At 49.8% G+C, this 67822-nt stretch overlaps 5 protein-coding genes across 8 annotated transcripts; 3 read left to right on the top strand and 2 right to left on the bottom strand.

The window, feature by feature from the left end:
• Positions 1–1170: 1170 nt before the first annotated feature.
• On the bottom strand, positions 1171–5053 carry WNT1 (Wnt family member 1). Its single transcript, XM_042990814.1, has 4 exons — positions 4950–5053; positions 3970–4223; positions 3042–3307; positions 1171–2558 (listed from the first exon to the last, which is right to left on the bottom strand). The coding sequence occupies exons 1-4, from the start codon at positions 5051–5053 to the stop codon at positions 2070–2072; spliced, it is 1113 nt and encodes a 370-aa protein (XP_042846748.1). The 3' UTR covers positions 1171–2069.
• An 8379-nt stretch (positions 5054–13432) lies between these two features.
• WNT10B (Wnt family member 10B) lies at positions 13433–18855 on the top strand. The gene is made up of 5 exons (XM_042990812.1): positions 13433–13457; positions 14358–14477; positions 14608–14870; positions 16629–17002; positions 17658–18855. Exons 2-5 carry the CDS (start codon positions 14404–14406, stop codon positions 18114–18116), a joined length of 1170 nt encoding a protein of 389 aa, XP_042846746.1. The 5' UTR covers positions 13433–13457; positions 14358–14403; the 3' UTR covers positions 18117–18855.
• A 4180-nt stretch (positions 18856–23035) lies between these two features.
• Positions 23036–41526, top strand: ARF3 (ADP ribosylation factor 3). 4 transcript variants are annotated; one of them, XM_042992203.1, is made up of 6 exons: positions 23036–23260; positions 24462–24504; positions 36516–36756; positions 37567–37677; positions 37919–38043; positions 38599–41526. In XM_042992203.1, the coding sequence occupies exons 3-6, from the start codon at positions 36609–36611 to the stop codon at positions 38758–38760; spliced, it is 546 nt and encodes a 181-aa protein (XP_042848137.1). In that variant the 5' UTR covers positions 23036–23260; positions 24462–24504; positions 36516–36608; the 3' UTR covers positions 38761–41526. The 4 variants fall into 4 exon arrangements, with proteins under 4 accessions (XP_042848137.1, XP_042848136.1, XP_042848138.1 ...); XM_042992204.1 differs by lacking the exon at positions 23036–23260 and adding an exon at positions 23604–23625 and having other exon boundaries at positions 24473–24504; XM_042992202.1 differs by lacking the exon at positions 24462–24504.
• Positions 41527–48101: 6575 nt separating this feature from the next.
• Positions 48102–52357, top strand: FKBP11 (FKBP prolyl isomerase 11). Its single transcript, XM_007072968.3, has 6 exons — positions 48102–49321; positions 49504–49569; positions 49993–50080; positions 50346–50379; positions 50739–50809; positions 52120–52357. The coding sequence occupies exons 1-6, from the start codon at positions 49193–49195 to the stop codon at positions 52335–52337; spliced, it is 606 nt and encodes a 201-aa protein (XP_007073030.1). The 5' UTR covers positions 48102–49192; the 3' UTR covers positions 52338–52357.
• Positions 52358–52741: 384 nt separating this feature from the next.
• On the bottom strand, positions 52742–64027 carry CCDC65 (coiled-coil domain containing 65). Its single transcript, XM_007072969.2, has 8 exons — positions 63692–64027; positions 62698–62865; positions 56648–56817; positions 55832–55970; positions 54714–54911; positions 54300–54518; positions 53255–53407; positions 52742–53140 (listed from the first exon to the last, which is right to left on the bottom strand). Exons 1-8 carry the CDS (start codon positions 63821–63823, stop codon positions 52823–52825), a joined length of 1497 nt encoding a protein of 498 aa, XP_007073031.1. The 5' UTR covers positions 63824–64027; the 3' UTR covers positions 52742–52822.
• Between the last annotated feature and the right edge of the window lie 3795 nt (positions 64028–67822).

The raw sequence follows: 67822 nt of genomic DNA, 5'->3' as shown, positions 1-67822 counted from the left end.
CCCCCACACATACCCCAAAGGCCAACAGGGGTCAGAGTTCACACATCCAGGGAGAGGTGGGAGGCAGCTACCACAGCAAAAGAATCCTAGGGAGAGGGGGAAATTCTCCAGCCATCTGGGATCAGTTGCTGCCCTTGGGGGGTGGGGTGCTTCGTAGCTCCCCTGCCCTTTAGGTCCTCCCCTGGGGGGAAGTCTTAGGATTAGGGACAAGCGTTAGAGCTTAGGAAGGGGTTAGTGTTGTCTGAAGTTAGGGTTAAGGCTAAGGTTAGACCTAGATCTAGGGACAGGCAGAGGATTAGGGTTAGAGATAGGTTCAGGGCGTGGGCAGGATTAGTACTCCTGCCGACTCTGGTGAATGTGCACATGGAGGTATGAGCGTTATTAGTAACAGTGCTCTTTCAGGCTCTTTATGGGAATGACTAACTTAATGGTGTGGTTATGGACCACACTTGGGTTTCCTTCTGGTCACATTGGTTTAAGCCCTAGCCTCTAGTTGGATTCTAGCCCTCCAGCTCCCTTCTTCTCCCCCACTGTCGTCTCTGAGCTTTTGGGTCCAGTGCTAGAACCCATCACCTGTCACCTGGATCCTCCTGAGCCCCAGGTTGGGAGCTGGGGTCCTAATAAGGACGTGATAAGGTCCTAATAAGCCGTGACCACAGCTGAAGCCAATAGGCTTCAGGGGCTGAAAGCTCTACAGCAGCACCCTTTCTGCTTGGCTTTCTCTTCTTTGGTTTCTTTTCAGAACAGGGTCATGGCTTCACTCAGGTGTAGCTATTTTCACAATTCCAGAAAGGAAAGGCAGGCTTAGAGTTTGTTTGCCTGTTTGTTTAATCCCCGTTCATCAAGGGAAGAAACTGAGGCAGTTATGGACTTGCCCAGTATCACACAGCCGGTTGGTGTTCAAATAGGAAGAAGAATCTTGCAGGGTGTCCTGGCTCCTGGCCAGGTTCTTCTGATGACCTAGCTCCCCAGGGGCCTCATTAAGGTCATGCAAGGGTTAGAATCTCAGGGTCTTCTTGCAGGGCGGGGAAACCAGTCCCCCGACAATGTAGCCTATTTAAGAGAGGCAAGCAATGGTGTGTTCTGGGTTCAAGGAGAAGCCACCAAGTCACTGATAAAAATAGAAATTTTATTCTGCGGAGGAAGATACTACATCGGTGGGGGTGGGGAGCCACTAATAGCTACAATGGAAGGAAATGCTGATTCCGGTAGGCAACGGCATCTTTGAGAAATTGGGGAGAGGAAGAGAGGGATCAGAAGAGGCTGGAGAGCAGAAGGAGAGGAGAAGGGAGAGGGATTGGGGTGGGGTGGAAGTGGTCTCTGCAAGCCAGGCCGGAACCCAGCACAATAAATAGTTTTATTTACAACAACCAAACTCGTGGCTTTGTATCCACGATTCAGTGCAAATTATTTACACACTGATGAGGAGGCAGGACAGGAAGGGGTAGGAGGTGGGTGAGGGAGGCATGGCTCACAGCTGTTCAATGGCTCCATGACAGAGGCTGGGAGAATGGGGGTATTTCTGCTGGGTCCCCCAACCTCCTTTTCCACATCACCACAGCTGCCCTTTCACCCTAGAACCTCCCGGTTCCGTTGTAGGTGGGGAGGAGAAAGGCCCTGCTGTCCAGGTGTGTGTTCAGCGTCTGCACCCTTGGCAGGAGAATGGGAAGGGCGTGAGAAGATCTGGAGAAAAAACGGAGGATAAAAGGGAGGGAGAGAGGCGGGGGGGAGGGGTCACTGGCGCGGTGGAGGAAACAGAGCCACATGGTCAGAAGCTGACCCCCACGGGGAAGGGAACAATCCTTCTCTCACCTCCTGGCCAAGCAGGGGGCAGTGCAACAAGGGGTCTCCCGGGAGAGGGAGGGAGGTAGGTCCGGGGCAGGTCCATCAGGATGGCAAGAGGGTTCATGCCGGCCCAGGCAAGTGGTTTCAGGAGTCCCCCGGTAGGAGGAGGTGGGAGAAATGATCGCATACGTATGAATCGCGGGGGTTGTGGCTGGAGGGACTGGGTGGGCACGTATCCGGGTGGGCTAGAGGGGAACGCTCCTGGGGCGAGTCCGCGAAGCGTCTCACAGACACTCGTGCAGTACGCGCGTGTGCGTGCAGTTGCGGCAGCTGACGTGGCAGCACCAGTGGAAGGTGCAGTTGCAGCGCTCGGTGACGCGCTGTGTGCGCGTACGGTGGCCCCGGCCACAGCAGAGCAGCTCGCAGCCGTCCAGCGCGGGCGAGGAGCTGTTGCAGGCGCGCCCGGCCGTGCCCGCCGTTCCCAGGCGTCCGCTGTACGTGCAGAAATTGGGCGATTTCTCGAAGTAGACGAGGTCGTGGGGGGAGGGCGGCTTGTGCGCCGGGTCCTCGGGCTCCAGGCGCAGCAGTTCCGCCCTCGAGGCGCGGTTGCTGCCGCGGTTGCCATAGAGGACGCGCGAGGCGCCATCGAATCGGTCGCGCAGCACGTCGCCCACGGCGCGCAGCGTGGGCAGCCGCATCCAGCACGTGCGCACCGTGCACGAGCCCGACATCCCGTGGCACTTGCACTCCTGGCGCATCTCAGAGAACACAGTCTGGGGGGAAGGAGGAAGAAAGGGTGTCCCGGGGCACTGTCAGGGCCAGAGCCACCACCGTCCCAGATACCGCCCCCTCCCGGACCCTGCCAGGACCTCAGCAAAGGCCCAGGCTTAGCCCTCGCGCCGAGATTTGAACCCCAGGCCCAACTGCTCCACGCGGGATAGTGGTCTCGGCCTCCAAGCCTCGTTTTTTGAATCTGTACAACGGAGGGCTGCAGGCAATACATTCCACGGGTTCCATGACTTCTAATGTCTTCAGTTCTACCTGCCCTCAGCCACTATCTCTTCCATTCTCTGCCTTCCTTCCACATCTCCTGCATCCTCTGCATCCTCGGGACGTCCTCTCCTGATTCCCTACTCTGACGCCTGGCCTTATCACCGATCGTCACTCCCCAAGTTCGAGGTTAGCCCCTGCTCAGGGACTCGGAGATCCCTGCCACGCCACTCCGCTTCCGTGCGGAGCCCCTCAAGCCCGCTCACCGTGCGGCCAGCCTCGTTGTTGTGAAGGTTCATGAGGAAGCGCAGGTCCCGCCCCTTCTCCCCGGAGTCCACAAACTCCCTGCCGAAGAGGCGGCCGAAGTCGATGTTGTCGCTGCAGCCCCCCCAGTGCCAATCGGGGCCCCCAGGGCCGCGCCGCCGATAGTCGCACGTGCAAGACTCGATGGAGCCCTCTGAGCAGGAGCGCGCCACCGAATGGGTAACCCCGGCGGAGGTGATAGCGAAAATAAACGCCGTTTCCCGACAGCCTGTGAGAGAAGGGAGCGGGGATCAGCGAGGGGGTACGCGGGGTGCTGCCAGCCTCCTCGGTGGAGGGCTTGGGACCTTTGACTCCGCCCTTAGAGTCCCGAGAGCCGGCGGCCGGCTGGGTTGGGAAGCTGATCTCCTAGAGAAAGCACGTGCGTGGGCACGCAACCCTGTCCACGCTTGTAATCACGCGTTCCTGAGACGCAGGGCTCATTTGGCTCCTCAGTGGGAGTGGGGCAGGTCCAGAGGGAAAAACTGAAAAGAGGGGAGGGGAAGAACTCTGCACTTGCCAAGACCTCTCCGCGCCCCAAACTTTCGGCCCCTGTCGGCGATGCAAGCCTTGCTGGGCTGGAGGCAAGACACACTCGCGGAGATCAGCTTCCCAGGCGCCTTTGAGAGGGGCCGGGGAGACGGTGGCGAGCCGGCGTCCACGACTCAGAACTCGCTTTTGCTGGGGCAGTGGCGCAGAAAAGTTAAGCTTCGCGCCGGAGGTGCACGGCTTGCAAACGCCTGGTAGAGCTGGCGCTGGGCACGAAGCTCTTGACGGGTTGATCCTGGAACCCTGCAGGCGCCTGGGACATCTTCCCTGCACTCGCCCGCCCCTGCCCTGCGGGTGACCCTGCGTTCCCCTGGTCCCGGAAGTGTCGCTTTCCTGGGTACCCACCTCGGTTGACGATCTTGCCGAAGAGGTGGGGCCCCGTAGCCGTGGGGCAGTTCCAGCGGCGGTTGCGGAACTGCCACTTGCACTCTCGCACAGCGCTCTGCAGCCCCCCGCTCACGCTGTGCAGGATCCCCGGGTTCTGGCGGATCAGCCTCCTCTGTTTGCGGCTCAGCAGCTGAAGACTGGGCTCGAGCACCAGTTGTAGACTCTTGGAGTCGGTCAGCAGGTTCGTGGAGGAGGCTACGTTCACGATGCCCCTGGTGAGATGCGTGGTAGGAGCTCAGGCTCTGGTAGGGGACCTGCTCCCTAAGCAAAAAGATCGTGTCTACCCTGTCCTCTTCCTGGGACTATTTGCCTGAGAGAGCAGCAGGAGATCAATAATGAGGTAAAGACTCCGAGCTCCCTGGCTAACTGGTTTGAAAGGAATGGGCGTCCAGAGTGTTGTGCAGGGCCGCTCAGGACCCTGGGCCTGGGGACTGGACAGGGGAGGCATGGGAAACCTGAAGACTAGATGTCCACCTTGACTCTGAGAGACTGCTTCCCCGGGAGCCTGGGCAAGGAAATCCTGGCCTGGAGTCCATGCCCACCCAAGGGGTGAAATGCTCAGGAGTCCCACCCTCCTCTCGCCTCCTTTCTGAGCGCTGGCCTGGCCCTTCGCTTCCGAGGCAGGGAAACCCGTGGTGTGGCTACCCCCGCGAGGCTGGGTTTGGGGCTCAAGGGAGAAGGGCGGTGCCAGATGGGAGTGGGCTCCCTGCCTGGAGGGAGTATCGTGGGCCGCCGCGGGCGGACCGTTCACCCCACCTCCTCAGAACTAGAGTCTCTGGGGCAGCTCCGCTCCAGAGCGCCCCTCGGTGTCTCAGAGGGAAGTCAGTGCGGTGGAGCGAGCCTGTCTGCGGACGGATCCCAGAGCGTGGGAGCTGGCTGGGGCTGGCCCCTGGCTCTGCGCCCCGGGACAAGTGGCGACCCCGCACCAGCTCACTTACCACCATCGGCCACTGCTGTTGGCGGCCAGGGCTGCGGGCAGAGCGGCCAGCGCCAGCCACAGCGTAGCAGAAACCCAGCCGGGCAGCAGCGCCCAGTGCCCCATGGCCTGCCCGGCCTCGCCTGCTCTGTGCTGAAGTTGGGGCGGCTTTGGCTGCTGCCCGCGACGGTGGGACGGGTCGCGGCGGTGGCGGCGGTGGCGAGAATTCGCAGTCTGGCTCTAACAGCCCTGGGGGCGGGCGGCGGGCAGCATGGCTCGCGGTCCCAGCTGGTGGGCTGAGGCAGCCACGGCGGGCGGCACCGCCTCTTATAGTTGCGGCGCTGGCTGAAGTGACGATAGGAGGCTGCCCGCCGGGCCGCACCGTGGCACCAGGGCGCACCGGTCAGGGGCGCAGACAATGGGCAGCGAGCGGGGCCGTGGCTCCCGCCCGTCTGAGGCGAGAGCTGACGGGCTGGCCGTCGGGGCTCACCCCCGCCCCCTGCCCGGTGGCTCCCGCCTCCGGGCCTGAACTGGCCGCCGACCCCTCCCCTTGGGACGCCCTCCCACGCGCGCCCGCCTCACTCCTCTTCGCGTCCGGAGCCCGTCGGGGACCAGCGTCCGCCAGGGGGCGCGGCGACAATGTGTTAAGGGGAGAGTCTGCCGGGAGCCCAGCCGCTTCGCCACCACCGGCTGTGGGGCTGTCCCCTCGACGTCACCCTGGGCCCGTCTGGCGTCCTCTCTCTCCCCACTCCTGAGTAGAGGAAGGAAAGCTGTGATTCTGGGCAGCGACTCCGGGGAGACGCCTCCTGCTTTGGAACCCCCGACGGCTGGACAGGGAAGGATAAGGGGGAGACTGGGAGTGGGGTCGTGGTCAGGGAAATCCTGAGGGTGGGTTTGTGGGGTAAGTTCACCAGAGAGAAAACCGGGGACCGCGGCAGTTTGTGTTTGTGGGCTGGTAGGAGTGCACAAGTGACTATGGGGTGTGTGTGTGTGTGTGTGTGTGTGTGTGTGTGTGTGTGTGTGTCTGTGTCTAAGTGGGACAATGCAAGGGTGAATGCATATGAGAATATGTGAGTGTGTTCTGAGGGTGCACACTCGTGTGTGTCCTCATGGAGAGAAACTCCATGTTTTGAGGAGGGACGTTAGGGAACTTTCCAAAGAATCTTGGCATGTAGCTCAGGTCAGAAGGGATCAGTCGAGTCATCTTGTCACAGCCACCACCTGGGGCAGTGCATCATCTATGTGTCAGGAAGGAGGTGGCGGCCACTGTCAGGAAAGACCCAAAGACTGACTGAGGGATGGAGTGTCTGGAACTGTTTGTGGAGGTGGGTGGATGGGTGGATGAGTGTGCGTGCGTGGGGAGATTAACTATGCATATATGTGTCACTCTCGCCGTGTATACCTTGTGTCACCCTATGGTGTGTCACTCTGTGGCATGTATCAACATGTGCATGTCACCGGGGGAGGGGACTGAGCCTGCAACCAAGGCGGCATCAAGGTGGACAAAGCCTGGAGTAGCTGAGTCTCTGTGGATTAGGCTCAGGAAGGGCAGTGGAGTGGGTGTCAGGTGTGCGTGTGGGTGGGGAGGGCTGGGAAGAGAAGAGTTGCTGGCTGAGCTGAACCCAGAATAGGGAACTTGTGCCTCCACGTGTCTGCTTCTTTTTGGATTTTTCTGCCAAGTTTCTCTCTTCTTGCAAAATTCTGGCTCTTTCCACTCTCACCACATTTGAGATATCCCGAATGCTTGCAAGCATCTCCTCCATTGTAGGCTTTTCTCTTTTTTCCCAGGGACCCCAATTCAGCTTCAAGGCTACTTTGGCCTCCTATTGAAGAGGAAGTGGCTGCTGTCCCCTGTACTGGGGCATAGGGAGCACCACCAGCTTTGTCATCATGCCCTACCACCACACACAAATGGCCCCTGCAAGGAGGGAGGACCTCCTCCCTTATGTCTCTCTTCTCTCTCACTTTACAGAGGGGAAAAAAAAAATAGATTAAGAAGTTGTCCAAGGTCTACACAGCTAATGAATGAATAAATGGGGCACGTGTCTGGCCGAGTCGCTGGTGCATGTGACTCTTGATCTTGGGGTTGTAAGTTTGAGCCCTACAGTGGGTGTAGAGATTACTTAAAAACAAAATCTTAGGGGCACCTGTCTGGCTCAGTGGGAAGAGCATGAGACTCTTGATCTCAGGGTCCTGAGTTCAAGCCCCACTTTGGGCATGGAACCAACGTAAAATAAATAAATAAATAAATAAATAAATAAATAAATAAATAAATAAATAGTAAGCTTCAAAATTAGAATCTTAAAAAAAATGAACAAGTTGGTAGACCCAAATTAAAACTCAGATCTGGGGTGCCTGCGGGGCTCAGTTGGTTACGTGTCTGATTTCTTGATTTCAGCTCAGGTCATGATCTCATAGTTCGTGAGTTCGAGCCCTGAGTCAGGCTCTGTGCTGAACAGCTCAGAACCTGCCTGAGATTCTCTCTCTCCCTGTCTCCCTGCCCCTCCCCTGTGTTCTCTCTCTCTCTCTCTCTCTCTCTCTCTCTCTCTCTCTCTCTCAAAAATAAATAAACTTTAAAAAACTCTTTTTGACTCAAAGCCAATGCTCTTTCCACCTAATCAGCTTTTGTGAGTGTGTAGCAATACAATAAGCTATGGACCCCATCTCAAAATTGACAGATAATTAAAAATGATTTTTAGGATCTTTCTGTCTCCCTTTTGAATCCTCTCTTTTTCACCTCCCCTGCTTTTAGGGTGCTTTCTAACTGAGTATGTACCCGGGTCTGATCCTGAAGAGTTCTAAGCCTCAGAAATGATCAGATATCCCATTAAAGGCAGGGAAATCACTCTAAGGAGTCCATGTCTGATAAGTTTAATTAATCTTCTTGGGGCATCTCCATTTTATTTTTTATTTAAAAAAATTTTTTAACGTTTATTTATACTGAGAGACAGAGAGACACAGAGTGTGAGCAGGGGAGGGGTAGAGAGAGGGGGAGACACAGAATCTGAAGTAGGCTCCAGGGTCTGAGCTGTCAGCACAGAGCCCGATGAGGGGCTTGAACTCACAAACTGTGAAATCATGACAGGAGCGGAAGTCGGATGCTTAACCTACTGAGCCACCCAGGTGCCCCAAGGGCACCTCCATTTTAAATGAGATGCTTATTAACCAAGATGAAGCCTGATGGAGGTTTTTTTAAATTTGTTATTTTAGTGTTTATTTATTTATTTTTTAAATCATGTTTATTTATTCTTGAGAGAGACAGAGCAGAGGAAGGGCAGAGAGAGAGAGGGAGACACAGAATCCAAAGCAGGGTCCAGGCTCTGAGCTGTGAGCACAGAGCCCGACAAGGGGCTTGAACCCACAAGCCGTGAGATCATGACCTGAGCTGAAGTCAGACGCCCAACTGACTGAGCCACCCAGGAGTCCTAGTGTTTATTTATTTTTGAGAGAGAGAGAGGGGCATAGTGCAAGTGGGGGGAGGGGCAGAAAGAGAAGGAGACACAGAATCTGAAGCAGGGTCCAGGCTCTGAGCTGTCAGCACAGAGCCCGATGTGGGGCTCGAACTCATGAACTGAGAGATCATGACCTGAGAAGTCGGCCACTTAACTGACTGAACCACCCAGGTGCCCCCTGATGGAGGTTACTTTTGAGGGCAATATCCTTCCCAGGCCTATTGCCCAGTCCAGTGCACCTGACCCTCCCAAGGATTTGACCCTGAGAGACAAGATGTTCTGGGTCCAGCATCCTCCCCAGATCCAAAATCCAGTAGTCTCTACGGAGGGCACCCAGCACAGAAGGCTCAAGTAAATAGACAAAGTACCATGGGCAGCTTGTCCTTCATCCCTTAGGAGTTTATTCCCATTGGGGCCTGGGCCATGTGCTTTGGCCTGTGGATTGATTAAACCCCATGGAAGCTGGAGATGCACTGGAAGACAGGAAGCCCTTTCTGTGGCTCCTGGTGACAAGCAGAGGTGAGAAGAAAGAAAAGACGAGCTGGTATCCTTTGTTCTACCATTCCACCCACCAGGAGTAGTGACGAAAAGTGGGCTCTAAGGGCTCTAAGTCTGAGTCATGCTATGAATGACCTGGCCCAAATTTCTATTTAGATCAAATCATTACTCTATCAATTGTCCTGTTTCTTTCTTGTTTCTTCAATTTACCTCTATGCTGGATCATACCCATCAGCAGGCAAAATGCTGTAATATCTCCCCTCTAAAAACTCTAAAGCTTCATTCGACGCCACATTACCTCCTGAGATTGCTCCATTTCTCAGCCCTCTTTTACTGCAAAAGGGCTGCTTTACTCAAAAGGGCTGCTTTAATCACTAGCGCCAATTTCTTTTCTTTATTCCCTCTTTCCACCCCGATCGCCTCTTTGAATCTGCTACACCTCCTGATCAAAATCATCCATGACCTGTTGGCTCTCATCCTAACCAACTTTTAAGGAACAGCAGACAGAGTTGAACACTTTCTCCTTCTTGGAATACTTTCTCACTTGGTTTCTAGAACACCATTCCTACCTCCCTAGCTGCTCACCTTCTCAGTCTTCTATCTGGTTGCACCCTGTATACCCAATTTCTAAGCTTCAGAGTGTACACCAATTCAATTTGGAGTTTCTTTCCAGTCTACACTCATTCTCTTGGTGATCTATTCAGTCTCATGCTCCCTAATTTATATCTCTGGCCCTTAACCCTGAACTGGACTTGCACACCTAACACTTGAATTAGCATATCAAGATGTACATGTTCAAAACTGAACTCCTGGGGCACCTGGGTGGCTCAGTTGGTTAAACATCCGACTTCAGCTCGGGTCCTGATCTTGCGGCTCACAGCTCAGAGCTTGGAGCCTGCTTCAGATTCTGTCTCCGCCTCTCTCTGCTCCTCCTCTGCTCATGCTCTCTCTCTAGAAAATAGATAAACATTAAAAAAAAAAAACAGAAAACACTGAACTCCTGATTCTTCCCCATCCTAACCAGGTCTTTCTTCAGTGGTCCCATCTCAGTAAATGGCCACTCCATCTTGCTCCCCGCCCCTCCCCCAGTCTCTTATCCACAGAGCAGCCAGAGGCATTCTTTCCAAAACAGAAGTCAGATCATTTCATTCCTCTGCTGGGAATTTTCCAATGCTCCCCAATCTCACTCAAAGAAAAAGGCAAAATCTTTACAGTGGCCTCCACAGCCCTATATGGTCCATCTTGCTCCTTCCTTGTCCTCTCACTTCATTGCGCACCAGTTATCTCCCCTGTGGCTTCCTCCCTTTGGCGGCACTGGCCTAGTTGCTAATTCCTTGAACATCCCAAATGAGTTCCTGTCTCCAGATCTTTGCACCTGCTTTTCTGACTTCTGGAATGCCCGTCCTCAGATATCTCCGTGGGTTCCCTCACTTCCTTTCCCATCCCCCTATATAAAGCGGAATCCCACCACCTATCTCCTTTACCTTGCTCTGTTTTTCTATCACTTTTGACCACGGATAACTTTAAAGGCTTGAAGTAGAAAACCAGTAGCAAAGCACCTCCTTGGAGCAGGAACAGGGGAGAGAGATACTGGAGGGAAAAGGGGCTTTATTTTGGGGGTGTGGGGAGGAAGCAGGGAACTAGGGCTGAGAGTTCACGGACAGAAGAGCCTACCTTCCTTTGAAGCACCAGCAGGCGGCACTGCCTCCTTGGGCCGGGAAGGCATCAGCCTCTGGTAGAGAAGGGGGCAAAGTTCTTTCTAGGGTAATCCCACAGATTTGTTGGGGCCAACCACTCAACTGTTGGGGTTTTCCCTGAGAGTCCGACGCAGTCGGACTGTGGACCCTTTGGTGCCTCCGGGCGGTGGCCTGTGGTGCTACAACAGAAGGCGTGACAGGCGGAGGGTGGGCAGCACAGCTGAGCTCACCGCTGAGGGCGCATCCATCCCTCCTGGGCCTATAATTTGGGTTCCCCGGGCCTGGCCGCCCCTATCAGCGGCTCAGCAATAGATGAGTCACCCGGGACCCCGGGCCAAGGCAAACATGAGGGGGGGAGGAGGAGGAGGTTCCCGAGGCTTTGCTCTGCATTAGCCACCGCCTCGGTTGCTCGATCCCCCAATCTCCCGGGGGCCCCCACTCTTCTCTTTGACCCCCGCCCTCCAGGGCTCCAGTGTTCTTCCCAGATTGTTCTTGCTACACCCACCCTCCATCCTCATGATGGGAAGGCAGCCCTCCAGTCTTCTCATCGAAGGGAAGGAGGACCAGTTTGCTCCCACTCCCTCCCCAGAGTAATGACAGCCCCTCACTTTCCCCCTCCTGTCATGGCCCCAACCCCTGTCAAGGTCTCTCTGGTTCCCGCCCCTCCCCTTTCCTGGAGCTGGCTGCGTGCTTGGGGTATTAGGCAATGGGTGTGTACCCGCAGCCCTCTCCAGACCCCGCCTGCTCCACCACCCTCCAGCCGCCTGCGGGTCAGTGCTCAGGCCAGCCGGTCGGGCCAAGGGCACTGAGGACCAGTTCAGGCCACCCAGTCTGCCTGCCTGTGGCCTTCTGTCCCAGAGCTGAGCTTCTGCATGGAGAGGGAACAGGAGTATGGACCCCTGGACAGACCAGCTTGGGGAGCCCTGGAGTCACTGAGAAGTTGAAGTCTATGGTAGTAGTTCTGACCCTGGCCATTCCTTGGCACCTGACTACACTACAGCCTGACAAGGGTAGAATCAGAAGAAAAAATCAGAAAAAGCATCCGAGAGGTCTCCACAAGAGAAGAGGAGCATAGGAAACCTTGTCCCCTTCCTCCAGGGACCTGAGTGGAGTCCCAGGCTAACACGCAGGCAGAAGGACAAGGACGTTGGCGAGGATCGCTGAATCCAGGTGTAAGGATGAAAGCTACTGAGATTGCAGATTCTGGTGGCCTCAAAAGCCACACATGGTTTGGGTCTTGGCCTCTAAACAGGAAGAAGAGGCAGGGGCTATAGGGCTACTTCTCCTGCTTCCCTGCCCCCAGACGTGCAAAAGCAAAGAAAAGCAACCCTCTTCTGGTCAGAGCTGGCCAGTGTCAGGAACCAGGGCACTTTTACCTCCCCAGCCTACTCAAGACCTGGTACATAAAGGTGGTCAATAAAAAATACATGGGCAGATGAAAGTCACTGACCTCTCTCAGACCGCTCTGCCCCCTAGACAACAGTGCCCCCTGCAGCACAGGGCAGGCTCTGCAGCAGCACAGGCTGGAGGCTGGCTCCCCAGACGAGCTGCATGGCCACCACCAAGGAAGAGATGACTGTGGCTGTGGGTTTCAGCCCCGTGGCTCTGCTTCCCCAGGGGGCCTGTCTCTGAGTCAACGTGCCAGCCTCGGGCGCGCGGGGCCAGTCGTGCCTTGGGCTGCGGTCTGGCAGGGGCGGGGGGCGGCTGGGAAGCCTGGGGCCCCTCTCTGGCAAAAATAGCCCGCAGTGGTTAGAGCTGGGAGGGTGAGTCAGGCAGGAGCGCAGTGGCGCCTAACCCCTTCACTGCCACTGGAGCTCCCTAAGGTGGTTTGTCCTGGTCTGTGCACCCCAAGATGGGACTCTTTCCCTGGCTGTCCTCAGGCTGGGCTCTGTTTGAGATCCCAAGGCCCTCCTCATTCCATGTGAAGCACGTCTGAAAGCATGGAGCGACGATATGGGCCACTCCAAGTACAGACTGGGGGATCCTGGGAAGGGCAGGAGAACTCCGCAGGCAAGGATGCCTGGAAGCCAAGGGAAGCAGAGGAGAAGGCTGAAGATCCTTGGGGCTACCCGAGCCTCTGCTAGGACCAAACTCTGAGGCCAAGGCTGACCCCTCCCAAGGGGCAGGCTCAGAGCTCAGAGGTGGGTGGAAGCCAAGCCACCCAGAAGGGAGCTTTTCCTGCCGGCTCTGAGTGCCTTGTGGTGCGCTCTGGCTCAGGGCTCTGCACAGCAGTGTCCAGGGAGAGAAGTTGATTCTCAGCTCCAGCTTCATCGTGTCAAAGGCACTCTCCAGCCATCCCGCTCTCCTTGGGGAAACTGAGGCAAAGAGAAATGACCACTTGGGACCAGGCTCCTATCTCCCTAGTCTGGGTCCCTGCACCCTCCTTGCAGACTTGGCTACCCAGAGCAGGTGAGAGGCACTTTGGTCACCACCCCCTTCAGTGGGGCCAAGCGTGAACCCAGGCGTCGGGGGAGAGGGTGTGTGTGTAGGCTGGGAGGAGGGGGAGCGGCTGCGCTCCCTGGGTCAAGGCGGGGGGTGCGAGGAGTGGGGTGGGGATGCCCGGGGCTCGGGGAGGGGCCGCAACTCTGTCAGCCGCAGCAGAGCCGCCTGTGAGCTCGGCACGAGTAGAGTAGAGCCAGAGCCCCCAGTTCTTTGCTAGACCGCTCGCTAGCTTTCTCGATCACTCCCTCCCTTCCTCCCTCCCTTCCTCCCGGCGGCTGCGGCGGCGGCGCTGGGGAAGCAGCGAAGAGGAGTGGCCCTACCCTGGAAGAATGCGGCTCTGCCGAGGGGGCAGAACCCGAGGCAGTCTCCCCACGGTTTGAGAAGCCCGAGCCCAGGCGACCCAACCCTGCCGGTGGCGACCCCGCACCAGAGCAGCTGGAGGTAATCGGAGCCGGGAAAGCAGGGAGGGCAGGGACGAGCACACGCGGCCGAGACAGGCACACGGGCAGTCAGACAGACAGACAGACACGCATCCGCCCACAGGGGCACGGAGACACCGAGAGAGCCAGGGATATTGCCAGAGATGAAGACAGCAAATAAAGGGATACCCCCAGATCTGAAGGGCAATGAATGCGAGAGCAAAGGGTTGGGGACCGAGGCTGGGACCTGAGGGGACCAGACAGACGGGCGTCTGGAAGGAGGGGAACACTAGTTAGGAAAGGTAACACAGAGGAGGAAGAGGACTCAGCCTGAGCTACGGTCCTTTACAGGCGGGAACCAGGTCCCCTCCCTGTCTGGCGCACCTGGAGCCTCCCCTCTCTCCCAACTGCAGAAGAAGGGGGTAGAGAGGGGTTGGGAGCCCATTCCTCCACCTTTCTCACGGAGGGTGCCTGCCCTCGACGGCATCTGGAGGTGACCCTCCCCCACATCCTGCGATCTGTTGGTGGAGAACCGCCTCCCACTTCTGCCCCCTAACCCTAAAAGCGAGACTGTATCCGCGAGGGAAGCCAGTCCTGGGGCCCTTAAAGAGGGAGCCCCGGGGGGCAAGATGGTGGAGTGGTGTTTGTGAGTCGGCGTGTCTGAGTCTGCATGTGAGTGTGTCTGTGTGCCGGGCATTGTGTCTGGCTGGGTCCAGCTCCAGGGGCGCTTGCATAAGCCCCAGCTGCGAGGCCCCTAAGTCTTCCTGCAGGGTTCGGGGACTGGGAATCAAGGGATGATTCTTACTGTTTTGTTTGGGGAGGAATGTGGAGGGTCACTGGGGTGGCACTGGTGAGTTAGGAATCCTTGGTTGCTCGGGGAGCCCACCTTATTCCCGAGCGCCTAAGTCTCTCTGTCCCGCAGGCCGTGATCGATCTGCCCACCGGGGCCTTCGGGCCCGGGGTTCGACATGCCGGAGGAGCCCCGGCCGCGCCCTCCGCCCTCGGGCTTCGCGGGTCTCCTGTTTCTGGCGTTGTGCAGTCGGTGAGCAATTCCCCCCTGTCACCCAGCCCTCGAGAGAGACGTAGGCTGCAAGCACCGACCCGGGACGGGAGGAGTCCGAGGGGGCGCGCGGCCTGGACCACAGACCCCGAAACGCCTTCTGCGTTCCCAGGGCCCTCAGCAATGAGATTCTGGGCCTGAAGCTGCCCGGCGAGCCGCCGCTGACCGCCAACACCGTATGCTTGACGCTGTCGGGCCTGAGCAAACGGCAGCTAGGCCTGTGCCTGCGCAGCCCCGACGTGACGGCATCCGCGCTTCAGGGCCTGCACATCGCGGTCCACGAGTGTCAGCACCAGCTGCGCGACCAGCGCTGGAACTGCTCGGCGCTGGAGGGCGGCGGCCGCCTGCCGCACCACAGCGCCATCCTCAAGCGCGGTGAGCCGGGCCGGGCGGGTCTAAGCCTCTGGGGCTGGGGGCGGGGGGGGGGGGGGCGGCAGGCCGAGGCGAGCGGAGGCGGGAAGGGACCGGTTCACGACTCGGGGAGGGGCCTCTCTGGGAATTCCCCCCCGGGAGCCACGGAGCTGGGCCTGGCCACCCGTCTGGGCCCCTGCTCCTGACTTCCACCTGCGTGCTGCCGGCAAGGCAGCTGGGTCGCTGCTCTCCTACCCTAGGGCCCCCCTTTCCTGCCTCCACCAGGCTCAGTCTGGGTTGCACCTGTGAGGAAGAGATGCCCCCAGCCCTGGAAGCTTCAAACGTACCCCCCTTCCCTCCCTCAACTTGCTCCCCTCTCCCTCTCCGCTGGGACAAGCCCAGGCTGGTGTCCCCAGAGCCTCAGCGGGGGTGGGGTGACGCCCCCAACCGTTTAAGGGTTAAACCTACTCCCCTAATTGCTGGGGTTCCCAGGAGCAGAGGCTGGGAACAAAGACCCTGATGACTTTGAAGCCGGGGAGCAGCCCCCTCCTCTGTGCTGTGGGGGCCCCAGGTGGCTCTCACCTGAGCAGGTGAGGAACGGCTGGAGGGGCGAAGAACAGGTCACTGCTGGTCTGGTCTGGGAGGTATGGTCTGGAAGGCATCGTTGCCTCTTGCCAGGCCATGCCCGAGTTTCCTCCCTGGAGGAGTAAAGATCCATTCTGCGCTCAGCTCCAAGGTGGGGGCAGTACTTCAGGGACTACGGGGTTAATAGGCAGCTGCCATCTGCGGGGGAATTCCCAAGACGTGTGCAAACAGCTTCACCCCTGGAGGGTGGAGGTTGGGGGGGGGGGGTCGGGAGGCTGGGCCAGAAGCCCTGCATCCTGGGGTGGGAGAGGCCCGGCCCCTAAAGAGGTGCTGTCTCTCATCCTCTCAGGGCTCAAGGAAGCCCCTACCTAAAAGGAAGTGAGAGACCCCTCCTTCCCTACAGGGCCTGGTGTAGGCTTTGATACCCAAATGGGAAGCATGGGAAAGGGTTGTCATCTTGAGCCTCTGTGACCCCCAAAACATAACAAAGAAGCCAATATTTTAATAGGGCCGTAGGGAAAATCACCCTCACTCTCTCCCCCTCCCAGCATTTTATAGAGTAATAGCAGGTTAGGATAAACATAAAGGGCAGTCTCAAAGGGCAAATATAAAACTAGAAACTGGAAAGGGGAAGGACAGCTCCACAGTTCCCGTGCTTTGGGGGTATTGGGGTGGTGGAGATGCCCCCAGCCCTGGAAGCTTCAAACGTTGGTTAAAAGACGCTTTAGGAAAAAAAAGACACCCCCCCCCAAAGGTCTCGGCTTCCACCCCACCACCCAAGCTCCCTGGGGAATTTCTAAGGCTTTCAGATGTAGAACTCGGTGAACGAATCTTCAAAGACCTCAGGGACTCCCTCTCAGTCACCTGCCAACCCTTGGGGTCTTGCCCTCAAGCTAGCTCTTTCATCCACACCCGCAGATCCCAGAGTAACCGAACCAGGATGGGCCTCAGAGATCACTTCAGTCCACCCCCCACTCCCCCACCCCTGCCCTTAATAGATGAGGAAACTGAGGCTCTGTGCTTCTGTTCCCTTTCTTCTCGGTGACTTTCTCCCCAGTTATTCAGCTGGTAAATGGCAAAGTCAGGATCCAGTTAGGAATTCCTGGAATTGAAGGGTGGCTGCTTATTTCCTTCCACCTCCCCCCTCTCAGCTGCCTGTCAACCTTATCCCCCCCGTCACACCCTTTTTATCCCCAGGTTTCCGGGAGAGTGCTTTTTCCTTCTCCATGCTGGCTGCAGGGGTCATGCACGCGGTAGCCACGGCCTGCAGCCTGGGCAAGCTGGTGAGCTGCGGCTGCGGCTGGAAGGGCAGTGGTGAGCAGGATCGGCTGAGGGCCAAACTACTGCAGCTGCAGGCACTGTCCCGGGGCAAGAGTTTCCCCCACTCCCTGCCCAGTCCTGGCCCTGGCTCAGGCCCCAGCCCTGGCCCCCAGGACACATGGGAATGGGGTGGCTGTAACCATGACATGGACTTTGGAGAGAAGTTCTCTCGGGATTTCTTGGATTCCAGGGAAGCTCCCCGGGACATCCAGGCAAGAATGCGAATCCACAACAACAGGGTGGGGCGACAGGTATGTGTGTGCAACTTGTCCTGGGTCTCCTTAGCTTTCGAGGCCTGGCTAGAGTCTGAGAGGCACAGCAGAATGAGAGGAGGAGATGCGGTGGGTGATTGCCACTCACCATCTGGATGACCTCAAGTTACTTAACCTCAGTTTTGCATCTGTAAAAAGACTCTAATGATATCTATCTTACGTTGTCATTAAGAGGGAGCTAGCAAATGGAGCACTCGGCAGAGTGCTTAGTTCTCGGTAGGTGCTCATTACACGATAGATAGCTATTATTACAGCTGCCTCCCTACAGAATTTAGGGGTTCTTTGGGTCAGACTCCTCATTTTGGTGCTCACTCTGGAAAGAGCACTGGACTGGGAGTCCGGACAACTGGAGTTGAGTTCTGTTACCACCTAGTTCCCTAAGCTGAGTCTCTGTCACCAGCTAGTGATTAAAGATGGGCAAATCACTCTGCTCTGGGTTCAGTCCTCCTGCCAGAAGATGAGGGAGTTGGGCTATTAGCCAGCGGTTCAGTGCCCTTTCTCTTCTGATATTCCATGGTCATTCTCGCCTATATTTATCCTCCCCTGTGCTCTCTGTTCCCTCCCCTCTCCTGTGCCTCTGTGCTCTGCCCATTTGCTGCCGTCCCCTTCACCTCGCCTCCCTCTGCCGCTCTAGGTGGTGACTGAAAACCTGAAGCGGAAATGCAAGTGCCATGGCACGTCGGGCAGTTGCCAGTTCAAGACCTGCTGGAGGGCGGCCCCAGAGTTCCGGGCAGTGGGGGCGGCGTTGAGGGAGCGGCTGGGTCGGGCCATCTTCATCGATACCCACAACCGCAACTCCGGAGCCTTCCAGCCCCGCCTGCGTCCCCGTCGCCTCTCAGGAGAGCTGGTCTACTTTGAGAAGTCGCCTGACTTCTGTGAGCGAGACCCTGCCGTGGGCTCCCCGGGCACTCGGGGCCGGGCCTGCAATAAGACCAGCCGCCTGCTGGATGGCTGTGGCAGCCTGTGCTGTGGCCGTGGGCACAACCTGCTCCGGCAGACACGAGTCGAGCGCTGTCATTGCCGCTTCCACTGGTGCTGCTACGTGCTGTGTGATGAGTGCAAGGTCACAGAGTGGGTCAACGTGTGTAAGTGAGGGCCAGCCTCGCCACAGCACTGGGGAAGGGGAGGGGCACCTTTTCAGCCTTTTGCTCTGATTTCTGTCCAGGGTCAGTCCTGGCTCCTAGAAGCTCCAAGTATCTACCTGGAAGCAGCTTGGGGGTGGTGGGGGTCAGGTAGAGTCTGTGATGTGCAGCCTTCTCCCCCACAGTAGGAGGGCCTTGGAGGGAAAGCTGTCACCCCTCTTCTGCTCCTTAAACACCAGAAATGAGCTAAGATGAAATGCACTGTATTGCCTCCCTCTCCCCCACCCTGGGGTCCCTTTAGCTCTGGTTCCTCTTCCTTCTGGCTGGGGAGTCCCTGTAGTTTGACCACTCTTTCCCTTTGAGGGATAGCCCCAGGCACTGTGTGGAGCTGTAAGACCTGTATCCAGGGAGACCACTCATTCCTACCTGCCATTCCCAAACTCTTCTACAGTGATCTGGGCCCACTCTTGTGGGGTAATGGGAGATGGTGGTAGAGAGGTTTTTCTTGGGGAAGAGACAGAGTGCCGGAGGGGGACCTCTCCCCTGAGTCCTCAGAGGGTTGTTTGTCTAGGTCCTTAGGGAAACTATCCCTCCCCGCCGCCTTCAGATGTTAAAGGGAAACCTCCAAAGGAAGAATTTTACCTAAGACTCTCTGAGCCTTTTATTCTTTCTTTAGCAGGAGGGATGGGGATGGATAATTTATTGTACTGAGACTTGTTCTTGGTTTCTGTTTGTAACTAAAATAAATTAAGCTACTGGACCAGTGGATGCAGGTGGTGATATTTCTGCCCACACTTGGGATCCCAGTCCATGGCTTCTTTTCCAGGTGAATTCTACCCTCATATACTCAATGACATTACTTATGCATATCCTGCCTGGCTCCACAAAGGATTTGAAATGGTCCTCAGTGATTTATTTATTTATTATTTTTAAAGTTTTCTTTCTTTCTCTCTGAGAGAGACAGAGAGAGAGAGAGAGAGAGAGAGAGAGAGAGAGAGAGAGGGAGAGAATGAGCAGGGGAGGGGCTGAGAGAGTCCCAAATAGGCTCTGCTGTCTGCATGGAGCCTGACGTGAGACTTGAACTCACAAACCAAGAGATAATGACCTGGGCCAAAATCAAGTCGGATTCTTAGCCAGCTGAGCCACCCAGATGCCCCTGATCCTCAATGATTTAGTTGGGAACTTTCAGTGTGGAAAACCAGGGGGGTACTTCTAGGGGTGAGGGGCTAGAGATCCAAACACAGGCCCTATTTACTTTTTATGTGCCTCAACTCCAGATTTCACCTTGGTCCTTGCCCTAGAACAAGGGTTGGAATTTTTTCTTCCTGCAAAGGGCTTGATAGTGAATATACAGTTAACCCTTGAACAACATAGGGGGGTTAGAGGAGCCTCCCTCCCCATGCAGTCAAAAACCTGTGTATAACTTTTGACTTCCCTAAAACTTAGTTACTAACAGCCTACTGTTGACCGGAAGCCTTACCAATAACATAAACAGACGATTAACACATATTTTGTGTGCTACTTGTTTTATGTGCTCTATTCTTACAATAAAATAAGATAGAGGAAAGAAAATGTTATTAAGAAAATTATAAGGAAGAGAAAAAACTCATTCAGAGTACTATATGGTATTTACTGAAAAAAATCTGTGTATTAAGTGGACCCACACAGTTCAAACCCGTGTTGTTCAAGGGTCAACTGTAGTAGGCTTGTGGGCTTTGTCGCAACTACTCAACTCTGCCATAATTACTCAACTCTGCTGTTGTAAATCACAAGTAGCCATAGACTGTACATAAACGAATGGGCGTGGCTGTATCCAAGAAGGCTTAATTCACAAAAATGGACTGTAGATGAGATTAGGTTCTTTGGCTGAACTTTGTTTACCCCTGCCCCACACCACATGGTCACCTCTTTTCTGGAAATTTCAAGTACTGAAGGTATCTCAGCGTTAAACCAGGAGACAAAAGAGCAGGTGCTTTTCTTTATGGCTCCAAGTCAGAGAACCTGGGAGGTAGATATAAGACTAATGGGAAACATATAAAGGAGATTCCAATGCTCAAAAAGGGAGTGTTTTGCTCTGGAAATGAGCAAAACCAGCATGCTTTCCTACTGAATTATTTGCACGTGTATTTTGTCCTTCCTTATTCAGAGCTCTTCTGCATTTAATCTTAGTAAAGTAGTTCCTTCATCTTTTAGAAGAGAACCATAACTAGAGAAAACAGATTTTTAAAGCTTTTTACAATCTTTCTATTCCTAGCTCAGTGTCTTTGAAAACAAACCGTTATCATTCAATTCAGAAAAGGGATAGACCTCATACATTTAGGACTAAATGTTTATGGGGTTACAAGCTGCTGATTCTAACAGGTCATCTCCTTGGCCAGGGAATGTTCTCTCCATTCCTCTAGGCAATAGATATATCTGCTACCCAAATTACCCTCAAAAAACAGGTGATTTTGCTACTGGGATAGCAAGGACATTTTGAGGAATGTTGGGTTAGGGCAGTACTCTATGGCAAAATTTTATGTCCTTGAATTTCCACTTGAGAACTCTGGGCTTGGAAATTTGATGGAAGCAGTAAGATGTCTTATCCCACTTCAGTCACTGACTGAGTCTGGTGTGTACGGGGGAGTGGGGAAGAGGGGGTGTATCTAGAATAGGATATGAGAGAGAATAATGATAAGGAACATCCAGAATGGGAATTTCTCACACTTAGGAAGGGGGAGGAGAATCTCCAATGGTATTACAGAAAGAATATTTCATCTTTTTCCTGTTTCCTTCCTCTGTATTCCCTTTGGCTCCCTCTCTTTCTAGCTTTCTCTTTCGTCAGACACACTCTGTGGCAAACTTAAGCCCCAAACCACAACCTTGAGAAATTCCAACTGGATTTTGTCAGCAAGGCCAACACCCCCCCCCCCCCCTGCTCCCGGCACACGCGCTGGGCTCAGACCCAGGTCTGGGGTCAGTGACGAGAGTGGGAGTGTGCAACCCACAGAGTGGGTGGCTACAATTTCAGCTTTTACTTAACTCCACTTGCAGTCAGAGGGGGGGAGAAGGACTGATGAACTGTAAGTCAGGCCTCTTGGCCTCCTTCAGCTCTGGATGAGCTCTTCTCCCGTAGCCTTTCATGTGGTTGGGAAGCTGGGGAGTGGCAGTTGCTGGCTAGTTGCCAGCTAGGCAGCACCCCTTCTGTCTCTGCTCCTGTTTGCTCCACGGGAAGCACCCAGTGATGCTGCAGCAGACTCCAGACTCCAGACAGGTGAAGGCTGGGAGATTCTCCAGTCCCATTCATCAGTTCTGACTCAAATGCCATGGTACTTGCTGCTAACCATATTAGACTGTCAGTATTTCCATCCTCGGTCACACCTGGAACCCAACCTGGAGAGGATCTGAAGTCTTGGGCAGGGACACCGAATTTGTACCTCCTGTCAGAGTCTCACAAGGCATGTTGGTGTCGTTGGGGCACTAGTGAAGGGGAGGGGGGTGCAGAGTATTATTTTTAGTGGTCAGTGTGGGGCATAACTTGGTGGGGAGAAAATTTTAGGAAAAGAAATGGAAAGAAGAGTCATGGGGAGGTATCACAGGGCCTAATCTAAGAGCATGCAAGAAAACTGAAGGAGTCTTCTGCCATTTACAACACAGAGCTTAGCAGGGCAAAGGCCCTTAATAGCAACAGCCCAGGACAGATACAACTCTCTTTGTTATGAACGTGCTCCTTGTTATCCAGCTCATCCCTCACCATCTTAAATTAGGGCCATCTCGGCTTTACGTTCTAGGGTCATGCTATTCTCCACGTTAAAATAAGAGAGAAAACAGACTGGGGTAAGAGGAAGAGTAGGGAATGTACACACCAGGAATAGATGGGGACAAGTGTGGCTATCTACCAACCTAGCTCTTCTTGGAAAGCGACAGGAAACAAGGCAAAAAAAAAAAAAAAAAAAAAAAAAAAAAAAAAAAAAAAAAGAAAGAAAGAAAGAAAAGAAGAAAAAATCCAGAAAAGCAACAATTTTGGTTCAAGCCTTAGGGAACAGCTATGTGTTCCCTTATACTGCTATAAATGAGGGGAGAGGACACTTAAAGAACCTTCTTTTGTTCTTAGCATTACTAGTGCTCTTCTTCTCGCACAGCAGAGACTGTTCCAAGGCAGCTTTGCGTGTCTAGATCAGGTGCAGAAATGAGTGTAAAGGAAGTGGAGGTGGGCACGAGTGGAGAAACATGGGTGCAAAGTCCCTCACTTTCCTTGGGATACTAAAATTCATAGTCATCTAGTCACACATCCTCAAACCACGCCTCTGAATATTAGGCTTCCACGGGTTGTCTTTCACTTTCCAACCTCCTAACTGGTCCAGAGTCCAATTGTTTCCTTCGGTCTCTTAAATTCATCACTCTCTCTCCTCTTCGCCATGGGAAAGGATCTCCTGATTCAGACCCCTGAGTAACCTAGTCTTAGGTGTAGTGAGTAGCAACACTGATGCAGCGAGGGCTCTCAGGGAGTTGCAGCTAACCAGGGTTAAGAAATAAAAGATGTGGTCTGGGGGAACTCTGGAGCAGCGGAATTGAAAAAAAAAAAAAAAAAAGGTGTGGAAAAGATGTTGTCTAGAAGAGTAAGGTGAGCCATAGCAAGGACTGTTCAATCATACCCTGCTCCTGGCTTTGCCTCTCTGCCCAAACCCTCTCCAGTGTGGCCAGCACGCCGCTCCAGTCATTAAATTCCAGGAATGGCACTGGAGCTTGGGATTCTCACCTCAGTCCCCACTGCTTCATCCCCACTTCCCGGCTCCCGCCTCCGCCACCCTCAGCCTGCAGCCCCCACATCGGCCCCCGCCCAGGTTCAGCTCCAGCACCCGGTTGCCTCTGCTGCAGCCGCTGCCATGGTGATGGATCTCGCGAGAACTGCTGCACGCTACCGCGCAGTTCTCGCGCGATCGGGGAGGTGGGAAGTATCCCGGTCTGGGGGTGGGGGTGCGCCGCACAGCTCCCGTCGCCGTCGCGGCTTCCGGTGCTAGGTGGAGGAAAGGAAGGAGGGAGCCAGGGAGCGGGGCCAGGGGAGCAGTGGTGCCGAAATCGGCTTGGGGGAGTCGGAGGGAGCGGAACCAGTGCCGAGCGGAACCTGCGGGGGCGGAGGCGGCGGCCGCAGCGGCGGAGCTGGGAGCAGGAACAGGTGAGGGGCTGGGGAAGGAAGGCGGGTCTCCGTAGAGGAGAGGCTCGGGGTGGGGGCTGAGGAGATAGACCCCCTCCCCCCGCCCCAGGCATTGCCGGGCAAGGAGCGGTGTGGTCTTTCCCACCGGAGAGCTCGGAGAGGGGGCGCCGGGCCAGTCTCTCGCCTGCCCCCGCATTTGAAGGACGCGGAGCTGGGGTGGGGGTGGGGGGCGCACACGAATTTGTGCCTCTGCCTCGCACGCGGGGGCGACCCGGGCTGCAGTTAGGTTCTCCTCGCCTGCAGGAGGTGGGCTTACGAGGGGTCGGGGTTGAGGTGGAGGAAAACAGTCCGTAAAGAGGTGGTGCGGGGGCGGTGATGACTGTTTTGTATCCTTTTTCTGTTAAAAGGGCTAGGGAATGCCTCTTTTTCCTATCTTCTCTCCCGCTCCACCTTAGCACTAGGAGACCAGAGCCGTGCTGCGGTGACACCCTCTACTCCCATCATGGGGCAGGGGTGCGTAGGGGGTTTAGGGATTAGGTGACAAGGCAAGCTACTGGGGCACCCCGGGGGCACTATTCTGCTAAAGGTTGCGCTTTTGGGTCTTGGGAACCACACGTTGGGAAGAGGGCAGCAGGTGGGGAGCGGGAGGAGAAAAGGCAGGAGAAGGGGGAGGGGGCATCTGATCTTGCTTGGAGAGGAGAGGTGGTGCCTTCCTCCCCCAGGCAAAGCGGGGGCGGTCTCACAGGAGGAGGGAGCAGCTTGTCGCTGGCTCTGAGTTTGTGTCTTCCAATCCGCTTTCTTTCTTTAGGAAGTACCAGGATTCCCGGAACAGAAAATGGAGCCATTGCTTACACCAATGTTTGAGGGAAGGAGGGGGAGGTGGAGTTCCCTGTTAAACCTAGCCACTTGAATAGCAAAGTGGTAGCTCCTCTCTTGGGGGAGTTCCCTTCTTTTTGGGTTGTATTACTGCCGGTCTCATTCTGGCCAGGCCCGGAGGAGTGTGGTATGTGGTCAGGAGTGAGAAGAAATAGTGAGGTCATCCGGTTGAGGGAGAAGCGTAACTCAAAACCTGTCTCTGCTGCTGTTGGATTGGGTCACCCCTGGTCTATGGCATGAAAGTTTTATTGGTAGGAGATCTGCTGCAGGAGTCTGATTGCGTGGGTCAGTGCAACAGGACAGAATCTAGTCTCTGCCTACTTTTCTCCCCTTGTTCCTTAATCAGGTGGTGACCAGCTTTGCTGCCATTTTGTCTTGAGCTTCTTGGGGTAAGTGTCTCCACTTGGCATGACTGGAAGGGAGCAGTGAATTGGTTATTGCCCATTAGACCTGAGTTTGAATAACGTGTCTCTAAAAGCTCATTTTAAGAAAGAAGCTGATCCACAGAGGTCACTTTTTCACAGAATGAATCAATGACCTTGGATTTAGCTGGGAAGGGCCCCCATGTATCACATATTTACGTGCCTCCTGCTTCCCAGCATAGAATTATTACCTTGCACCGTCAACATTTTTGTGTGTCTTGTTTTTCCAAAGAGAAGAAACATTTCAGTTGCAGGGATTGGATCTCATGTTGTGTCACCCACGATGCCCATGCAAACAGTAGACACTCATGATGTATATGGGATGTGAATGGATAGAACTCAACAAGCTTTCTGATTACAGTTTAAGGAAAGAGAAAGAGATGACTTGACTCTCAGGGAGAGTGCCTGGGGAAAGCTGAGTGAGGGTACAAAAGCCCTTAGCCATTGTAATTAAGTCTGAGTCTCTCCACCTTCCTAAGAGGCACAAAACAGGCCTGGATACTGGAAACTAAGACCCAAAAAGAAAAATATTACTAGAACACTAAGTCATTATTTATCTGAAATCTCAGATCCCCTGCTTCTCTATGTGGGCTAAAGGGGTCTCCGTTAAATGTTAAGTCAAAATTGGAATTCTGGAGATTATGGAGGAGGGAGCCAGTATCTGTGGTGTGGTGCCTGGCACAGAAGTGGTGCCAGTGAATGGTAGCTGCTATTATTAAACTGAATGCAAGTATAAAGGAGGGAGGACAGCAGGCTGGAAAGAGTGGAAGTGAAGTCTTAAGTGCACAGAGGGTCATATTGTGCGTGTTCATCTCTGCTACTCTCTTTTCCACTGAGTCAAGAGGAAATGGACTCAGGATAGTGGGTGGGATTTGTTGCTTAAAAGGAGGAACTTCCTTAAAACCAGTTTTGTTAAAGCCGAGTAAATAATAGGGAAATTGTGGAATCTGCTTCTCTGTACACCTTTAGAAATGGCTGCCAAGCAGCCGGAGACTCAAAGCATCTCACTGTGTTTGGTTCTCCTCACCATTTTTTTTTTTTTTTTTTTTCTCCTCACCATTTTTGTTGCAGGTCAATTTAGAGGCAAAATGGTGTGGTAATTGAGAGTGTGGTCCTTGGAATTAGACAAAATTGGGTTCAAATCCTGCCTCTGCTAATTACTAGTTGTATATAATTTCGGTGAAATTACTTGTCCTTTCTTATTCCTCATTTTCCTCATCAGTGAAGAGCATGACAGTGATAGTACCTTCATAATATAGGCATGAGAATTAAATGAGATAACTGAGTGTAAAGCACTCAGTTTCATGCAAAGCATGGTAAGTTTCAAATAAATATCAGTTGCTACGAATTATCATCATCATAATAGTAATAATAATATGAGCACTCAGGGCTGCCTTAGAGAAGGTTGACACAAGAACGACTTGCCGCCTGTGTAGAGGGATGATTGTTACCATGACTTTCTTTGCTGGTTGTAGGATTATGAGCAATAAAATCTTTTTTCAGCATCAGCCTTACACAGGCAGCTCCTGCTGCCCGAGTGGGAGGTGAAGCTGGAGCAAGGCAGGGGCCTGAACCATCAACTTGGATGCAGGGTGAGGATGTGGAGGCTCAAGAATAGTGTTCATGTTAGAAAAGTCAGCATGGGGTGCCTGGATGGCTCAGTCAGTTAAGAGTCTGACTCAGGTCATGATCTCAAAGTTCGTGAGATCGAGCCCCACATCAGGCTTTGCACTGTTATTACGGAGCCTGCTTGGGATTCTCTCTCTCCCTCTCTTTCTGTCCTCCCCCGCTTGAGTGTTCTCTTCTCTCTCAAAATAAATAAACATTAAAAAAAAAAAAGCATGATTGAAGTAATGGTCGACTCTGATAAAAGAGCACTCTCGTTGACCTAGGTCAGTGATTTAGATTTCAGGGTCCCTTCATTTTAGGGCTCAGTATTTCAGCATCCTCCATTTCCTGGGCCACTTTTTTCTTTAAAAAATTTTTTTAATGTTTATTTATTTTTGAGAGACAGTGTGAGCGGGAGAGGGACAGAGAGAGAGAGGGAGACACAGAATTCGAAGCAGACTCCAGGCTCCAAGCTGTCAGCACAGAGCCCAACATGGGGCTTGAACCTGCGAACCAGGAGATCATGACCTAAGTGGAAGTCAGACACTCAACCTACTGAGCCACCCAGGCACCCCTGGGCCATTCGTTTCAGGGTCTCCTTTAAATGTCTACTTCTGAGTACGTTTCAGAATGTACTGTATTGAGGTCCAGAGTTGTGATATCTATGTAATTCTATTTGCTATACATTTTCAACATCTGTTGCAGTTATAGGTAGAGTGCTAGTAAAGCTTTTTGATAGTGAAAAAACATGGGGAACATTTAGAAGGAGTTCCACAAATGTTTGAAGGTTTGTATTATAGCCTAGGTAGGAACTGACTGAGGTAGGGATTCTGTGAACATGTAAGAACTTTGCATTGGACTTCTCAAAGGACCAAAAGGGACATGGCTCAGGATTTCAGGGATCTACCATTATCACCATATTCCTGAAGAAAGGTGAGATGATGGGGTGTAGCATATCTCATCATACCTTTTAGCTCTTCCGTTACTGATGAGAGCCTCGTATGATGCTTCCTTTGTGAGTGTCAAGCGTGGATGTTTAAAAAAGTTTTTAATGTTTATTTTTTAGGGAGCAAGAGAGACAGAGTGTGAGTGGGGGAGGGGCAGAGAAAGAGGGAGACACAGTCCAAAGCAGGCTCCAGACTCCAAGCTGTCAGCACAGAGTCTGATGCGGGGCTCGAGCTCATAAATTATGAGATCATGACCTGAGCCAAGGTTAGATGCTTAACCAACTGAGCCACCCAGGTGCCCCAAGCATGGATGTTTAAACTTAAATAATTTAAATGTGAAATGAAACATAATTTAGGCTGCAGGAGAACGTTTGCTCTCCGTTGCGATGGTTTTTTTTTTTTTTTTTTCAATTTTTTTTTTCATGTTTATTTATTTTTGAGAGAGAGAGAGACAGAGCACAAACAGGGGAGGGGCAGAGAGAGAGGGAGACAGAATCCGAACCAGGCTCCAGGCTCCAGGCTCCAAACTGTCAGAACAGAGCCCGACATTGGGCCTGAACTCATTAACTGTGAGATCATGACCTGAGCTGAAGCTGGACCCTTAACCAACTGAGCCACTCAGGTGCCCCTTCATTGCGATGGTTTTTGACCCTTTCCTCTTTTTTTGTTAAAAGCAATAGAACGTTACCTTGTATAAAATCTTACTTGAAGTCTAATACATTTAATGGATAAAAATGAAGCTGCTCTAGGGGCGCCTGGGTGGCTCAGTCGGTTGGGCTGCCGACTTCGGCTCAGGTCATGATCTCGTGGTCCTTGAATTCGAGCCCCACATCAGGCTCTGTGCTGACAGCTCAGAGCCTGGAGCCTGCTTCGGATTCTGTGTCTCCCTTTCTCTCTGCCCCTCCCCTGCTTACTCTCTCTCTTTCTCTCTCTCTCTCTCTCTCTCTCTCTCTCTCTCTCTCAAAAATAAGAAACATTAAGAATTTTTTTTTTTTAAATGGAGCTGCTCTGGTGGTGGTGTAGAGTCATGGAGCATAATTAGAGTCTTTCATGTGGTTCCCCCCACCCCCACCCAGAAGCCTGTGAATCCCACCCAAGGAACCTTAGGGTTCTGAAAATGTAGCAACTACTTCTCGAGTTTGTCAGATACAGGAAGAGGATCAGGGATCACCTATAGAATAGTCTTCCTCAACCTCAGAAATGTTTCACCACCATCGTTAGAACCAGACTCCTCAAAAGCAAGCATGTTAGTCACTAGCCACAGATTAATCATGGTGTTGGGGACATGAAACATGAATAAGGCATGGTCCCTGTTAGCAAGGGGCTCATGGTTTGGTAAAATATTTCCCCAATCTTTTCTCATCATGGCATACATAGAAAATGGTAATAGTGAGACATGGTGCTTACAAGCTGAGGTGACTGGCCCTTGAATTCTAGCCATCTTAATCTCTGCCTAGCCATCCAGTCTGATGGGATGTATGGCAGACCTGTTATGCATTAAAGGCACATTATTTCCAGCTCTGGAAAGCAAAATAGGCAAATGTAAATAAAACATACTGTGGTAAGTCCTAGAGTAGACATGTATTTGTGGTGCTAAAGGATCAGATGGCTCTTACTCCCCAAGCTAGTTGTTCCCTGTTTTCTGAATCCTTAGACTGCTCTGTAATGATGGGCCTTGTCAAACCATGGCTTCCTGTTTCATCTGTTCACAACAGCTTCGTTTTGACTTGTGAAGTGGGACCAAATTGGGGCAAAGGTTTATTAGGGTTTTAGGCTGACTACTCATGGAATTTCAGTGATGCTATAATTAAGAAAGCATAGTGTTCTGAATAGCTAAGACATTGTATAGATGTAGGCATTGGAACAGCCATGGAGTATCAGGCGATGGAACAGTTGTAAGCTGGTCAGATTCGAAGAATAGGGCAAGCTGATAGCTTTGGTTAGAGGGCAGTGCCACAGAATGTTCCAAAGAAACAAATGAGTCTGGTTTTTATCTGGTCACTGTTTTATGTGGCTAAGTCATGTATTCTGAAACAGACCTGATTCTCTGTTCTGACTTGCTGAGGTTTGTGTATGGGAAGAGCCAGGCCCTTCCCAGGTGTTTGGGTCTTTCTAATCAGACAGGGGCAATTTAGGATCTTTACTTGATAATGTGGCCTTCTTTGAGGTTCTATATTGGAGTCATCTTCTCAGACTAGAAGGGAAACTGGCATAATGATTCCGGCCTCAGCCTAAACAACTGTTAAGTGGAACCTAATTTTAGTTAGGTATGTTTTAATTTGTAACAATATCATCAATTGTCTAATAGCTAAGTTCAATAGGTGTCTTTCAGGCCTTATCTTAATTTGACATTTCTAAAGCCTTTGACCCTCCTTCCTTTTTTTAAAATGTTTTTTACTGTCTTGACTTCCTTTGGGCCCCTCTGGTACCTTCTTACTCTCTTTCCTGGCTTCTGTTTTTGCCCAGTGCTTTAAATGTTGACATGCCCCAGGTTTTTGCCTTTGGCCTTTTTTTCCTGTCCCACTGTACACACTCTCCCTAGATACACAGTTAGAGTAGCATCAGTTGCAAAAGACAGAACACACACGTGTGGCTTAAACAGTAAGTGAATTTATTAAAGCGTATATCTTGAAGTCTAGGTGAAATAAACCAGACACAAAGGAATAAAAGTGTATGATTCTATGTGTATGAAGCATCTAGAACAGTCAAATCCATAGACAGACGTAGAATGGTGGTTGCCAGGAGCTGGAGGTAGGGGAAGTGGCGGTTATTATTTAAGTTACAGAGCTTAAATTTGGGAATATGAAAATGTTCTGAAGATAGATGGTGGTGCACAACCGTGTGAATGTATTTAATGCCATTGAATTGTGCACTTAATGGTCAAAATGGTAAATTGTGTTATGTGTATTGCTCTCTATACACACACGAAGAAATGTAGGGTTACAACACTTCTCTTTTTAATCTACCAGCTTGGCAGGGTCATTAAGAATGCAGATTTTCTTCATTTTTCTGCTCTGACAGCCTAGAGTTCTTATGTCTGTGCCTTCATGTTCTCAGCATCTCATCCTTCTATGTCAACATCTGTAGGCTAGATTGGGGCGCCTGGGTGGCTCAGTCAGTTAAGCATCCAACTTCGACTGAGGTCATGATCTCACAGTTGGTGAGTTCGAGCCCTGCGTCGGGCTCTGTGCTGACAGCTCAGAGCCTGGAGCCTAAAAGCTGGAGAAGAGAATGTTGCCATATGTTTTTTGTTTTTTGTTTAAATAAAGTCTATTTATTTATTTTGAGGGAGGGAGGAAGGGGGGGAGAGAGAGAGAGAGAGAGGGAGACAGAGACAAACACAAGCCAGGGAGGGAGATAGAGAATCCCAGGCAGGCTCCAACCACCAGCGCAGAGCCTGATGTGGGGCTTGAATTCACAAACTGTGAGATCATGATTTGAGCTGAAATCGAGAATTGGACGCTTAACTGACTGAGCCACATAGGTGCCCCAAGCATATGTCTTTTTTTTTTAAGATTGAGGAAAACTTTCCTGGATGCTCCCAGCAGACATTCCCCATGTCTTATTGGCTAGAATTAGCATATAACCATTCGTGACTCAGTCACTGGCAGGGGAAATGAAATGCCTATATCCCTTAGGCTGATCACCTTTCCTACCCTAGAGTTGGGGAAAGGTATCTTTATACCCCCAGCCCCAACATCTGAACAAATTAGGTCTTCTGTTAGAAGAAAGAAGAGGAAGAATAACTGTTTGGGTAGATAGCCAGTAACTCCTGTCATCCTGGATCTTAGTTTCTCTTACAGCTTCAGTTACCATCTCTGCAGATGATTCTCAAATACCCAGCCTAACTTTTCTCCTGAAAATCAACTTAGCACCTCAAAATCAAACTTTATTCTAAAAACACCTTCAATCTCAGATCTGTTTCTCTTGTATTTCTTGTCTGAAGAAGTCTCACCAGATCACCCAGTCATTTAACAATCAGTCATTAAATCCTGTGGATTCTACGATTTTGATGTTTCAAATCTGTCCTCTCCTTTTTATTGCCACCTCTGGTTCAGAAGTTTTGATTTGTCAGCGGTATTACCGTACCTCCCACATGGTCTTTCTGTCTCAAGTCTTTTCTCTTTATTTTTTAACGTTTTTTAAATTTATTATTGAAAGACAGAGCATGAGCATGGGAGGGGCAGAGAGAGGAGGAGACACAGAATCCAAAGCAGGCTCCAGGCTCTGAGCTGTCAGCACAGAGCCCAACGCGAGGCTCGAACTCACAAACTGCGAGATCATGAGCTGAGTCGAAGTCGGATGCTTAACTGACTGAGCCACCCAGACGCCCCAAGTCTTTTCTCTTTTTAATTTATACCCTAAACTATTGCCAGAATGGTCTTTTTTTTTTTTTTGAAAGTAAGCTTTACGTCTAACATGGGGCTCGAACTCCTGACCCTGAGATCAAGAGTTGCATCCTCTGCTGACTGAGCCAGGCACACCCAGAATGGTCTTTCTAAAGCATATACTTGATCATGTTATTCAATATGGCCTTTAAGGCCCTTCATGATCTAGCCCCTGCTTACCTCCAGAGTCATCACTTTCTTCTACCCACTGTGTGATATCCAAATAATCTGCCTCTCAGATGCACCTGGCTTTGTCTAGTAAAAAGTGCTGTCTCTAACTCAAGTCTTTACGTCTTTGACGTGCTGTTCCCTCTCCCTCTTTATTGTTTAATTACTTCCTATTCTTCCTTTAGGAGTCAGCTCAGGTGTGACCTGAGAATCAGAGAATCGCCCTTTACCCCTGTTTTGATTAGCTGCTCCAGCTTTCTGTCCCCATAATACTATGTGCTTATCTCATTCTTACCCTCATGCTGTTTTGTAATCCTGGGTTTGCTAGTTTTCCTTTCCCATGACAGTTTCATGAAGGCAGAAGCTGTCTTCCTCTCTGTATCCCTAGTTCCATATACTCAATAAATGCTTAATGAATGGATGGAAGCTGACATCTGAAGCTATTTCTTGGCTTTGGGAAATCTCTGAGTCCAGTAGAAGTCATTGAGATACTAATCTAGGAGTTCTTGTGTCTTTGTGATTATAGTGCTCTTGAGACAAAAACTTGGAAAGCTTATAGAGGTCACAAGCCAGCTGTGCTAAGGAAGCTAAATACAGGCGGACCCTGCTTTTGTTTCCTTAAATTTTATTGGTCTGCTCCATTGGCTTTGCTAAAAATAGCATCTCTATTAGTGATATCTCAATGTGAAAACCGTCTGGGAGCAAAGCTGCTTTTAGTGCACCCTGCTTGGCAGCAGACTTTGGTTTTCCTTTCCTCGGACCCATCATGTAGCCTGAAGAGGAGGAGGTGGTGCCAGATCAGAAGTCCCCTCGGTGGTGTCTTACGACGCAAGCCTGAGTCAGCCACAGGAGTCAGGTGAGGGGAGTGTGTGCGGCAGACCAAGCTGTGACTCTCAGTATCAGTTGGAGAGTGAGGCAGGAATGTTCCTGCAACACACACAAGCCAAGATGGCTGAGCAGTTTCAGCAACAGCCTGCCTCTCCTGGGGGGGGTGGAAGGATGGGCTTGGGGGCCGTAAGTAGCCCTCAGTGAGGACATCCTCAAATGAGGCTTAAATCAGGCAGTATGCTTGATTGAACTCCTGCAGTGTCCCAGACAGATTCTCCTGGAACACATTTTTTTAGAGCTCTTCTTGTCGTTTGTACCACTGATAACAAAGTTTGTGATTGTAAAATAGAATGTTGAGATATAATTTTTAATACTAGAGATATTACTGTATTCCATTTTTTATCCTAAGCCACTCACCTTTAGTTTTAACTGCTGATTCCTGGTTTCTAACAGCCCATGGAACCCTGGCATTTTGCCCTGTGAACACAGGAGTGCCATCTGTGGTAAAAGAGAGTAACTATAGGCTGCAGAGTACCTAGGGAAACAATCCAGGGTTTATAGTTTGTTTTTTGTTTTTTGTTTTTTTCTTTTTTGCCATTCTGCCTCCCAGAGCTTTTTCTAGGAATGCATTATGGTGAAAGTGAGAATCAGCTGTATAGACCAAGATTTGTGTTCGTGGCACAAAGCTGAAAGTTGCCACCATCCTCATGGTAGGGGCATCAAGCTGTCTGGTAATAGGGACAGATCAAGAAAACCAATACCCACTTTGGAATGCTCATCTGAGTCAAGCTCTTGATTATATTAAAGAGGAGCCATAATTTCCACTAATGTCAAGGCCCTGGGCTTCCCCCCAGAGGACATGTGGTAACTCCTTGGGCATTTCATCAGTTATCCATCTGCCACATTGTGTATTAAGCAGCAAGAGAAAATTCCACCAATTTTAGTCTTCTAGTCTTTTTGGGGTGTTTCCAAACCAGTCTTTGGGTCAGGTATTGTGGAGAATGGCCAAGAATTGACAGGATATCTAAGAAACCATCGGTGCATTACACAAAGATACCAAGTGCTGCTAGGGCAGAGGAAATGATATAAGAACAACCTCAGATGAGGCTTAAATTGGCCCATGTGCTTGATTGAACTCATATAGTGGAATTGGCACTGGGAGTGGGACGGATCCAAAATAAAAGGCATAGTCCCTGCCCGTGGAGAATACAGTTAAGCTGGAGAGACGGTAAATATACAGACTTATAAAGAGGAAAAAACTCCACAAGTTAGTAAGTGCCACTTGAGTGGTTCAGATGATTCAGGGACATACCAGGAAATAGAAATAAGTGTAACACTGGGATTAGCTTTTGAACCAAGACATTAGCATGCTAGCTTAGCAAAGAAGCAAACCAAAGTACAAGGTTTGCATGTTTGGGGGCAAGGGGTATTTTTCAGTCACTGCTGTACTCACAGTTGATAATCATTTACTCAGCAATAATTTCATTCACGAAGGACAGCAAGATAAATGTGTGGCATAAATTTAATACAGAATCTGGGCCGAAGCCTATTACCAAAGTCTTAAAGGAAAGTATCATCTGGAGCTGGAGAAAAGGACACCTGAGCAGGAGACAAGATATAAAACTAGGAAGACTTGGGGAAGATTTAAATTTCTGTAGGTGATGGTGGCAGGACGGGAAATCTGACTACTACAGATTGCTGGGGTTGATGGAATCTAATCTTATTAGTTGGGCAGATGTCCCCTCCTGCCTCAGGGATCCTCTGGGATCTGTCTGCCTGGGTGGGTTGAGGCAGGATGGGCAGGGACGATGGCTAGTGGGCGACTTGGCTGAAGTTGAGCCCTAAGGTTGAGCCAGGTCCTCTCTCTGGGGTGTGAGCCCTTTGGGTCAGGGGCAGGGCTCATCTGAGGAACCTACCAGGAGCACCACGCCTGGCTCATTAGTGGATGTCTGAGAAGGCCTTTGAAGATGAAACACTCCGTAAGCACTCATTGTTTCTGTTTTTTGGACAAACTAGTACTTTGGTCTCCAGGGGCTGTTGATCTGGCTCCTTTGTGCTAGTCTGGAATTTGCTGCAAACTGAGGAGAGTAGGAAACAAACAGAACTTAAATAGTTTTTGAGAAAACAGCTAAACTCCCACTAAACCCCCCATGCTTTAGCTTGTAAATAGGATTCCTACCCATCCACCTTTCACATTCTTGGGTTTGGGTGCACTCTGTCTTGACCTGTTCCTTCGCCTGCTGGGTTTGGGGTGTGTGTGTGTGTGCCTCTGGTTCCCAGACTCTATAGAGAATGCCAGCAGCTGGCATATGGTGATTGCTGAATAAGCTGCCTGCTGACGAATGTCTCCTGCAGGCACAGAGAACTGGCTGGCATGGGCGATTCTGAACCCCTGTTTCATTGTTGTTTCAAAGATGCATTTCTGTGGCTGTCCTGTTGCATAGAGAAGGGAGGGAAGAAGAGAAAATGAGTGACTCTGATTTTGTCTTTGGGGGCAATAGGTAGTAGGGTGGGAGGATGGGCATTTTGTACCTTCATAGTGGTTCTTACTGCTGTCGTCTTCACTTTTTTAGCAGGTATTTGTTAAGTTCCTAGTATGTACCAAGCATAAGCTTCCAATCTGAGTGAGCTGCTAGTAAGGCCAGTTATAGACCTTACTATTTTAGTTCATTTGTTCCACTGCTATGTGCCAGGCACTAGTCAAGGTACCGGGAACACAGCAGTGAACAAAATAAAGAGCCGACATTGTAGAAGGAGAAAAACACAACAGCAAGAAACAAATGTGTGATGTGTCTGATGCTGAGAAATGCTATGAAGAACAGTGAAGTGGGATAAATGGGGTAGAGAGTGATGTGTGTATGTTTTGGTGGTTGTAGAAGGCCTCTTTGATAAGGTGATACTCAAATGGATGCCCGAAGGAAGTGAGGGAGTACTCTGGGAAGGTTATCTGGGAGAGCGGCACTCAGGGCAGAATGAAGAGCAAGTACAAAAGCTTTGAGACAAGAAGGTGTTGGGGAATTGAAGTGGAGTGAGCTAAAGGGAGAGCAGTAGAGGATCTAACAACAGAAGCAGGGGAATGCAGATCATGCAGGACCTTGTAAGCCACGGTATGGCTTTGGGTTTTACTGAAAAGGAGATACGAAGCCAAGAGAGGGTTGAACCGAGAAGCAGCATGACCTGATTTTGGTTTTAAAAGCAGTCTGGCTATGTGGAGAATAGACTGAAGGGGGTGGGGGGAAGAGGCAGGGAATGAGGTGACTGCCTCATTGCAGGTGAGAATGTAGAAAAGCTGTCCTTGGATGGGCCACAGTGAGCCTAGGAATGAGGGGGAGCCTAGGAATGGCTGAGGAATGAGGGGGAGCCTCTCCCCACCCCATCTCCCAGCTTGGCGTACTGTTGTATGAACGGGAACAACTTGAGCAGCTGGCACTTCACAAAGTGGAAAGGATCAGCCTCTTTTAGGGAGTGTTATTTTCTTATTTCTTCCTCATTGATTTTGGTGTGCGGAAGGAAGGTGGAATTATAGAAGTAGAGAAAGGGAAGAAGTGGAGTCCCTTGATTTGAGCAGAGAGCCTGGACCTTGGGAACCTGGCAAGCCCAAACCTTGTCAGGAGTCACAAAGAGCCACTCCTCATTCCACTCCCTCCTCTCCCAGCCTTTCCGGGAGTCTCAGGGTAAGGCTGAGGGAGGGAGGGGCATTCATGGTCTCATAAGACCTTATATGGTATAGAGTGTCAGAACTCAAGGGACTCTAGAAGTCATCTAGTTCAACCCCCTCCATTTAGAGGGGCAGATATGGATGGGTGAAATAACTCGTCCAAAGTCACATGGGTATATTACTAGCAGAGCAGGGGTCCTGAGTGTTCACTGCTTTGTCTCTGCTCCCAGAGACTCAGGATGTGTCTGAGTAGGACTTGATCTTCCTAGTCCTCTCAGGCTCTCGGTTTGGCATGAACTCCAGCCGTGACTTTGGCAAATCCCGTTTGCACGAAATCCTGACTAGCAGATGGTGGTGATGAGTTTATGTTTCTTTGCCTAGGATCAAGTTCTCCATACCAGGGGCCAGGCCAAAACCAGACTGCCACTGCCCCCACTTGAGCCCGCCTGTCCTCAGAAAGTGGTTGCTGTGATCATGGGTAATATCTTTGGAAACCTTCTCAAGAGCCTGATTGGGAAGAAGGAGATGCGTATCCTGATGGTGGGCCTGGATGCTGCAGGAAAGACCACCATCCTGTATAAGCTGAAACTGGGGGAGATCGTCACTACCATCCCCACCATCGGTAAGGGTGCAGCTTAGATGTAGGCTTTCATGCCAACAGCTGAGCCAGGCAGGGGGCCTATTCCTAGATCCCCCACCTGGCCACCAGGCAAGTCCATGCAACTTGGGGGGATTCAGGGAAGGATGGTTATTTAGCTTACTAGCAGGTGCTGGGGCTGCCGTTTGCCCACCTACCCTGGTCCTCTCTGATGCGGGAACTTCCGAAGCCTGGCACTGAACAGTCGCCCTGAGGCACTGAGCTGGTTTATTCTTTGTGTTGTTTGGAAAGCGGGTGAAAGGCTTTGATGTTCCTGCCAGGGGCCAGGAGTTGGTTCGGTTTAGATCCTCAGTGGCCCTGATCCTGGTTAAGACCTGCCTGTGGGAGGGAGAGAATTTGCCTTATTGATGGGGCTCCAGATCATCATTGTCCATTGGTTCTGCATTTGGGGCTCCAGGACTATAGCTCACTTTTTCTTCACCGTGTTTCCCAGGCCCTACTTCTTAGCTGTGGCAGACTCTGGTGGCTGAGGTACAGGAATGGGGCTGAGTCATTTCTTTGCAGGAGGGAGAGGCAAAGACTGAGAGAATGAGTGGAGAAGGTTAGCTCATGTTACCCAGGCGATTGTGAACCTCCTGACTGGCCCTTCTCATTCTCTTCCTCTTTTTCTCTTTTTGGCCTTTAGGCTACTAGGTCAGGGAATACCAGGCCTGAGGAAGCCTTAGTTTCCTTTGCTAGGATCATAGCCAGGCTGGGGGAAACAGAAATGAACCCACCTGGGTATTGTTCGCAGGCCTGGTGTTTGAGGCCAAGTGGCCATTGTTTTTTCCAAAGGGTTCAACGTGGAGACAGTGGAGTACAAGAATATCAGCTTCACAGTTTGGGATGTGGGTGGCCAGGACAAGATTCGGCCTCTCTGGAGACACTACTTCCAGAACACCCAAGGTATGGAATATGAATTGCCCAGGTTGGCACGGGTTGGTTGGGTATGAGCAGAAGGAATGACCTTCATTTTTGGTTATGGGCAGCCAGTTCTTGCCCGGCTGCAACTCCTAGGGGTGGGAACAAAGGAGGAAAGGGAGCAAATATTTGGAGGGCATGTGGAGGGTGTTGTCTTTTGGTGGTGTGTGTGCGGGGAGGGGGAGTTCATCTGCTGTCTTGTGCAGCCCATGCTCTGCCTCCCTAGGGTTGATATTTGTGGTCGACAGCAATGATCGGGAGCGAGTAAATGAGGCCCGGGAGGAACTGATGAGGATGCTGGCAGAGGATGAACTCCGGGATGCAGTGCTCCTTGTCTTTGCAAATAAACAGGTGAGACTTCTCCCCACCCCTGGATTTGAGAGATGACAACCTGGATGTAGAAATCATGAGCCTTGGGGCTTATTGTAGGGGAAGCCCTGTGTTCTCAATTTTGGAAGTGTGGGAAATACGATTAGCTGGCTTCTTTACGTTCCTCTTCTTGTCCCCCACCCAGCTTTAATTAGCAACATTTCTGTCCTCAAAGATTTGGTGTGGTAGATACATCACCTCAAATCCCTCCTTCATCTTCCCTGATGTCTACTTTAGTGGAACTGCCCTCACTCCTGCAGTCAGACAGACATGATTCTTTGCCCAGTCTGAATCACCTCTCCACTTCCCTACCAACCCCATATTTGGTTTGCAGCTCCCCAGTGGAATGACCTTTAGTGCCTCGAATCTGTGGCTCTAGGATGACTAAATCCAAAGCTGCTCCTTAGGACCTTGTTCTGGCTCCTACAATGGAGGAGGAGGAGAGGGTGCTGGTACACATCTCTTTGGTAGATGGGTGCTCTAGAAGCCTTTGAAAGATCCTGAGGCTCCTTTTTGTGTGTCTTCCTCGCGCTCCAGGATTTGCCTAATGCTATGAACGCTGCCGAGATCACAGACAAGTTGGGCCTGCATTCCCTGCGTCACCGCAACTGGTACATTCAGGCCACCTGTGCCACCAGCGGGGACGGGCTGTACGAAGGCCTGGACTGGCTGGCCAATCAGCTCAAAAACAAGAAGTGAGAGCCAGGCAGCCCTATTCGACCACCCCACCCACCCCTGACACACCTACTGTCTCCCTACCCCAGTCCTGCCCCTTCCTTCCCGTTGCCAGTGTGGCCAGGGCCCTGGGTATCATGTCCGCATGCCCAACAAGAGCCTTGCCTCCCCTGCCTCCCCTCCTCTTCCCTGTCCATGACCAGTCCCCAGTTGTTGTCATGATGAATCATTCCAATTTATCGGATTTAAAACAAAAACAAGGTTGTTATGGTTTCATGGGGTGGCCCCCCTCATCCTTGGGTTTGGGAGGTGGGGTGGGGTATTCTCTTCGTTCGCTTCGTTTGGCTCTGGTTGCTGTGCTCTTGGCATCTGAGTCCCTTCCCTTTCCCCACAGGTCCTTCTCCTGTTCCCCGTCTTCCTTTCCTTTGCCACCCTCTCCCCGTTCTACATGGAAATTGCACGGGCCTCTCTGTGTGTGCGTGCATGTGTGCGCGTGTATATACATGTATAGAGAGATATATATGCAGGGGCCGGGGGAAGGGTGGAGGGGTGGAGTGCAGCTCGACGCTGGGAGCCAGGACACTGCCCGCTCTAGCCTATCATCTGCCTCTCCCATGTTGATGAGATAAAGGGAAGAAGGTAGAGACTTGCACTGGTTCCTCTCTTCTCTGCAGGTGGGTTTTTCTGGATGATAGGATGGATGGTGGATTTTCCACCACCATCTTCCCGTGTACCTCTCTCTCCTGCTTAGGGCAGGGGGGTGGTGTTTATCTCTAGATGACTGTTCCCAAGGAGATACCATTCTGCCCTGCCTTGTTAGTGGGGAGAAGAGAGGAGCCCACTCACTCTTACCAGCCCAGTGTTCAACTGGTCCTCCTCCTCATCCTTAGATCTGTTCCTCAGGAGCTTGTGGGGAAGATAGGGAGAGCAAGACCATGGGGGTGTGTTTGGGACCAAGGGCACTGGGGGGGTGGGCCTCAGGTTTTTCATCTTCATACTTTTGTGTTGTTACGAGGTGAGGCATGGATCAGTCCTGTTCCTGCCTTCCCATGTGCCCCCCCCTTCCTTATCTTCTGATCTTGGGGATTGGGTGGTTCATCTATCCTTTGTCAGAAGTTTCCTCACTTTAGGAGTCCTGCTGGCCTGACCAGGGCTGGCTGGGTGGTTTAATGAGAAGCAAGGGAGTGGGGGTGACATAGCAGACCTCAGTTTCAATTCCCCTTCTCTCTACTTCACTCTTTTTTTAGTCCAGGATGTGCTGAAGGCTGAAAATTTTCTATTCTGTTTCTAGACCCTCAGGCTATCCTGCTGTCCCTCCTGACTCCCATCCCAACAGTTTTTCCCTGCCCGTTTCACCCACTTCCCATAAATCAATTTGAGGGTTGGAGTGGAGGAAACAGAACTCTGAAGTAGTTGTTGGTGCTGGTGGGATGCAGTGGTCTTCAGAGTCCTCCCACCATAATTAGGTAGTTGTTCAGAAGCTGCTGCTGCTACTGCGTCTCTCTGTGTACAGGGGGCGCTTGTCCCTGACGTCCTGGCCTGGGTCCTGACTTTGCGGTTTCTGTGAAGCCGTGGCTTTTCTGTGGGCTCCTGTGTGTGCTGGCTGCGCCCTGAGCTCCTGAACAGCCACCCATAATCTTTCTGCTAAGGTCAGGGCCCAGGCCCCCTGACAAGCATGGCTGAGGGACCCCTTCCCAGAAGGAGTGTCCCAAGCCCCACCCCATGGGGCCAGGCTTCCTGCCACCTTTGTCTACAACAGGCAGATCAGTATCCCCACCCTGACCCAGGTTGAACTGTGAAAGAGAGGTTCCAGGGGTGTCTCCCTCAGTGCCAGTTCCTTAGTGATGTACTATTTACCCAAGATGCAGTGGGTGTGGTGTGTGCAGGTCTCTTGATCTCTAGGCCTGTGTGTGTGTGTGTGTGTGTGTGTGTGTGTGTGTTTGGTGGCGGGGTGAGGGGAGAGGGGTGCTGGAGCTTCTATTTCATTTTAATGTATATTCACTCCCATGAACCCCATGGATGCTTCCCTCCACCCCTTTTCTTTGCTTCTGCCTCAGTTTCCTCATGTTTTTGCTCCTGCTCCTGTTTCCTCTCCCTTCCTGAACTCTTTCCTTGGCCTTCTCAACTCATTCACTGCTGTTGCCTGCTGTCGTCTCCCCTTTCCTTGTTTCATTCCTACTTAGGATTCCCCACTCTTGATCTTTGCGGTAGGTGAGAATTTTGCCTCTTCTCCTGCCTCCCAGTCTGACTCTCCCTAGTTAGATGTCAGTCCCAAATAGGTTTTTCTCATTTTAGGCCCACTCCTACCTTGCTTTGGGGAGCTCCAGAGACCAGCGGGCCTGAGCGTTAGGAAGCAGCCTTGGAGGTTGCCTTGGTGCTGCTCAAGGATGTATCCAGCAGGGGGCAGTAAGTGATCTTGGTAGTGTCCCTGGCTGCCAGGCCCTTGGCAGGGGTGGTCTCTTCAACATTCCCATTCACCTAAAAGCTCTTTTTGGATTGGGTTTTTCATTCCATTTTTGCTTGCTCCCTTCCACACTCTTCTCTGGGAGATTTAATTTTATGCTTTCCTTTGTTACAGCCTCTTCCCCCCTGGAGAATCCCCCACCCCCCCAAAGTTTGTTTTGTGGTGTTATGGTGGTAACTGCAGTTCTGAACTGGTTTTTCTCTTCTTTTTTCCTCCTCTGGAATGTAGACTGTATATGTTTAATAACTCACCTTCTCTCTCCTTGCTCAAAATGTGGGATACGCGATGACTGTGACCCTGGTTGGAAATTAAACTTGTTTTATGCAGCTTTGGAGCAGACCTTCATCCTTGATGTGCAGCAGCCATGGGACAGTAGTTTAATGGTGAGGGTACTTCTGTCTTTGGTCCCTCTCTGTAGACTGCTCCTTCTCTCAGCAAAGGGGTAAAGGGCACACTTGACAGGGATGGGGCTGGGGGAGAGTGAGATTATTGAGGAACTTAGGCTTATCTCTACACTGCTTAACTACTTCCCATCATACTCCAGAGAGGAGCGTAAATGAATTGGGCACCAGAGTGTGAGGCCTTTGTGACTTTGCTCCTTAGTTGTAACGGGTTTTATCCTGTACCTTGCTTTATTTATCACTGCTGGTAGACACTAGAGACTTGAGTGGCTAGAGGACCCTGAACTCAGAGTGACCCAGACTGCCTCCACTCTCAGATCTCCTGAGCCCTGTGCATCAGGTGCTTATAGTTGGAACAGGGTCCCCTCATCCATAGACTGGAGTCCCCTCACTCGTCTAATTTTGGATTTTGGCAGTGAGTAAGCATGAAGGGTAAAGGCCTGGATAGTGTAATGAATTTGATCCTCTTTACAACTGTGGCCCTGTATCACCACTGCCTCAGGCATGTGGTTCCCCATTGTCAGGATGCCAAACCTCATCCAGAGATTCCACAGATGTCTTGAGGGAAAGGACAAGCCTCCGCCCTCCCAATCCACTCCTGTCACTACTCTTCCTCTCCTGCTAATACTGTCTGGCTCCAGGCAAAGAAAGAGATAGTGCTCCCCTTTCTTTAGGGGGTGAGATCTGGGTGAGCTAGGCAGGCCATCCCCACTCTTGCCACTTTCTTAAGTGTTGTGGGAAAGGGACAGGTTTTAGGCATATAGTAAGTTTGAGAGCCCCGAGTGCCGGTGTGAAGTAAATCATTTGTATTCAGTTACCTCCCTGGTCCTCAAAAGCTCTGCCTGGTGACCAGTGTTACTGATAAGAGCACATTTATAAGTATGTTCCTTCTAGAACAACCCCTCATAAGATCGTGATAATAGAGAGGACTTTAGCTGGATGGCAGGCCAGTGGGTGTCTTTTGACTCCTGAAGAGGACGACCTGATCTGTTTTGTCCCTCAGTACTCTATTTAAGATTCCAGAAGGGAGGTGCGGGGGAACCCTCTTGTGTCAGTTGCTTAAACCTTCCAGCTTCTTTCAAGAGGGGTTGGGGGGAAGAGGGAGAGACTTAACCTGGAAAGTAAGTGTTTGGCATCCAGCTCTTAGGACAGATAGCAACCTTATCTGCCCAGAACTTGAGTAGCTCTTCAGTCATGGCTTGGCAGACTTGGGCCCAGGGTCTACCTCAGAATGATCTGGGTAACAGAGCTTCCAACATGAGCTTGGAGAAAGTGGAAGGCTTTGGATTGGTCAGGCTGGCGTGGACAGAACTGTCCTCCTCGTTACAGAGTTTGGGGTCAGCGGCAGGGAAAATGAGTGTGGGTATGTGTGAGTTTCTCAGACTAGAGGTATAAGGTCTGAAGGCTCTGGGGATTCGCTGCTATCACTTCCAGTTCAAGTGCCTAGATTGGTCAGAGCAGAACATTGACAGGTATTTACTTAGTACTTGTGAGGGTTCCAGACCTGTGCTAAGAAGGAAGTCAAACCACTGGATAGACCTGGGAATCCATTTTTGGGATGCTTTGAAATCCTTTGGGATATCCATAGTGCAGTACATTGGGGTAGTGAGAGTTGGGGAATAACTGGGGGATACCCCTTTGCTACTGCTTGGTGCACAGAGTGGTGTCTTTGGGCAGGCAGTCATAGTACTAAGAATGCTTCCAGTTCTGAAGGGTGTGGAATTAGGAGGGTCAAAGTCCATCTCTCTACTTTCTAACCTGGTACCTGGAGGGATAGAGTTTCCTGCTGGTCGCTGAGGAAAGATAGGATCCAGTGGCCTTCCTTCCTCTACAGGTTTTTCATTCTAATTGGGTTTCCTGGCCCTGATTGCTGGGGTTGGGTAAGAAATGACCCTGAATTCCTGAGCAAAGGGAAGAGGAGGTTAAGTCTGAGGAAATCCAAACCTTATGAAAGGGAGCAAGGCCACTGAAGGCAGTGGCTGGAGGTCTGGAAGTGACGAACTTGTGTCAGGACTGATGACCATCATGGCTTGAAGGTGAGTGTCTGCTTATGTGTGTCACTTTGGCCATCAGCTACAGAAGAGAGGATCTGGGCTCTAGTTTAGGAACAAATCTGGTTTCCGAACTGAACATCGTGGAGTCGAGAGGATGACACTCAAGCCAGAACTTTGGCTCTCTAGGCCCAGAGCCAACCAGTGCTACCTATGCACGCTTCCTCCCACCACCCTTACTCCTAACCAGGCACGTTGAAAGCTGTCTCTGAAGAGGTCTGGACAGTCAGTCTGGGCCTGGCAGGAGGTTTGAGAATGAACTTGTCCACCTGGCACCCTGCCCCCACCATGCCCCCCCCAACATCCACCCCTTCGTCACACACATTGTTGAGAGTCCTCCTAGAACAGAATTGAGTACAAGACCTTTTCAGGGTTGGAGGACTTAGCTTGGGGCTCTGAACCACAGGGATTTAGATGTTAGCTTCTTTCTGCATTCTTAATGTAGAAAGAGAGGTGCTTTCTTGGCTTTAGGTGATAAGAGATGGAGAATCTCAGTTTTTGGCTATGCCTTAGGGAAAACATACTGATGGGATGAAAAGCCATGGGGGGAGTGGGGAGCAGTACTGCTTCAGTTTTGGATGAGCGAGTGCATAACCATACCTAAAAAGAAAACATTTTATCATCCAGGGTATGCATACTCTTGAAAATACGGCATTAGCTTTTGAATCCAGATTTACATATGCTGACTCACAGGCTTTTTATTTATTAACAGTCTTAAAAACAAACATATTAAAAATATTTAAAAAGCAGTGCCCTGCTTACTATCTGGCACATAACAGGCATTCAGCTTTGATGAGTGAATAAACATAACTGTCCATAACCAAACTGGGCCGCCTGGTGGGCCCCGCATGAGTTCAGGGGGCTGTGGTAGAGTTTCTAGTACTCACTGACAGAGACCCTTTGAAGGGTGGAGGCCTTTCCGGGACTGGCCCTCTGATTTCGAAGTTGTGCCTCCAGTCAGGGTTGTGCCAGCTCCTCTACCTTTCCCAGAACCATCTCACCTTTCTCGGTTCTCCTAACTTCACCCAAGGAGAGAGCTTCTTCCTCTCTGTTCCCTTCTGGGTCCAGGTGGCCTTGTGCTGCCCTCTGTGGGTGATCTTGTTGCCTTAGTTTTGCCCTAGTCTCACTCCTGCCCCCCACCCCCACTCCATCCTCACTTCCCCTTTCCATTCAGAGTCCTGGACCTGGACCGGGCAGCAGCCCTCCATTTTCATGAAACCATTCCAGTCAGCCCATGCGGCAGTGCAGTATGGGCTCTCACCGCTTTGCTCCAAAACCTTCAGTGGATTCCCACTGCCTTAGTCTGACATTGAATCTCTCCACAACCAGCTCTTGCTTTCCTCCCCAGCTACCTCTTTCTACTCTTCTGCTTGAATCCATTACTTTAGCCAAACTGGTATACTCATTTTTCCCAAATATCCGGCCTATGCCTTTATCCCCTTTCTCACTTGTTTAAAAATACCACTTTTCTTTAAGATCTACAAAGCTGCCCATGACCTCTCTAATCCCAAGGATTCCTTTTTCCACCCTTGCTGGCTCCTTTAGTTCTATTAGCATAATTCATTCAACATCTCTCACACCTTCCCTTATATTGTTATATATCCTGTTCATTCATTTAATACTTAATTTGGAAATTTATTTTTGTAACCAAAGTAATCTTCATTGCAAAACATCCAAACAATACATAAATGTACAGAGCAACATGTGAAACCTGTTTGCTTCTGTATTTCTCAATGTAACCACCCTCAGCTATTTGGTGTGCCTCCTTCTGGTAGTTTCTTTTCTAAATATATGTAGCTCCACACATTCGGGGAAGGGCTAAAACATAAATGGACTCATATCACATTTATTATTTTTGCTTATTTTATTATTTTTAATGTTTTATTCATTTTTGAGAGAGAGAGAGCATGAGCAGGGGAGGGGCAGAGAGAGAGGGAGACACAGAATCCCAAGCAGGCTCCAGGCTCTGAGCTGTCAGCACAAAGCCCAACTCGAGGCTCGAACTCACGGACTGTGAGATCCTGACCTGAGCTGAAGTCAGACACTTAACCGACTGAGCCACCCTCTTGCTTTTTTTAACATAAGGGTATATACATTTGTCTTGAAGTTTTTCCAAATTAGCATAGATATTTTTAATTGTATTAAAAGTATTACATAGCATAATATTTATTCAAAATAAAACACATTTGTCTAGAATCTGTTATATGGGGGGTACTGTACAGCTAGTACCTGGGGGACTCCAGACATGATCACAACCTTGTCCTTGCCATCAGTGAGACGGCTCTTGAGAGAAAGGGAGAAGTGAGGCACACATAAATAATTGCAACACAACAGAAAATAACATCCCTGAGTGTATGCTGGAAGTTCAGAAATAAGTAACTTCTAGCTAAGGGAATCAGGACTTTACAGAGGAAGTGATATTTGAACTTGGTTTGGAGGAAGCTTGACAGGTGAAGGAAGAGCATGAGCCAGGGCACAGAGATGGAAACACATGATGAAGGTTGATCTGATGCCAGACCACAGTCCATGAGCAGGAAGGGGATTTGGTTCAATTCATAGGTGTTTAATGAGCATCTATGTGTCAAACACCATATGAGGCGAGGCAATAGAACACAGAAATGAGAAAGATGAGGTTGCAGTCTTTAAATTTTTTTTTTTCCAACGTTTTTTATTTATTTTTGGGACAGAGAGAGACAGAGCATGAACGGGGGAGGGGCAGAGAGAGAGGGAGACACAGAATCGGAAACAGGCTCCAGGCTCCGAGCCATCAGCCCAGAGCCTGACGCGGGGCTCGAACTCACGGACCGCGAGATCGTGACCTGGCTGAAGTCGGACGCTTAACCGACTGCGCCACCCAGGCGCCCCGAGGTTGCAGTCTTTAAAAGGCTTTTAGTTTAGTGGAATAAAAGCCAAGTTTGGAAAGGCAGATTAGGACCAGATAGTGAAAGCTTTCAACTGGCATGTCATGGAGTCTGAATTTGATTCATGGGGCAATGTGAGGCTGTAGGCTCCGTGACAAGCTGAGCAGACCGCAGCAGTGCACAGAATGGGCTAAAGTAGGGCTGGGGATGGGCTGGGGATGAGGGGCTTAGGATGTTCTTCCTTTCTTTTTTTTAAAAACAAGACAAATTTCACTTCTACCTCAATTGAAAGGTATCTGGTGGTAGGCAGTCCAGGTGTGGTGGCTTTACAGTTATCAGGGCTGAGACTTCTTTTTGCTTCACCAGCCTCACACATAGCTTCCTCCTCATGGTCACCTCATGCTCTAATGTGGCTGCTAGAGTGTAATTCATCTCAGCTACATTCCAGACCGCAGAAAAAAGGAAGGGGGAAGGAGCCGGGGCGTTGGAGGGCGGGGGGGGGGAGGAAAAGGAGCACACAATGACACACTTCTTAGCTAATTCCCACTAAGGGCCTTGCTGGAAGTCCAGGATGATAATTCCAACACTTCTGTTCTGACTTACTGGCCAGAACTTAGTCACATGGCCTTATCCAGCTTTAAGGAAGACTTGGAAATGTAGTTTTGTGGATTTTTTTTTTCATTTGAGGTATAATCTGCATGCAGTGCAAGGCACAAATCTTCTATAGTTTGAGAAGTTCTGACAAATGTACACACTATATAACCCACATCTCTATCAAGATATAGAGCTTTCCATCATCCCTAGAAACTCCTTCCTGAGGGGGGGTCTTTTCTTAAAAAAAAAAAATGTTTTTGATGTTTATTTGTTTTAAAAGGGCGAGCATGAGCAGGGGAGGGGTAGAGTGAGAGAGAGGTAAAGAGAAAGAATCCCAAGCGGGTTCTGTGCTGCCAGTGCAAAGCCTGACGCGGGGCTCGAACTCATGAACTGTGAGATCATGACCTGAGCCAAAATCAAGAGTTGGGTGCTTAATGGACTGAGACACCCAGGCACCCCTGAGGGGGCTTTTTCTTTTTAAACAACCCCAAAGAGAGAGAGCTAATGAGAGCTTAAATAGGGTAGTAGCCTTGGGAATGGAAAGAAGGCATGGAGAGGCAGTAGAAGGAGAGTCCAAAGGAGAATCATTAGGTGTGGGAGATGAGAATCTAGAAGAATGCTAATAGCAGAGCCACTAACAGAAACAAGATTGGGAGAGAAGCCTGGGTTGTTACCGATGGGATGGAAGGAGAAAAAGGAATGAGTACAGTATTGGGTGTGTTGATCTGAGGTGCTGGTCAAACATGTAGGTGGAGATACCAAGTAGGCAGTTGTATCTAGAGTTTGTGAGGGCATTCAGAGCTCAACTGCATCAAATACCAGAGAGATGCTAAAGAGGACAATGGAAAGACGCCTGGATGGCTCAGTTGGTTAATCATCCACACTTTTGATTTTGGCTCAGGTCATGATCTCACGTGAGATTGAGCCCCACGTCGGGCTCTGTGCTAACAGCCCAGAGCCTGCTTGGGATTTTCTCTCTCCCTCTTTCCCTCTCTCCCCATCCCGTACTCTTGCTCTCTCTCTCTCAAACATTGAAGAAGACAAGGCACCAAGAAATGACCCAAGAATTTGGTGACTTTGAGCTCACTGATAACTTTTTGAGGGAGCAGAATTCAGATGCCAAGGCCTGAGTGGGCAGTGAGGGTTTGAATCATGCAGAAGGGGACTGATTGCATTGCCCGAAATAATTTAAAACCCCTCTTAAAAACTGAAGTCCCTTGGGGTGCCTGACTGGCTGATATTGGGGCTGAGTTCAACCCCCACATTGGGCAAGATAAATAAAAATAAAAACTGAAGTCTTTGCATAAACAAAAGGGAGCTGCCCTTTTGACAAACCTGTTGATGAAGGGAGGAAGGAGATGTTGGTGTCAGGAGAAGATCAGGGATTCACCCTATCCCTACAGGAAAATATCTCCTGACTCTGAAATTAACTTGCCAAAGGACAGGGAGATGGGACAGCTAGCTACCTGTCTCCTTTTGGATATATGACCTCCAGAAATTAAAGCTGAAGGGTTGGAGGTGGGAGAGGGATGCCGGGGATGGGGGGCAGCCAGACACTGCCAGGACAGGTGTGAAGAGACCTATCTTAAGAGTAAAGAGCAGAGAACAAACACGCTGGACTCAGGCAATAATGGGTTTGAATCTTGTCTCTGTCGCCACCTAGCTAGAAGACCTTGGGCAAGTTACTTAACCTGAGCACCCAGCTCCTCGTCTGTAAAATGGAAACAATTATGCCTACCTTTTCAGGGTGGTTTTGAGAATTACAGACAAGTGACTGGCACACAATAGGTCATCGTAAGTGGGTGCTATTCAGTGATCCAGCCCCTCACTAAGGGACAGAACGGCAGACGGAGGGGTCAAAATCCGCAACCTCACGATCTTAGAGGGTAGGGAGGGCTCCCAGCGGCTTCCTCCCTCCAGGAGGTGGGGACAAGGTGGAGGAAGGGCTACTGGAGGAGGAGCTGGCGCGTTGCTACCCGCCCCGTCCCGTCCAGTCCAGCCTGGGCGCTGAGGGAACCCGCTGTCCTAGCCGCCGCCACCCGAACAGCCTGTGCTGGTGCCCCGTGCCCTGCCCCACGTCCAGTCATGACCCTGCGCCCCTCCCTACTCCCGCTCCGTCTGCAGCTGCTGCTGCTGCTCAGTGGGGCGGTGTGCTGGGCTGAGGCTGGGTTCGAAACCGAAAGTCCCGTCCGGACCCTCCAAGTGGAGACCCTGGTGAGGAGAAAGTGTCCTGGGGCTGCGGGAGCTGGGCCTGGGGAGGGAATGAAGGGGTCTAAACAAACCTGGGAGCGGGTAGGCGAGCAAGTGTGGGAACTGAGTTGGGGGGTGGGTACCGGGTCTAGGGACAGGAACGGACCTTTGGAGGATCCTGCGTGACTCCTGTAGTCCGATCATAGGTGGAGCCCCCTGAGCCTTGCGCGGAGCCCGCTGCCTTTGGAGACACGCTGCACATACACTACACGGTGAGGGATCTGGGGGGCCGGGGCGGGGCCTGGGAGGGGGCGGCGCCCTGCTGGAACACGTCAGCGTTGGCTGGGACACGTGGCAAGCGGTTCGGGAGTAAGTTGGGGCTCTGGGGTCGTCGAGCACGTGGCGGGGGGGGGGGGGGGGGGGGGGGGGAGGGGCGCTCTTCTTCCCGGCCCATTTCCCCTCCCAGCTCTTCCGCCAGTTCCGCCCCGGTGTGGGGAAGAGTAGGGTGGGGAGATCTCCGAGAAGTGCCAGCCCTTCGGGGCTTCCTGTTGCTTTCTGCCCTGAGGGGAATGCTGGGCTGCAGCTGCCAGGGGGTTGCCGCCCGGCCGCTGCTGCCCAGGGGCGCAGGTGTGTGTGGTGTGCGCCTGCTGAGAGAGAGGTACTAGGTGTGCGCTCTTGCTGCTGTCTCCCCCCAGGGCAGCTTGGTAGATGGACGCATTATTGACACTTCCCTGACCAGAGATCCTCTGGTTATAGAACTTGGCCAAAAGCAGGTGATCCCAGGTATGTGACCTGCGCCTCCCATTTTACGTCTCCTAACTTAAGCTTTCCTTAGCCTCTTCAATCTCTAAGTTACCTTCGAAGTGCCCCCACGACTCTCCCAGTCACGTCCTCAGGTTCAAACCCCACTTCTAACACTGCTTTTTGCCTCACACCCCACTGGCAACCCGGCAGTTGAGAAATGGGGAGCTCAGTTGAGGGTCAAAGGGAGCCTTGGGATTTGGGGAATGTAGGTAGCTTCCTGTTCAGTTGTGTCTTCTTCCTCAAGGTCTGGAGCAGAGCCTTCTAGACATGTGTGTGGGGTGAGTATCTGGGCAGGGGCGGGCTTGGGTACCCCCTTAGCATGGGTGGAGGTTTACTTTGCTATCCTTGCTCCTAGAGGGGGCAGAAGAATGTGGATAAAGGCTTTGCACTGGGCAGGTCCAGGTCATTGGGACCCCTAAGGGCATCCAAAGCCACTTTGCCTATCTGGCTGTGGGTTTTGTTGGAGGAGTTGAGGCATGTGGAGGACCTTTCCTGGTCAACCTACTGAGTGCTCAGTGGGAAAGTTCATGTTTTGGGGTGAATATCCAGAGAGTTTTGCTGGTGGGGCTTCAGATGGATTGAGGCCACTGGCCCACCTGGTCCCACCTCTAGCTGTGATTCACATTCCTTCCATCAGAGAGAAGCGAAGGGCAATCATTCCTTCTCACTTGGCCTATGGAAAAAGGGGATTTCCACCGTCCATCCCAGGTAATCTGACTAGGCCTCTCTCTCAGGTAATCCAAATACCCAGTCCCTCAGAGCTACAAGGAGCTGTACACTTTGTCTGGAGCTTGAGAAGGTCTAAACCCAGGTTGCTGAAAAGGACAGGGGCGGCCAGGGATTCCTGCAGGGCCACTGTTTTCAGGTCACCAACAGGGACTAGAGACATATAACCTGTTAGGCCACCTGGCTTGCCCTCTAGCAGACAGCAACTTTATAGGGAGGAGACACCTGCTTGAACCACTTGGGTCTGTTGCCTGTGCTACCCCTTTCAGAACTCTAGACCTTTCTCCTGCCGCTTCTCCACAACTCCAACCTGTGTCGTTTGTGCAACTGGCATGGCTTCTCACCACACCTCTACCCTTCCTTTCAGCCTCCATCAGGAAAGAGACAGTAAAAATAATCACAGTCAAGTAACCCCTCCTTTCAGCCTCCATCAGGAAAGAGACAGTAAAAATTATCACAGTCAAGTAATTCAACACAAAGCAAAACAAAAAACAACTTGTAAAAGGCAAGCCTACCCTATAACTTCAAAAGCCATCACAGGTCACTGCTGATATCTATACCTGAAGATCTGAGGCTGGACAGATTTCCTAAGATGCAGATCTCTTGCTTTGGGTTATAACAAATGCTCTATTGGCTAAAAGGTTTTGTCCTTCAGAGTATTAGTATAAAAGTTCTTATCCTAGTTACAACTGAGAGGGAAAACCGGAAAGAGGGTCATGGACTAAAGAGAAACTCTTTTACCTGAAGCTCTTTAATCTCCCCATTTCCAGTGTTTGTATTTCTCCCCTGACTCACCCCTGTTCATTCCCTGGCTCCTTACTTCTTAAGCCACCTCCTTCCTCTCCAGCTCTTATGTTGAAACATCTATGTTTTCTTAGTAACAGTCACATCAGTGTGCTCATTAGTTGGTGCAATTTTAAAACATCTAGGTTAAATTCAATTAATTTCAGGCCTGCAAAGATTCTGTCGATGTGGCTGTTTGGAAATGGAGTCATTAGTATAGAGGTTCTCTCGCTTATAAATGGAGAACACCCTGTGGGAAGTTTCCCCGTGCTATCAAAAACCTGTCCCTGAACGCAAGCCACACTTGTAGATTTGGGGCGAACATAACTACCAATAGACTCTGTTTATAACTTTTCTCTACTTTTGTGTAGAGGAACTCAACACATTTAAATCTTGCCAGCTTCATAGTTGTTGCTCTGGTGTGGCCTGCCCTTCCCCTGCTTTCATTTAGATTCTGAGCCCTGGATAAAATGCAGAGATTCTAACCCTCACCTCCTCTCTGCCTCCAGCGGATGCAGTGCTGCAGTTTGATGTGGAGCTGATTGCACTGATCCGAGCCAACTACTGGCAAAAGCTGGTGAAGGGCATTTTGCCTCTGGTAGGCATGGCCATGGTGCCAGCCCTCCTGGGCCTCATTGGGTATCACCTATACAAAAAGGCCACCAGACCTAAAGTCTCCAAAAAGAAGCTCAAGGAAGAGAAACGAAACAAGAGCAAAAAGAAATAATAAATAATTTTTAAAAATTTCTTTGTATTCTTCACCTGATACTTTCTGGGGCTACTTCTGTAAGTGGGAATGAGGAAAAGGGATGGGGAAAAAGGCATTCTGAGTTGGATCTTGCCTGACGGGGTGTTTGGAGGCTTTGGATCACCTCTGCCTCTGCCTCTTCCTCCCGTCCTAACTTCCTGCCAAGGACCTGCTCTTGAGTCTTCCCATAGGATCTGTACCTCCCGAAGGTATGGGTGTTGGCCCCCACAGTGCCCAGACTTCCAAGAAGCAATGCTTCCTGGAGCAATGAGCCTCTGATGTTTGGCTAGCTATTAGCTCCACTCTGTGGGGCCACTGTATTCCTAGTGTCTTCCAGTTAGACTGCTCTGTTCAATATGGGGAAAATATAAAGAGCTCACAAACCCCATGCAAAATTTTAATAGCAAAGTCCTTGGGTCTCTCAAACAATCATTTGGGATTTGAAAAGAGATTTACTCCTTGTATCACAGGATATGGGAGATCACGTGGGCTGCCTCAATGATGTTGTAAGTGGTTGGAGGTTGCTTGTCACCTGGCTGGGTGGTCGGTGTGGACAACGGCTGGGGTAAGTTGCTTCGATGGTTGACGATAAAGAGTGGGTTGAGCTGGCTCAGCACTTCATCACTCACCGAGATGCCATCCAAGTACTGCTTCAGCATCTCTCGCAACTTGCCGTTGATTTCTAACAACTGGGCGCGTCTCTGCTGGAGGCTCAGTTGTTCCAGTTTTACTTTGTTGTACCTTTTCCAGAAATTCTCCATCCCTGTATAGTTCACGATCACCTGGGAGTTGAGTTAAAGGGACAAGGTATGTGGTGGGGCCCATTAGCAAATGTAGCCCAGTGGCCCATCATCTCCAACCTTGGGTGATGGCCTCTGGGGCCCTAGGAACTTTACCTTTGAGAGCTCCTCAGTAAGCTCCTCTCGGTAAATTTCTTCTATCTCCGCCTGCTCCTTGGGAGTCAATACTGACGAATAGAAAGGTAGCACTTTTTCTTCCTCTGTTTCAAATTTCCTACATATTTCAGCAAGTTTCAGGATCTTTTCACCCTATCGGAAGCAGGAAGAGACCTTTTATTAGGAAAGGGGGTGGGGAGGGGAAATAGTGGAGTTGGTTCCCCTGCTTGAACCCAGGGAAGTATTCATCCAAATGTGACATGAGAGTAATAAATACATCTAACAGGCTCTTCACTAGGTGCCAAGCACTATTCCAAGTATTTATATACTTGGAATATATATACACATATATATATATGTGTGTGTGTGTGTGTGTATACATAAATGTGTATATATATGTGTGTGTGTGTGTATATATATATATACATATATATATGTATATATATATATATACACATATATATGTATTTTTTTTTGAGAGAGAGAGAGAGAGAGAGCAAGCAGTGCAGGGCCAGAGGGAGAGGGAAAGAAAGAATCTTAATCAGGTTCCATGCCCAGCATGAGCCCAATGTGGGGCTCCATCTCCTGACCGTGAGATCATGATGTGAGCCGAAATTAAGAGTCGGACGCTTAACTAACTGAGCCACCCAGGCACCCCTTAATTCATTTAACTTAAAATGTGAGGGGGGGCACCTGGGTGGCTCAGTTGGTTAAGTTTCTGACTTCGGGTCCGGTCATGACCTCGTGGTTCATGGGTTTGAGCCCCACATTGGACTGTCAGCACAGAACCTGCTTTGGACCCCCTGTTCTCCACCCTCCTCTGCCCCTCCCCTGCTTGTGCTCTCTCTCTGTCTCTGTCAAAATAAATAAATAAGCTTTAAAAATAAAATAAGGTAAAATAAAATGTGAGAGGGGAGGAAACATGGAATAAAAAAGGTACTCAGGCAGGAAGCAGGAGAAAGCCCTCTACCTTTCTCAAACCTGTTTCACTTCATAGGAGCCAAGTTTCTTGGTTTTGTTTTGACTGACCTTTCCCTTTCGTTACCTTATCAACAATCTTTCTCAGGGCCTTGAGGGTGGCATTACTTTCCAAAGTAAGTTTGACCAAGTTTTCCTGTGATATTTCCCGGGCGTGACTCCTTTGGGCCTTAAGTTTTCGCAGTTGTGCAAGGACCAGCTCCTTGTCCTTACGAATGTACTGGTTCCGGTCTTCATTCTCATGGCTGTGCACCATGATCTTGCCTCTTAAAATAATTATGGAGTCCTGGAGGAACAGAATAGATTAGAGTAAACTCTTGCCTGGCTGAAGGTCTTCAATGAGACGGGCAAAAGGACCATCTGGGGACTGAAATCCAGGGATATCATCTTTCCCCAGCCAGGGGTCCAGTAGAAATTGGGGGATGAATAGGGGATAACGGAGCAGTGAAAGCAGTGAGTATTTCCAGTTGGCTGCACTAACCTGTAATTTCTGTATTTTTTTCATCTGTGCTTCAATCTCTTTGGAGCTTCTTTCATCTTTCACCTTCAGAGTCTCAAAGGCAATCTTTTGATCCTCTGTGGCATCAGTATAATTCTTGAGTGCATCCTGGAACCTTCTCCACAGATCTTCTACTGTATTCTCCAGGTGCAGTCTTAGAAAATGCTTCTCTTCTAAATTCTAGGAAGTGGTGCCAAAATAGCCAGTGCTTGGAATTACCCTATTAGTGCCCTTTTACTGCCTCCAGCAACCTCATCCTCTTCAACTGTTTGTAACATAGTAGGGTGCAGAGGTCGCCAATGAAAATGCCTACAAAGACCAGGCAGATGTTATAAATATGTGCTGTATGCTAGATGAGGCCTGCGGTGAACCAGAGAGGAAATGCTCCACGGGGGGTTGGGAGTAGTGGCCTATCTGCTCGGCTTCACATGAATGTCCCCATTTGGAAACGTGGCCCAGTGTTACCAGATCTTTTCTCAAGGCAAGCTAAATTTAGGATTTTTATGTGAAACCTTTCAATTTTTAAATGTAGGAAGCTTATTTTGAAATTTACAAGGGCACCTGGGTGGCTCAGTCAGTTGAGTGTCCGACTTCAGCTCATGTCATGATCTCGTGGCTTGTGGGTCCAAGCCCCGCATCGGGCTCTGTGCTGATAGCACAGAGCCTGGGGCCTGCTTTGGATTTTGTGTCTCCCTCTCTCTCTGCCCCTCCCTGACTCTCTCTCTCTCTCTCTCTCTCTCTCTCTCTCAAACATTAAAAAACTTTTTTTTTAATTTACAAAACATTGTGGGGCAAAATAAAAACAAAGAACCCCATGCCCAAACCCAGGTCTGCAGGATAGCTAACTTTGTAGCCTCCAGGATGGTGGAAAGCACTTTGGGGCCAAGGGCAGAACTGGATTCTCCTCCTGGCTGTACCACAAAGCAGCAGCATAACTTTGGTGGGTCATTTTACTTCTTTGGGCCTCAGTTTCTTTCACAGATCACCCCTGTGATTTGTCTCTTGACTGTGTTGATTAGGGGTCTCTACGAGCTCCAGTGGCCTTGAGCATTTTTTCTCCCTTCTCTCCCAGCTCTTGCCCAGCTGCTCTCCCTCCATACCTTGTTTTTGAGATCATCCCACATGCTCTGAAACTCCAGCTTACTTTCATACTCAGAATCTATATAGTTCTGCTCCATGGCCATGAAGACATCTTGTAGGTAGTGAATCTCTTTTTCATGCTGGTCAATAATTGTCTTCCTGTGGGAGATAAGACACTGTCCCTGCACTGAGGGATAAAGCATATGGACCAATAATGACAACTCAAAGCAGTATGTGATAAAACTGTACAAATAGTATAAATTCCTAGGTAAACAGAGAGAGGGTGGTCCCTATTCTTTTTAGGATCAGAAAGAATGAATAAGATTGTTTTGATTTTTGAGCAGGCAGTCCATTTATATGATACAACAAGTGAAAAAGTACAAAAGATTTCAGTGAGAAGTCTCCATCCCATCCCTGATCCCTACCAGATGGGTTGGATTTTGACAGCTGAAAGTAGGTGGTGAGGGTGTTACAGATAGGGACCTGGCATGGCTGTAGGGAAGCTAAATCCACAAGCTTAAACACGTGTTAGTTTAGAAGGAACTTAGGAGAGGGGCACCTAGGTGGCTCAGTCGGCTAACTGTCTGACTCTTGATCTCAGCTCAGGTCTTGATCTCAGAGTTGTGAGTTCAAGCCCCACGCTGGGCTCCGCACTGGGGGTGAAACCTACTTAAAAAAAAAAAAAGAAAAGAAAAAGAAGGGACTCAGGATCTCTGCTGGGGTCATATCATAAGCAAGGTGGGATGCTCCATGGTGCTGGCTTATAGATAGCTCCTTGACACAGGCTCTGCATACTCTCCTGGACTCAATCCCTCAGTCCTCTTAGGCCCCCATACCTTTCTGTCTCAAACTCTTTGGTTAGGGCCTCCAGCTCCATGTTGTAACTTTCCTCTAGGAGGTTGAGCCGGCTTCTCTGCAGGGCTAAAAGCTGATCGATGCTGTGCAGGTGGCTGCGCAGGGCATGGGCGTACTGCTCCTCAGCTTCTGACAGGTCCGTGGCTAAAGACTGGGTAGGAAACAGGGAGTTACCATTTTGGCTGAATGGCATCCGTGTGAGAAAATAAAAATGTATTCAGCTGGTCAGCTGGATGGCACGAACGGCATTTTCCCCTAGCTCCTGATGCCAGCTCTTTGGTGCCAAGGGTGCTGTTCTCCCACTCATGAATAGAAAGTAAGAGTGACATCCGGGAACCCCAGGTAGCCTGCCAGTGTCTCCTAGGGACAACAGACATTTACAGTGAGGCTCCAAGATGTGAGGCAGAAGAGAAACAAGTAGAACCAAGGGTATCTTGTCATACAACATAGCAAAGCAGCTACGGAAGACCAATAGGGTCACGTCAAAGGGATTCAGGAGCCCGACAGAAGTGGCTCCCCGTGGCAGAGGACGTCTTCTAAAGATGCGCACAGCAATATCTCCTATCCTACAATCTGCAATGTGACCTTGCCACTTCTCCAGCAGGAGGTATTATCTTCTTCCATCTCCTTGAATTTGGGCAGACACCGTCACTACTTGGACCATGAGAACATGGTGGAAATGACACTGCGCCAGTTCCAGGCATAGCCCTTACATGGCCTGGCAGCTTCTGCTTCCTGCCCCTTGGAATGCTTGTTCTTGGGACACTCCCTCCAGGGACCCGCCATCACGTTGTGAGAAGGGCAGTGCCCTGGAAGGGGCCACGTTAAGGCATTCTGGTCAGCAGTTCAGCTGAGCTCCCAGCTGACTCTCTGAATCAACTGCCAGCCACCTTAGACATCCAGCCCAGTCCAGCCTTCAGAAGATTGTAGCCCCAACCGACATCTGACTGAAAACTGTAGGGGAGATACCGAGCAGGAACCACCTGGGTGAACAAAGTCAACGGATCGTGAGAAATAATAAAAGAAATTGTTCTAAGTCACTGATTTAGGAGTGGTTTGTTATGTAGTAATAGATAGCTGGAACACTTCCACTGGCGAGAAAGGGGACAGTGTGAGCATCAATAAGGATAAAAACTATGATGAACTGAAAAGGTATCAATTATCTTTGATTATGAATTCATAAGCGTACTTAAAAAAATGGTTACTTTGGAGGATACCAGACAACCCATTCCTTTTTTAATTGTTTTAATGGCGTTTAAAGGGCAGAGAAAGAATTAAGCATTTATGCTACCTTTATTATATAAGCTGTACCTCTTGGTCACTGAATGGTAAATGACAGAGGTATCTCTTTATAGAAATATTCAAGCTAATAAATGAAAAAGGAATGACATTATTAGAAAATCAGCATTTTGTAACCCCCAGTGAATTAAGAGAGAAACAACAAATGCTAACTTCACAAAAAGAGGGGCGCCTGGGTGGCTCAGTCCATCGAGCACCCAACTCTTGATTTTGGCTCAGGTCACGGTTCGTGAGATCGAGCCCTGCGTTGGGCTCTGTGCTGACAGTGCAAGTCTGTTTGGGATTCTCTCTCTCTGCCCCTCCGCTCACATGCGCACGCGCTCTCTCTCTCTCTCAAATAACCATTTTTAAAAAATCACAAGAATGGGGCGCCTGGGTGGCGCAGTCGGTTAAGCGTCCGACTTCAGCCAGGTCACGATCTCGCGGTCCGTGAGTTCGAGCCCCGCGTCAGGCTCTGGGCTGATGGCTCGGAGCCTGGAGCCTGTTTCCGATTCTGTGTCTCCCTCTCTCTCTGCCCCTCCCCCGTTCATGCTCTGTCTCTCTCTGTCCCAAAAATAAAAAAAAAAAAATAAAAATAAAAAAAATAAAAAAAAAAAAAACTTTAAAAAAAAAAAAAAAATCACAAGAAGAGATTACCAGATGCATGTGCTTCCTGGATGGAAGAATACAACACCTCTAAACTAGATCTAATTACAAGATACAGGAAATACAGAAAACAAAATAACATGTTACACTATAATACAGAATACTATGCAGTTGTTTAAAGAAAAGAGAGAGAAGCTCTTTATGGACTAATGTGGAATAGTCCCTGGGATATATTGCTCAGTGAAAAAGGGGCAAAACAGGATGTAGGACTATCATTTGTACAAAAAAAATGTTTACTCGTGGGGTGCCTGGGTGGCTCATTCGGTAAGCATCTGACTTCAGCTCGGGTCACGATCTCGTGGTTCGTGAGTTTGAGCCCCACACTGGGCTCCGTGCTGACAGCTCAGAGCCTGGAGCCTGCTTCAGATTCTGTGTCTCCCTCTCTCTCTGCCCCTCCCTCCCTCTCTCTCTGTCAAAAATAAACATAAAAAAAAAAGTTTACTCATGAAATTAAAATGATTAAGGCACTAGGTGGCTGGAAGTCACTGGTGGTAGAGGACTTTTCTTTCACTTTGTTTTTTGAATTTTCAATAATGAGTGAAATGCCGATTCGAAAAAGTAAAACAAATTACAATTAAAGTGAATGAAACACGAAAAGGATTTAGTAAGTGCCCACATGATCCAGGCACCTTGAGTCATGCACTGTAAGCTGCCACGGCCTCTATGCAAAGCTGGCTCTTACCTTGTATGTTTGGGATGAGAAAGGGTCTTATGGAATAGGTGCTGATAATGGAGGCCTCTTCACTCACTCAACAGATAATTACTGAACCTGTCATGTACCGGCACCGTGCTGGAGGCCAAGGATTCAGGGATGAAAAGACATGCATATTGCCCCCAAAGGAGCTCGCAGTCGTGTAGTAGGAAAGGTGTTATATAAACAGAAAATTACAGTGTAACATGGAAATTGCTATGAGGTCGATGATGCACCTGTGACAGTGGGATATAAAAGGCTGAGTGCCTGTGTCTAAGAGCACAGGGGGAGGCTTCACAGGACACATGTCATTTGTATCACTCCTGAAGGAGGAGTGAGAGTTTGCCAGGAAGACTGAAGAGATGGGGAAAAGAGAATTCCAAATAGAGGGAACAGCATGTGCAAAATCACAGGTAAGAAACAAGGAAAGGTACAGGCAGAGGCCAGAACATGTAGGGCTTTGATGTTTTTTTCCCTGGAGTTTGGATTTTTTTCTGTGGAAGAAAGAAGCCACTAAAATTTAAGCAGTGGAGTACCAGGATCGGATTTTTGTTTCAAAAAGATAATCCCGGGGCACCTGGGCAGCTCAGTTGGTTGAGCGTCAGACTTTGGCTCAGGTTATGATCTTGCAGTTCGTGAGTTCGATCCCCACATCAGGTTCACTGCTGTCAGCGCAGAGCCCGCTTCAGATCCTCTGTCCCCCTATCTTTGCCCGTCCCTCGCTTGTGCTCTCTTTCTCAAAAATAAATGAACATTAAAAAATAAATAAATAAAAAGATAATCCTGGTAGTTGTGTAGACAGTCACCTGGAGGTGGCTGGGCATGAAAGGCTGGAAGATAGGGGCCTAGTGCCACAGTCCACATGAGAGAAAGTGCCCAGGTCTAAACTGCAGCAGGACAGGGGAGAAGGAGAGCAGGATATGGCTTTGAAAAGTACTTCAGCAGAAGATTTATACAAAACTTAGTGAAAGAAGTCAGGAATGGAGGCAAACCCTAGGATGATTCCCGGATTTCTCTGTTGAGTGGTTTAGTGAATGGCAGGGACCACCTGAATAGAGAGTAAGGAAGACCGGACTGTGGAAAAATTGCTCTGGGCCTGCCCAGGGAAGGGGGAACTCCTTAGTTCAGTTGTGAGGACAATGCAACAGCCAGGAACGGATAGCTAGGAATCTTGAACAGAAGGATGTGGAATTCATGAAAGGAATCCAGACTGGTGTTACAGACCAGGAAGTCACTGACATAAAAGTGGTATTTAAAACCAGGGTATTGTGTACGACTGTCTAGACCCTAGATACCCGGTTAAAGGGTGAGATGGCCAGACTCAGAAACCTGGGAGATGCTCAAGTTCAGGAGATGGAGAGAGGAAGATAAAGTCACCAAGGGGACTGGATGTATATATCCCAGAAGCAGGAGAGAAACCATGAGAGAATGGTGTCATGGAAACCAAAGGGGAGTTTCAAGAAGGAAGGCATGACCAAGAGTATCAGCGCCACAGAGAAGTCAGGTTAGGTGATGACGAAATGATGAACAGTGGCCATGATTTGGGCCTGGTAGTCTTTACAAGAGCAGCTTCCTAGGGAAGGATGGAAATCAGATGTGGGATGCCGGATAAATGAGAAGTGAAGTGGAGATAGCAGGTGAGGATCACTAACATTTGCACATTTAACATGTGTAGGTTCGGTTATTCAGGAATGACCCTGAAGGCGCGTAATATTAGCAATATGTGATTTACCTAAGTCAAGGACTGTAATCGTTTGCTACAAAGCTGGAAGCTAATTGATGGAAGGGGGAGCCTGGCCACTGCTCAGCATCCCTAAATGAACCCTGCTGGTTCTCCTCTCAGCAGGTATTTGATAACTCCCAGTAAGTGTCGGAAGAAGTCACGTAAAAAGCCATAAGGTGGGGGCGCCTGGGTGGCTCAGTCAGTTAAGTGTCCGACTTTGGTTCAGGTCATGATCTCGTAGTTCATGGGTTTGAGCCCTGCATGGGCTCTCTGCTGTCAGCACAGAGCCTGCTTCAGATCTTCTGTCCCCCTCTCTCTTCCCCTCCCCACCCTCAAAAATAAATAAACATTTAAAAGAAGGCCATAAGGTATAACTGGTGGGGTGAGGAATTCTAATGTATAATGGTTTTTATAAACCTGGAGACTCCTAATGTGTATCGCTTGAAGCTTGCCCAGGCCTACCAATTTTTTTTTCCCCCAAGAGTTAGGCTGTGAAGGAGAGATGTGTGTTTGCAAGAGGGGGCATGCCAGGCTGACAATGTATATTTTGCTCTTATGTGGGATTTCTGTTGTTGTTTTCAGATAGAAAAGTCTAAGTAAGAGTCAGTAAACAGAGGTTAAAAATAGGATAAAAGAAGGGATATAGCAAAATCCCTTAGAAAAAAGGATGGTATGTGGGGCGCCTGGGTGGCTCAGTCGGTTAAATGTCTGACTCTTGATTTTGGCTGAGGTCATGATCTCATGGTTTGTGGGTTCGAGCCCCCTGTGGGGCTCTCTGCTGACAGCATGGAGCCTGCTTGGGACTCTCTCTCCCTCTCCCTCTGCCCCTACCCCACTCGCTCAATGCAGATGTTGTCTTTCTCTCTCTCAAAAATAAAGAAATAAAATTAAAAAGAAAAAAGATGATATGGACTCAACTCAAGAATCGTCCAAGAGTATAAGGATGGTTGAGTTGCTTAGAGATCCAGAACTACTCTCACCCATGGGGATCTCAATCTCATCCAAGGCCACTGACCTTGAATCAAAGAGGCCCAACAGAATTTGGTTAAATGAAGCACTGGAGTGGGAATCAAGAAATTCATGCTCTGGTTCCAGCTCTCTCACTGACTAGCTGTGTCACCTTGGGCAAGTCCGTTCCCTTCTCTGGAATTGAGTCTTCTCACATTGAAATGAAGACACGGGGCTAAGTTTAAGTCACTGGGTGATGTCTGCTGTGCCTTACAACTCTAATATTGTATAGTGCCGGTTTTAGGCAGTAGATAACCAAGGAAAATGGCTATGCTGAGGGGGTGGGGAGAGGGATGACAGCCCAGTATTCTGTTTTTCATTTCAGTGAAAACTGGTATTACCAATAGCCGGCTTCATCACGGCCTGCATCTTGTAAGGGCTTTAAGACTGATAAATAAATGGGGGGGCCTGGGTGACTCAGTCAGTTAAGCAACTGATTCTGGATATCAGCTCAAGTCACGATCTCACAAGGATCATGGTTGGTGAGATGGGGTTCTGGGCGGGGCTCTGCACTGGCAGTGAGGAGTCGGCTTGGGATTCTCTCTCCCCCTCTCTCTCCAAATAGATAAAAATTTAAAAAACTGTTAAAATAAAAGATGGACAAATGAATTCAGTAGGCCCATTGTATTAAGAGGTCAGGGCAGCCAGGTTCAAGTGTTTCCTACCTTGATGACACTGTCCTTGCAGTCCACCACTCGTTCAAACGTTTGGCTGAGGATTTCAATGTCCTTATGCAGCTCTCTGGTCTTGACTTCCCTAAGGACAGTTCTCCACTGTGTGTTAATCTTGTAAAGGTTCAGAGCACTGTTGTGCTCCTCCTTGGCCAGCTTGTCCTGTGTGAAGGAATAAATACACCCCCAGGAGGTCAGGGCCTAAAGACCTGTTACAGTAAAATGAACAAGATTACTTTTTAATTAATTAATTAATTAATTAATTAAAAAGGGGCGCCTGGGTGACTCAGTCGGTTAAGCATCTGACTCTTAATTTCGGCTCAGGTCATGATCTCATGGTTCATGGGTTGGATCCCTGAATAGGGATCATGGTGGAGCTCGGAACCTGCTTGGGATTCTCTGTCTCCCTCTTGCTCTCTCTGCCCCTCCCCCACTCAACCTCCCCCCACCCCCCAAATAAATAAACTTTGAAAAAACAAACAAGATCACAGTTTGTCAACCAACACCTTACCTTTTGTCTTTTTCTAAGGGACCAAATTTCCTGATGACTAACACTCAGGGAATTCCCATTCTCGTTTTGGGGATAGTCTGAAGTAAGACAGGAACAGCCTGATGGCACTTTAGGGAGGGCAAGGGTGAATTTCCTTCAAGTGAAGACATCAAAGCAGGATGTTGTTTGTAATGACATATCTCCGGGGAGTATATCAGAATTTCAGACAAGCTCGGACAGCTAATAGCACCTACTGTCCTGGTCTGGGGCTCAGTTGTGACATTAACCTCCTTACCATTTGACCCCTCCGTACTTCACAAAGAACTGGTTCCTTCCCCGACACTGTTGCCAGAAATCTAAGTATATTTGGGTCTCAAGGTTTCCGGAGGAGAGGAAGCCAGCATGAAAATGAGGCTGCCGCAACGAGAGGACCAAGGCAACAGGGCTGGTGTAGGGAGTGGGTGGGGTTGGGCAGAGAGTAATGCATGAAGCCATCACCTTCAAGAACTGGCTCAGGAGCCTCTCTTTCTTCTTGGCCATCTCCTCCTCTGCCAGCAACTTCTGCTGAAACAGAAGCAACTGTTCCTCATCCGACAGGGGCATCTTGGCCTTTTTGCCTTTCTTAGACATAGCTGGGCGGGGGACCGTGTCTAAGCAACGATCCTCGGTCTGCTTTGGAGAGCTTTATAGGAGGTAGGAGGAAAGTACCCCAGGACAGGGCCTTATGAACTACCCCTGCATGGTAGCGGGGACCTTAGATCTCAGTCTTTCCGCAAGAGAGAGAGCGCCTGGGATCTCGGTGAGGCTGGGATCTGGAGCTAAAAGACGCATATCCGTTTCCTAGCAACGGGGCTGTCACTAAGATGGCGTTGTGAAAGGCCAGGAGTAGGGACCCTGGCTTGGAGCGCCGTCTGCTGGCTGGAGGACCGCGGTCAGTTTTTGAGAGATGGTTGTTTTACTTATCAAAAGCCGTAGCCTCCTCACCGAACGTTTTTAAGCCTTTTAAAACCTTGGCGGGGGGGGGGGGGGGGGGTGGTGTTTTTCATAGAGTGGCCATATTTTAGCATACAGATAATAACACATTTTGGAGAGAATGTGGAGAGACCCTTGCACATTGCTGGTAGGGATGTAAAACAGTGCAGCCGCGTTGGAAAACGGTTTGGCAATTTCTTAAAATGTTAAACATAAATTTACTGTGTGATCCAGCAATTTCACTCTTACCTATCAATCTAAGAGAAGTGGGAATATATCCACACAAAGACTTGCACAGAAATGTTCTTAGCAGCAATACTCATAATAACCCAATTGGAAATAACCCAAATGTCCACTGACATGTGAATGATAGACAAAATATGCTCTTTTCATACAATGGAACACTATTCAACAATAAAAATAAACAAATTACGGATGCATACTACCATGTGGATGAACTACAAAAACATGCTCAGTGAAAGGGGCCAGACATAAGAGACTACATATTGTAAGTTTCCAATTATATGAAATATCCAGAAAAGGCAAAGCTAGAACATCAGAAAGTAGACTACAAATTGCTTGGAAGAGGGAGAGGGGAGATTAATATTAAATCTGCATAAGAGATCATATTGCATTGATGAAAATGTTCCGAAATTGACTTATGTTGGGGGTGGCTGGGTGGCTCAGTCGTTGAGTGCCCAACTCTTGGTTTTAGCTCAGGTCATGATCCCAGGATTGCAGGATCAAGACCCATGATGGGCTCTGTGCTGACTGTGGAGCCTGCTTGAGTGCTCTCTCTTACCCCACTCACCACCCCACCCTTGCCCCTTTCCCCTGTGCTCTCTCTCCTTCTCTCTAAAATTAAAAAAAAACCCTAATTTTTAAAAAATTAAATAAAATTGATTTATGTTGGACAACTTGATAAATTTGGTTTAAAAAAATCATTGAATTGCTGGGGTGCCTGGGTGGCTCAGTTGGTTAAATGTCTGACTTCTGCTCAGGTCATGATCTCATGGTTTAGGAGTTCAAAACCCCAGGTCGGGCTCTGTGCTGACAGCTCAGAGCCTCAAGCCTGCTTCCGATTCTGTATCTCCATCTCTCTCTGCCCCTCCCCCACTTGTGATCTGTTTCTCTCAAAAATAAATAAACATTAAAAAAATTTTTTTAATCATTGAATTGTATACTTGAATGGGGTGAATTATTTAATATGCAAAATGTGCCTCAATAAAGTTGTTTCAAACGTGAGATATAATGCTTTTATTAGAATTCTCCAGAGAAACAGAATCAATAGGGTGTGTGTGTGTGTGTGTGTGTGTGTGTGTGTGTACATCCATCTGATGTTTCAGTCTGAGTCCAAAGGCCAGAAAAGACCTGTGTTCTAGTTCAGCAGTCAAGCAGGAGGAGTTCCATCTAGCTCAGCCATTGTTTTTCTATTCAGGCCTTCAACTGTTTGGATGAGACCCACCCCCAGTAGAGAGGGCAATCTCCTTTCTTTACACAGTCTACTGATTCAAATGTTAATCTCATCCGGAAATGCATACCTTCACAGACATACCCAGAATAATGTTTGACCAAATGTCTGGATATCTTGTGGCTCAGTCAAGTTTACATATAAAATTAGGCATCACAAGTCTACCTATTCTCTATTCACATGTCCTTAAACCATATTTAATCTCCAAGTAAAGATAATAACAAAATATAATACTTAAATACAATGATATAAGGTCAATACATCTTATGTTACATGATAAGGCGATAGGAAAGAAAACAAAGATATTTTATTCATTTGTATTTTTAAATATTTTTTCTTTTTTTTTTTAAGTTTATTTATTTTGAGTGAGACAGAGAGAGTGTGAGTGGGGAAGGGGCAGAGAGACAGGGGAGAGAGAGAATCCCAAGCAGGCTCTGCACACGGTCAGTGTGAAAGCCCAAGCCCAATGCAAGGCTCAAACTCACAAAACCGCAAGATCATGACCTGAGCCAAAACCAAGAATCAGATGCTCAACCAACTGAGTCACCAGGTGCTCCGTATTCTTAAATATTAAAAAAAATTTTTTTAATCTTTATTTATTTTTGAGGGACAGAGAGACAGCGTGTGAGCGGGGGGCAGGGGGGGGTGGAACAGAGAGAGAGGGAGACACAGAATCTGAAGCAGGCTCCAGGCTCTGAGCTGTCAGCGCAGAGCCCAATGCGGGGCTCGAACCCACAAACCACGAGTTCATGACCTGAGCTGAAGTAGGACGCTTAACTGACTGAGCCATGGCGCCCCATTTTAAAATATTTTTTTAATGCTTATTTATTTATTTATTTTGAGAGAGTGAGAGCACACCCACACAAGCTGGGGAGGGGCAGAGAGAGAGAAGGAGAGAGAGAGCATCCCAAGCAGACTCAGTACTGTCAGTCTGGCCTGATGCATGTGGCGGCATGGGGGAGGCAGGGGCTGGATCCCACCACTGTGAGATCATGACCCCAGCCAGCCAAAATTAAGAGTTGGAGGCTTAACTGACTGAGCCACCCAGGTGCCCCCAAAGATTTTATTTTTATTTATTTTATTAAAATTTTTTTTTAATGTTTACTTATTTTTGAGACAGAGACAGAGCATGAACGGGGGAGGGTCAGAGAGAGAGGGAGACACAGAATCTGAAACAGGCTCCTGGCTCTGAGCAGTCAGCACAGAGCCCGACGCGGGGCTCGAACTCACGGACCGCGAGATCATGACCTGAGCCGAAGTCGGCCGCCTAACCGACTGAGGCACCCAGGCGCCCCAAGATTTTATTTTTATACACACACGTATTCATAGCAAAACAAGGAGAAACTGTTATGACAATTAACAATTCTGTAATTACAGAAATTGCATTTCTATAACTGGTCATGTGGTTGTAGGTGTCAATTTACAGCTATCTTCTTCCACTATCCATTCTGTATTCTGTTTGCCTTCAGCAGGCCCCTCCACTGGTCATTGTTTTCAAACTCTCATTCCTGAAAGGTCTGGGCCATTGGTAGTCCCGCCCGAATTGGGCTGTTATAGTTTTCCACTGACCCAATCGTGGGGCATAGTAATACTAAGAGACACTCTGAGGGATCTCCTGTATCCCAGACATTCTTTTCCTTACCTCCACTGTGGAGCGGTAGTTCAATTTCCCCCTTGTTAGTCAGGATCAGTCCCAGCCAGCACAGTGACTCCCTTCTTTGCTTTTTGATTCAGACGGATAGGAGTCCTAAGTGGCTGGATGACAGTCTCAACTTCCGGTTCAATGGAATCATTATTGTGTCACCTGGTGGAAGTATTCCTCCTTTGGAGCTAAGACCTCTAGGCCAGCAGCACATAAGGTTGCAGCAACAAAGGCAAAAATATTGTTAGTGGATAATAGTGATTGGTGCCACTCCCATTTCCACCCCTTGATTCCTGGACCTGTGAATCCTGGCTGCTGGAGAAGTAGCACCATATATTGGGTGCTGATTCAGAGCACTTACAGCCTTCTGGAGAATGTCGCCCCAGCTCTGCAAGGTATTGCCACGTAGCTGGGACTGTAACTGAGTCTTCTGTCAAACCAGCTGCTTCAGGATGGTAGGGGACATGGGAAGACCAGTGAAGTCCACGAGCATACCCATTGCCACGCTTCATTTGCTATGAAGCAACTTCCCTGATCAGACGCA

Source organism: Panthera tigris, chromosome B4 (assembly GCF_018350195.1).
Source record: "Panthera tigris isolate Pti1 chromosome B4, P.tigris_Pti1_mat1.1, whole genome shotgun sequence".
Taxonomy (NCBI): Eukaryota; Metazoa; Chordata; class Mammalia; order Carnivora; family Felidae; genus Panthera; species Panthera tigris.
The sequence above is the reverse complement of the archived record's forward strand: the minus strand, read 5'-3'. Positions and strand labels throughout refer to the sequence as shown.

Excerpts from the sequence above, each read along its gene's own strand:
- WNT10B (XM_042990812.1), top strand. The coding sequence starts at position 14,404 with ATGCCGGAGGAGCCCCGGCCGCGCCCTCCGCCCTCGGGCTTCGCGGGT. Across the intron at positions 14,871-16,628 it reads CAGCGCCATCCTCAAGCGCG|GTTTCCGGGAGAGTGCTTTT; the intron begins GTGAGCCGGGCC and ends TTTTATCCCCAG. Across the intron at positions 17,003-17,657 it reads ACAACAGGGTGGGGCGACAG|GTGGTGACTGAAAACCTGAA; the intron begins GTATGTGTGTGC and ends CTGCCGCTCTAG.
- CCDC65 (XM_007072969.2), bottom strand. The coding sequence starts at position 63,823 with ATGTCTAAGAAAGGCAAAAAGGCCAAGATGCCCCTGTCGGATGAGGAA. Across the intron at positions 56,818-62,697 it reads GCAAGGACAGTGTCATCAAG|TCTTTAGCCACGGACCTGTC; the intron begins GTAGGAAACACT and ends TTTCCTACCCAG. Across the intron at positions 55,971-56,647 it reads AAAGAGTTTGAGACAGAAAG|GAAGACAATTATTGACCAGC; the intron begins GTATGGGGGCCT and ends TATCTCCCACAG.
- ARF3 (XM_042992202.1), top strand. The coding sequence starts at position 36,609 with ATGGGTAATATCTTTGGAAACCTTCTCAAGAGCCTGATTGGGAAGAAG. Across the intron at positions 37,678-37,918 it reads CTACTTCCAGAACACCCAAG|GGTTGATATTTGTGGTCGAC; the intron begins GTATGGAATATG and ends CTGCCTCCCTAG. Across the intron at positions 38,044-38,598 it reads TTGTCTTTGCAAATAAACAG|GATTTGCCTAATGCTATGAA; the intron begins GTGAGACTTCTC and ends CTCGCGCTCCAG.
- WNT1 (XM_042990814.1), bottom strand. The coding sequence starts at position 5,053 with ATGGGGCACTGGGCGCTGCTGCCCGGCTGGGTTTCTGCTACGCTGTGG. Across the intron at positions 4,224-4,949 it reads AACAGCAGTGGCCGATGGTG|GGGCATCGTGAACGTAGCCT; the intron begins GTAAGTGAGCTG and ends GCATCTCACCAG. Across the intron at positions 2,559-3,041 it reads ACAACGAGGCTGGCCGCACG|ACTGTGTTCTCTGAGATGCG; the intron begins GTGAGCGGGCTT and ends CCTTCCCCCCAG.
- FKBP11 (XM_007072968.3), top strand. The coding sequence starts at position 49,193 with ATGACCCTGCGCCCCTCCCTACTCCCGCTCCGTCTGCAGCTGCTGCTG. Across the intron at positions 49,322-49,503 it reads CCCTCCAAGTGGAGACCCTG|GTGGAGCCCCCTGAGCCTTG; the intron begins GTGAGGAGAAAG and ends GTCCGATCATAG. Across the intron at positions 50,810-52,119 it reads ATTTCCACCGTCCATCCCAG|CGGATGCAGTGCTGCAGTTT; the intron begins GTAATCTGACTA and ends CTCTGCCTCCAG.